General features: G+C 37.3%; 1 long non-coding RNA gene across 2 annotated transcripts; it reads left to right on the forward strand.

The window, feature by feature from the left end:
* The first annotated feature begins 30,836 nt into the window (after nucleotides 1-30,836).
* LOC120530297 lies at nucleotides 30,837-44,141 on the forward strand. 2 transcript variants are annotated; one of them, XR_005633937.1, is made up of 3 exons: nucleotides 30,837-30,992; nucleotides 32,708-32,834; nucleotides 43,323-44,141. It is a non-coding gene; the product is annotated as an uncharacterized LOC120530297 (long non-coding RNA). The 2 variants fall into 2 exon arrangements; XR_005633938.1 differs by lacking the exon at nucleotides 43,323-44,141 and adding an exon at nucleotides 33,913-33,951.
* The last annotated feature ends 27,948 nt before the right edge of the window (nucleotides 44,142-72,089 follow it).

Below are 72,089 nucleotides of genomic sequence, written 5' to 3' on the forward strand. Positions count from 1 at the left end.
TCCTCATTGGAAGAGAAATCTCCATTAAGAAAAGTCATGGTGGAGGCTGCTAACCTCATATCCATATCTTTGGCATATGAATGGAACACCAAGTTTCTGAGGAACATTGCATTTAATTTGAACTTCATCTGTGTAATATGTGGAGATTTGCAAGCTATTGAAGTGAATACCAGAAGAAAAGAAAAAAAACCCAGAAAAATACACAAAGAAAAAATACACAAAGGAGTTAAATAATAAAGTCTAAGTCTTCTGGTCTAAAAATAACAAAGTTCCTTATTACCTCATGAGGTAGCTGGTCTACATATACACTATTAAAATCTCCCTACTCTCCTCTACTCTTTCTTCCCCCACCAGTTGAACTCTTATTATAAAACCACCTCAGTCACCAAACTCAGTGGCGGGGAGGGGGGCTTTTAAGCCTGCGGTAAACACCACCCCTTAGTGGCACCAGGTTTCTCTGCAAGTTGCACATACCACAGAGTTTGACTGAGGGATGTCAGACTGGCAGTCCTCCTCAACATTCTTACAAAATAAACCCACACTGCTGTCTAGTGGCCTGGGAAGCATTTAGAACCCTAAATGGGTTCTAAACTATCAGGAATTTCTTGGTTGTCACCAGCCTACGATTTACAGAGTGTAGTCCTTAAAGAAAAAGAACTTAAGACTAACCTCACACTCATTTAGATTAAAATGCAGTATCACACTTCTGTTATATGAATCTAAAAAAATAAGTCTTTTTATACATTAATGAACATTGTGCTAATTTTCTTAAATAATCATATCTTTTGATGTCAATAATTGTTAACAAATATAACAGACAAGCTAAGGGGTCTTTTTTTATAAAGTGCTGAATATATATTATACAATTAAAAAAATCTTAATTGGAATAACAAAAAATTGAAAGTAACCTTTACTCAGGAGGACAACACTGTCACCAATTGATATTACAATTTATAGAAAAACATCGATCCATTAGCTAAATTGAATTTCTTCTCCCTTAATGATTTACTGATGTTCTGGTATTTTGTAACAGGAGCTCTTAAACAGTCTCATTGCACTGCATTTAAAGTTGCTCTCAACATATTATGTTTTGCTTCAGAATCGTCTCTAATTAATTAATATTTGTAATTACCTAATATTTGTACAAGCATTAAATACTTTATTTGGATATTCGTATACATTTTGCCATATGTTGTTTTCATCTTTACTTTTAAAAATAGATGTAATATACCAAAATGCAATAATTTAATCTGAAACGTACACAGGGGAATCTGTTAGTAATGTTCCCAGGTAGTTGAATGCAAAATGTGTTGGTGGTCAGTCTTATTAAAAAAATTCTTAAACTTAACTTATTTTTATAACACTTAAAGTATAATCAAATGCACTGAATTATCATCTTGCTTTACAAAATTTAAAATAGTTATGCAACCTATAAAGTAAAATAACCTCGAGAGAAATATAAGCATTGTGACTACAGTTGGCTCAATAATATATCATTGGCTAAAGCAGCCCACCTGCTGCACTTTTACTTTTACAAAGTGTAAGCAGTTTTATACTTGGTTGTTTTCAAAAATGCATACATAACTGTTGAAATGATCATAAGTGCATGATGATGATCAATGTGCCAAACAGGGCATGGATCATGAATGCATATTAAGTTTGTCACTGAATATTATCAAATGGAAGATAAATGTCAGAGCTTTATCATCTCTTCAGGTTATTTCAAACATACTGTACAGATTAATTACATATTAAACCAATGTCACCTGTCTCATAAAGCTAAAATATTTCTGAGGTGATATTTATTTAATGCCAGTGTCATTTGATGAATTGCATTAATAGAGGAGATATATTTTAAATGGAAATGCCCTAGTTACTGATTACTGGTTTTGATTTTATCAGGTTGGTTCAGGTAAGTTTTCTATTTTAGATAGATAGATATTTTAGAATCAGTATATACAGTGGCATTTTAATTTTACCAGCTAAGAATTATTAAAAAAAATGGTCATAGTGAAATATATAATTAATGGTCATAATGAAATCAGATACTTAATAATACAATTTAATTTTATGAAAAAATATAGCCAATTGAATCTGTCCTGTGATCTAGAGAGTCTTCTTATGGTATGGAGTAAGTCCACTAGCCTAGGCCTCTGGGCTGCCTGTTTATCATAATGTATATAATGTAATGACAAACGCTGCCCTCAACCACCACCAATATGCAGCATCCACCTGGATAATGTGACAACAGACATTTTGTGGGAGAGAGAGATAGTTAGCCAATTAGAGACAGGGGACAATTAGGGGGCCAGAATGACTAGGCCATGGAGGGAAATTTATCCTGGACATCGGAATATACCTTACTCTTTATGAAGAATGCCAAAGAATCTTAAATGAGTTAGGACCTTGGTTTTATGTCTCATCTGAAGGACAGTTCCATTTGTAGAGCACAGTGTTCCCTTCACTACACTGGGGCTTTGGAATCCTCCCACAAATGACAGGGTAATTGCCTTGTTGTTGGCCTCTCAAAAACCTCTTGCAGCAGCAGCCCAAGCTTTTCATAGATGGTCTCCCATTCATGCACTGGCTGGGCCAGAACATGCTTAGCTTCAGGTGGATGACCTATTCTGAAGCGCATGTGATATGGCTGTTGAGTATTATAATTCAAGAAATACATACAGGAAATGCCAGGCATTACCTTGCTAAGTACATATAAGTAATATGTAAAAGATCACATTCTCAATAATGTTAAAAATGTCACTTTATCTTTGTGGTCTGATGTGTTGTTTTAAAGCCATTTGCTAGAGTGAGATGTGAATGCAGCCATCATCACTTCCTTCTCACATTAAAACCAATGCTGCCATGATTCATAATAGTCTTATTCATCCTTTTTGTTTCCCATTAATAGTGACTCCAAGTGTATTACACAGCCATATTTAAATATGAAAGTGTTTCTTCCAGAAATTTCAATTAATTGGAACAGATGGGGTGCAGTGGCCTTCTCTGCTCTCCATTTTATTATTCCAAACTTGTAAGGTGCTTTGAAGTTAAGTTTACTATTAAATGTAATACATAAGGTAAACTTACTTGAACAGATCCTACATTTTTTGACAGATGCCTACAATAACATAGACTCTGTTTTTACATATACTGTACAATGTCGCTTCTACAGAGATTTGCGAATATAATAAGGACACTACACAAAAATATGTACACCATCTGCATCAGATTTCCTAGAGAATGAGACGGTTTTGAGGCAATCTCTCCCAAACCATAAATCCCTCTTCTCAATGTGTAGACTCTTTTTCCATAGATCCACAGTTACTGTATACTGTATGTCATTTTCTTGCCCACTAGACCCTATTTCTGCACTCAATTATCTGAAAGAAGACACAGTCCACAGTTGCAGTTCACTTGCACTTATGATAATGTACTGACTTCTTTCAAAATTGACTGCATTTGTGACTGTTTGTTTTTTGTTTTTAGTCTAGGAGGCATCTCCCCAATTATGCATACCCAAATCAGCAGAACAGACCAACAAGACAAGCAGAGAAGCAGGGTTAGATACTTTCTTCATTCATTATATTTTTCAATGTTACTTAACATGCTAAAAGCAAAGCAAATGAGTGTGACAATCACACTGTAACTTGGATGTTTAGCAGCTGTCATAGACGATGCTGAATGAAGCACCCAATGTGCAATAGTGTTTAGCTGGATCTCAGTTTTTGCAGTTATGTCATGGAGATCTATTGGTGACTGTGCTCTTCTTGCTACTGCTGATCAGCTTACTGTCTGAACATATAAAGTTGAATAAACTGTTTCAGATCCTGAAAGAGTCTTGTTGCCTCCTTTAATAGAATTATTGTGAGCTGCTTTGGTCCAGGCTGTGCTTCTGCCATTTGCATTTATCACCGTTTGATTAGCATGTTTGGTGTTTGTGCAACTAGGTACACATGCATGTTGAACAGCCCACACATTGCAAGCAGTTCTGCTCATTAGTCACTAACCTTTAGTAAAATATATCAAAGATCTCACCTAACTTAAAAGGACTAAAATTTGCTAACAAGGCTTATATGTGTATCACTTATTTCAATTTCCATATGACTTGTTTAATGCAGACGTATTGTCTCTAGTACTATTAAAACCTTGAAGCTGAAAAGAAAGATAACTAAAAGACATTCTTAGTAATGCTACTATACCAATGAAATCATATTACAGTACCCAATACTGTTTTGAATTTTTAATGGTCATAGACCAGAAGGGATGGGCTTTGAGGTGTTACAGAGGCGAGTTCAGGAATTTTATTCTCGGCTGGCTTTATTCCTGGTTGGTGGCAGAAGATGCCCACAAATGAGCTGTGCTGTTACTTCAAAATTTTCTCTCGTGTTTCTCAAAAATTGGCCCTTTTAAGGATCATACTTCACTCACATTTTGAAAAATTGAAGTAGTAGTAGTAGTACTAATATGACAATCCACTTTAACTTGAAGAAGTCATATAAATTAGACATTCCTCAAATTTCTGAAAACTCACAATTCTTTTTTGTATGCATCTTTATTTATTAGTACTATCCTTGACTTCGTTAAAATGATTTTTTTAAAGAAATCACACTTGGACAAACACATTTTAAATAATTATTGACTTCTCTTAAATACATTCATTTCTATAAAGTCTTTTTTGGATGTTCTCTCTTCACTCCTGTCTTATGCAAAAATATTCATATTTGAGGAATTCTATTTGGCTGTTGCTATGATCACAGCACATTCACAAACATATTGCTGTGTTGTTTGTTGTGCTTCATGTTATACTGTATTATCCGCTTTTCCAAAAATATAACTTGATTATTAATTGGCATGACTTGTCATAACTACTCAGGCTTGTTCTCAAGAAGTTTTCATCCCGTCTATCACACATCTTCAAATTGTAGTAGAAACAGATTGAGGTATTAATTTATTATGTCTGTAAAATATTGTATTGTCTCATAGAGTTTAATACTGGCACTTGAATTATTTTATCATTGTATGTCACCATTAGGAGAGATCATTCAGAATCATAAGCTGTATTTTTTCAAGTGCTGCTGACATTCAGATGTATATAAATGTATAACCTAAAACTTAAACTTTTCCCTAACATCACATTCTCAACCCCACTTATTCGAGTTGTTGGAGGCTGATTCCTATTCTTACAGAATTAGCACTATTCCAGCATTAGCATTAGTATCATTCTTCAGATTTATTTGTTTAATTGTACATTCATCAGCCCTGCTGTTTAATTTATTAAAGTAAGTCTTGATTTGCAAGGCATCTAGAATGAAACTTTCATATGGAAGGGTTTAAGGGATATATATATTGTAACAAAAAAAGACACCAAAGGTTAAAAAAAATATTTCAACTGCAATAGATTGGACAACACTAAAACAAAACACAATAATTCTGCAGCACTTCCTCACATGGTTAATTTATAAAACATACTCTTAACTTAGGTGCCCCTTGCAATCAAGAGTAGTACTCAATGAATGACCAACAGGCATCTAAATTGCACCTTTCACATACTCTGGAGTTATAATCATATCAATTTCAACCAAAAGGAAAAAGGAAATCTATAGGCCATTCCCTCACAAGTGTTCCCATGTGCCCCTTATGTCTGAAAATTACACTTAAAACTGAACATTTTTCATTTTATTTTCCATCCTAATATTTTACTTTTAACCCTTTTTTAGGGGAGACTTTTGAGTGCCATGAGATTAGCCAAGATGCCCTATTCTAAGTATTCTTTTCTGCACAAAGAAAACATGGATATACTCATTTGGTAGCAACGTGTGAAAACTGACGGGGAGGTGACCCATTCTTTAGAAGACTGTGTGTTGATGTAAAGCAGGTAGTTGGATGTAGGAATATGTGATCTATATCAAGACTGAGCAATGCAAATGCTACCTTTGAGGATTTGACTAAGTACGTAAGTGATTTTGTAGAATGAGAAACAGTCATTCATGACATATAAACAGTTATTGTGAAAACCACATAACCATATTTAAGGGACACACGGATCCATTTAGGAAGCACTGAATCCAAGTAAAAAATGTTTGGAGACTCACACAAACATCCACCATGAAGTCAATTCAGGGTTGCAGGTTTATGCAACCTGCACATCTTTGTGGATAAGGAAAACTGGTGTAGTCAAAGTAATTTTCACTGGGGGAACATGCGGATTTATGATACATTTGCTTTTAACTTAACATAATCTTCAGTATCTAAATGTATTATCTTGGCAACAGATCTCCTTTTTCATTTAAAGAAACCTTAGAAATGGACCTAGTCTGGGCAGGATTGTTAGAATAATTGATTCCTTCCAGGTTACAAAGGTCACCAGCTAATGCACACTATTATAAGCCCAGGAGAGCAACAAAGAAATTAATGCTGCATTATATTATATTAATTACCACTAGTGATGAGCAAAAAAATTCATATGAAAGTAGAGTTTTGCTTTGTAAAAAAAAAAATGACAAAATAAAATGTGCTTCACCACAAGCAAAATTCATGCCATTAGCACATACTGGATATTTAATATATTAAATCTGAACCATTATCTCCTTGTGAAAGTTTGGCAAAATTTTGGTGCACAGCTTGAAAAAGGTGACATCACTAGAGAACCCTTAAAGTGCAAAGGTTTAGAAGACACTTCTTTGCTGCCTAAATCCTATGGCCTCCTCTTAGCCTGCTATCATTTTTCCTTTTGATCGATTTACAGATTTGGCAAAAATGAGCTCATATGGCGTTACCTCAGACCCTAAATGAGAGATGCAAGGCAGAGCCAGTGGCATGAATGTGCGTGCAGGGTGTGCATGAGGTAGATGAGAACATGTGAAGCCACATTGAAGGAATAATGGAAAATCCCAGTGACCTAAGACCTCAGATGAGGAATGAGGTTTTGGCTATGCAGTAAACCTTACAGAGCAGTAATTCTTGCTTTCCACTACAAAATTAATACCCCTTAACACCTCACTATTGAGTGGTGCAATTGTAAAATTACACGCAAAACTAATTTTAAGGGCAATTTTGTGAAACTGTACGCAAAGCAAACCTCTGCCATTTTGCTCATTAGATGCATGAAAAGGATAAATATTGCTAAAATACTTTGTGTATTAATATAGAGAATGTCACTGTTATTGAGAGATTAACAAAAACTGAAGGATAGGAAACTTTCACTGGAGCTATATCTGTACTCACCTCAGAAGGACATGAGACCATGCATAGTGGGAAATAAAAATAATTATTGATGGTGCTTTTTAGCTGATGGTTGATCTGTCATTCCTAGTCTGCATTTGAAAAGCGCATTGACATTTTAACATATTAGTGTATCATACTGTAATGCTAATTAAAAAAAAAAAACATAGTTTTAATTTGATTGAGGCACAAGGGAAAGAATATGTCAATCACGTTTCCTTTTAAAACAGTTCTAAAAGTGACAATTTACTTCTCTCTGACCTTTTTATTATTTCTACTGTATTTTCAATGGTGATGGTTTTTCTCTTCTTTACTGTATCACCAGCACTTGCATCAGATTTGTGTTTCAGAGACTTTCTTAAAGGGTGAAGACAAAAGGTTAAGATGAGCTCTTCTGCACAGTACTGTACATGCGATCACAGCAGGAAGGCACCCGTCGTCAACACTGACAAGAGACAACTTCCTGCTATGTGTGTAACAGTACAAGCAGGCTTGCTACTGAGAATGAATGGGGATGGTGAGGGGCTGTTCACCACCCACCCACCACACAGTCGCTTCCACTACAGTATGCTTGCCTGCAGCGTCCGCCCACTGAGTACGAACAGGGTGTGGCTAAAGGCAGGTAGTGAATCACCCACCACCTCCCCCATTCAACAGGAAGCCACCTGAGGCACACTATAATGCTACCCGCCACCGCCCCGTTCACCCTCAATGGCCTCCATTCAGCCACAACCGGGTCATCGCTTGCAGCATTACCAGCCGCCTACCAAGAATGAACGGAGCAGCCGTGTGTAGTGGGCAGGCAGTGAAATACCCCCCTCCGCTCCATCCAGCCTGTGTACAGTCAGGAGCAATAGCTGCAGCAGCGTAGTGGGCAGGCAGTGAACTGCCCCATCAAGCCTCCGTCCTGCACATGAGCAATAGCTGTGGCCCCAGTTACTATGGACCATGGGTCACTGCTTGCCACCGGGAGCCACCCGAGGGACACTACACTACACTGCATGAGCAACGAAATCGCCCCCCTCCAGCCACCGCTTACAGCATCCCCAGGCTGAAGATGATGGAGCGGCAGTTACTGAGGCGCATGCATCGCAACTGCAGCTCTGTTTATAAGTCGTAGGTCGGATGTTTGTAACCTGGGGACTATCTGTATACAGTGCATCCAGAAAGTATTCACAGTGCATCACTTTTTCCACATTTTGTTATGTTACAGCCTTATTCCAAAATTGATTAAATTCATTTTTTTTCTCAAAATTCTACACACAACACCCCATAATGACAATGTGAAAAAGTTTACTTGAGGTTTTTGCAAATTTATTAAAAATAAAAAAAACTGAGAAATCACATGTACAGAAGTACGGCACCTGAGGGACTCTCAGACCATACCCATATGGTATCCCGACTGCAAAAGTTGTTTTTATCAAATAATCAGCACTGAAGTGCATACAACTGAGTCCAGAACAAGACTGAGGGAAAAAGGAATGAGGGCAGGTTTTTAAAGGGGAAGACATGAAGTGAGGTCATAAGGATCGGGCACGTGTTCATCAATCATTGGATCTAGCCCAGACGTGACATCAGAGGGGCCGGAGCTGGTAAGGTCTACTTCCATTGGCTCGGTCCCAGAAATGACGTCAAGAGAGCCAGGTGGAATCTCCCGGGAATGGTCCACAGGAAAGGGAGAAAAAGAGTCAGTGCACTCTGCCACATCCCGGCATGCCTCAGAACTGCCTTCACTCAAGCCCTTTAGCTGCCTCCAATGCGCGTGTGTGTGATATATATATATATATATATATATATATATATATATATATATATATATATATATAGTGTGGCATCCGGCCGGGGCTGGACCACGACCGGGACACCCAGGAGGACCGGAGGAGGGCTTGGTTATGTTGGGGGCCACGGCTAAAGGGCTTGGGAGCCCAGCCCTGTAGGAACCCGTGGCCACCGCCAGGCGGCGCCCTGGTGCCTGAATATCCCTGGAGCCCACACCAGGAAGTGCTGGGGGGAAGACGACAGGGGACACCCGGACGGCTTCCGGGTGCGCAGCCGGCACTTCCGCCACACTGGGGCGTGGCTATAGAGGAGTGCCAGGAAGCAGCTGGAGCCCATCCGGGTTCCTATTTAAGGGGCCACCTCCCTTCAGTCAACGGCGGAAGTCGGGTGGAAGATAACGGAGCTAGAGAGAGGACTGGAGGCTTTCAGAAGAAAGGCACAAGAAACTGTGAGGCCTAGACTTTGGGGGAACGGTGCAAGAGGCACTGGGACATGCAATGACATTATTATTGTAAATAGTGTGGAAAATAAACGTGTGTTGGGTAAACATAAGATGTCCGTCTGTGTGTGTCATGGTCCGAGTCCACAATAGTAAGGTTTTTAAATCTTTGGGGCTCCCCCAACTGGACAACATGCCGAAGAGCATCCCAAAGCGCAATCGCCACATCTGTGGAAGAAAACTTATCCCTTGTCAGGCTACGCACACACTTCCAGTGCTGCAGTGTGCTTGCCACAAAAGCAAATCCAAGCTGATTGTGGTCATGCTATAAGTGCTGTCGTCAATAGGTGATGCTATTAATGCAGGGAACAGTATTACTTGGCCACTAAACTGGCCACGATCCTGCCTGACGGTTGTGTCAGTGTATAGAGGAGTGGTAGATCCCGCTACTATAAATAACTGTGCTGTTCCTGTTTCAAGCTGATTAAAGCTAGTTTTGCTAAAGTATTAAGACTCAGAGTTGTGTTTTGGGGTGCAAGACAGGAACTCACACATTGTAATATATATATATATATATATATATATATATATATATATATATAGCATTGGTTTAACCTTTTACAGGTAATACAAAAATTACAATTACATATAGGTAAAATATTAAATAGTAAAAATGCATTAGATGTGACGAGGATGGACAGAATTAGAAATGAGTACATTTGAGGGTCAACTCAGGTTCGACGGTTAGGAGACAAAGTCACAGGAGAGATGCTAAGTATATTGGGAGAAGGATGTTAAAGATAGAGCTGCCAGGCATGAGGAAAAGTGGAAGGCCTAAGAGAAGGTTTATGGATGTGGTGAGACAGGGCATGCAGGTGATGGTGTAACAGAGCAAGATGCAGAGGACAGGGAGATATGGAAAAAGATAAGCAGCTGTGGCAACTCCTAATGGGAGCAGCCGAAAGAAGAAGAAGAAGAACAACAACAACAATGTTAAGTATATTTAAAATTAAAGTATAAACAAGAGGTACATACTATACAATTTTGTCCAACTTACTTTGTTTATTCCAAAATCTCCTCAGATGTTTCTTATAATTCATATGCTGAAGGTGCTGCAGCTCTCGCATTTGTTTCAGCATTACTCAAGAGAATGATGTAATGAAATCCATCTTCCATATTTCATAAACATCTTTGTGAAAATGAATTTGTAATTAACCCAGAGCTTTTCTTTCCTTTGTGGACTCTCTTTAACTTCATAAACCTGTTTATGTCTTTCCCTTCACAAGCACGTGTCAGTTTACTTCAAACATTTGTTTAGCTGCAGAAGGGCAATCTCTAAGCACGTCAGTTTTCTTACATTGTTTATGTTTTGATTTATATTTAATAAATCTTGCCTTGAAAAGCATGATTTCAAGACTTTTGAGGTGTGACACCAAAATACCTCAAATGTAAGACACGTCTTAATTTTAAGTTTGGAAACATATGAAGGAAAGTTAGTCTGAAATTGCAAAACAATATGATATGTAATGGGGAGACTGAAAAAATAAATGGCCCCTGGACTTTTCATGTATTAAAATGTGCTGTATAAATAAATGTTGTTGTAGTCTTAATTGGTTGGCTGAGACTCTTATCCAGTAGCATTACTCTGACAAACAGAGAATTAAATCCAACAATTTTTGAATTTATTTTCAGTCTTTCTTTTCAAAGTCTGAGCCAGAAGGGGTTCCCTCATTCAAAACTCAACTTTATAGACACCATTTTTTGATGTACAGTAGAAGTCACCTAAACTTCCTTGTACACACAGCAATCACTAAGTCAGTTGTGGTTCAGTTTTGTCATAAGTCAGATCTATAAAAGCAAAAGAAAAATGGATAATTTCTGTTTGGGATAGTTTATGTCCATTGAAAAAAAATAACTGTGAATTTGCTGTGGAACAGGCTCCATTAACTCGTGTATTACTGAATGACAGTGATTAATGTTAAAACCCCATTCTGTGAGGGAAGTTAGACAGTGTTTTGTTTCTAATCAGTAGTCATGTACATAAGTGTACGGAACTCTGTTTAACCAGTGTACCCAATTCAAGATACCCAAGATACTGGTAGGGAGATTTCACACACATATATACATACATTTTCTATTCTGATTATTCAGATGAAAGTTTTTTCTCACAAGCATCATATGTAATGTGAGTATCAAACCTGGTCTGGGCATCACAGGGTACACTGTAAATCCTGGAGGACCACATTGGCTGTAGGTTTTCATTCTAACCCTTTTCTCAATGAGTAACCTGTTTTTGGTGCTAATTAACTTCTTTTGAGTTAATTTTAAAAGATTTGCTCTTGAAGACCCAGACCCCTCCCTTAATTGTTTCTTTTTCCTTAATTAGCTGCCAAACAACAGTGAGATACAAATTGAGCCAAAACATGACTAGCAAACTGTGTCCATCACACAATATCTGAAAATAAAGAAAGATGAAGGTCTCAGGAATTTTGATCTGCTCAGGTCCACAATAGATTTTAACAATGCTCTTAGAAAAGAGAAAATCAACAATTTCAGAATGCACAATGAGAGCAGCAGCAAGCCATGGAATTAAAGAACAGGTTTAATTAACAACAAGAATCCAAGCTTAATTAAACAACTGATTGGAGTCAAATTGGTTGGAGTTTGAGACCCTGACTTAGCTGGTTTTCTGTTGGCTCACTCACTTCTCATTTCATTTTTTTCATTTTTATTTGGGTACCATTTAAAGAAAGAAATGAAACCATTCAGAGGAACGATGGAAAAATTCAGGAAAATAAATCTTAAAAAAACAATTCAAGTAAAATTAATTCAAAAGAAGTTAATTAGCAACAAAAACAGGTCACTCATTAAGAAAAAGGGTTAGAATGAAAACCTGCAGCCACTGCGGCCCTCCAGGACTAGAGTTGCTGTAGATGGAAAACCTTCAGAAACATAAAGAGAACACATGAACTCCATGCAGGCAGAGCCTTGGATAATTTCTGTGGTCATGACCCTGTAAATGTGTGTGGCTTAACTGCACATTTCAACACCTGAAAGGGCTTTCACACTGCAGTATACATGTAAGCAGTTTGCCAATTTAATCACATTTATCAGCCTTGCTAAAGAAATTAATAAAGCCAAATGAATAAATCAAATACAACCAGCATTGCTGTGCTCTCAGACTTATATTATAAGCTGTGTCAGTTATTATTTTTCCTTTAATATAGTCAGTTCTAACCACAGACTGTCAACAATGCTAAGATGTTTACAATATTTTGTATGTAATATTATTAAGCCATAGTAAAATTTCTTCTGATAACTCATTTTTATAAAAGTGTAACTGATTCACTTTCAGTGCACGTCAGTGGTTGTTCACATTGTTATTCCTCTTTTAAATCAGTGGGATAAGACCATTGATTGTCATATTACTTATTACACTTACAACCTATGCTTATGGCACAGCATGACAAGGCCCCAAGCAGAGTTACTCTCAAATGCCTTGCAGTTTTTAATATTGCAAGCAGCTACTTGTATTTGTTTTTTAACTGGTGTGAAATTTTCTTTTAATGTTTTAATTTCCAATGCACTTTCAAGTAAACAAATGAGGTGGTAAAGTGTGTGCATGCATGTCCATTAAATAGAGAGATTTATTTATTTTTTGTCAGAGCAAAAATGGTAGTTTATGAGACAAGGAAGTGGAGATTCTTGGCGCCCTGTTAGGCCAAACGCTTGTTGGACTATACATTAAAAATGTAACCTGACTGCTTCCCCTTTTCAGGGCTTGTTTCTGCCTTGAACGTGATGTTGCCTGCATAGAGCCCTGAAATGAAATGGGCATGGTAACAGATGAAGTGATTTGACCAGCACTGCATTGGAGTTGTGCCTCATACAAGCTTGATTCTTGCCTGGTGCCCACTGTTGGAAGAACAGGTTTTAGTTTCCACAATTTAACAATGGAAACATTGGGCTTGGAATATAATTGACTTAGAAAATGAATTAATTTTCATCATTGACTCATTCATTGAGAATTGCAGCTTAGTCACTTAGCATTTCATGGAGAATATGAGTATTTTAGCATAAGTAATACATAACTATATCTTAAAGTTTTAAAAGTATTATAGGTTCAGGAGAAGAAAGATAAAGTTTTATTTTTGATTTTGTACATTTGTAGTGACAGCTAGTCTCACACAAAAAAACAAGGACTTTTCTGTTGCTTAAGGAAGTATGGAAAATTTTAAGTATTAAACATTGTAAAATGGTCATTTTCTGAACTTCCCATACTTAGGGTATTCAGTACGTCTATAAAAGCCAGGCCTATCAACCACTGAAAATCTTGTGAACGTGTGGTCTGTCAAAATTACATTGTACATAGTGGGGTTAGGGGTGTTCACCTTGTGCTCTAGCAAGCTTTAAAAAACAACATCTTCAAGCAACAGCAGAAGAAGAGAATGGAATAAAGTCCAGAAGACCCATGCCTATGACATCATAGCTAGAACTGAGAGTCATCTGAATGTTGCCAGCACTGTCAGGGGTAGCTGCTAAGCATTCACGTTGTATGATGGAAATGCCATACATATTTGCTTTGCTTCTGCATGAGGCATATTTTATTAGTATACAGCAATCCCTCGTTATATCGCGCTTTGACTTTCGCGGCTTCACTCCGTCGCGGATTTTAAATGTAAGCATATCTAAATATATATCACGGATTTTTCGCTGGTTCGCGGATTTCTGCGGACAAAGGGTCATTTAATTTATGGTACATGCTTTCTCAGTTTGTTTGCCCAGTTGATTTCATACAAGGGACGCTATTGGCGGATGGCTTAGAAGCTGCCCAATCAGAGCATGTATTACATATTAACTAAAACTCCCCAATGATATACGATGTGCTTCCTGCGTGGTGCTTGATTGTTTGCTTTTTTCTGTCTCTCTCACTCTCTCTGCCTGACGGAGGGGGTGTGAGCAGAGGGGCTGTTTGCCCAGAGGATACGGACGCTCCTCTACAAAATGCCGCTTTATCGCGGTGCTTCGGCATACTTAAAAGCACAAAAGCACGTATTGATTTTTTGATTGTTTGCTTTACTCTCGTGCTCTCTTTTGGACATTTTCTTCCCCTGACGTTTATTTCTTTGAAGAGGAAGATATGTTTGCATTCTTTTAATTGTGAGAAAGAAATGTCATCTCTGTCTTGTCATGGAGCACAGTTTAAACTTTTGACTAATGGGTGTTATTTCATGTCTAGGGGGCTCTAATAATGTTAACAGTGTGGGAGAGTTTATAAGGGCTTAAAATATATAAAAATAATCATACAAACATATGGTTTCTACTTCGCGGATTTTCACCTATCGCGGGGAGTCTGGAACGCAACCCCCGCGATCGAGGAGGGATTACTGTATAAGATTGTTAAATCTATGAGTGAATGACAATCCTCTCCTGCTTACCTTGTCGCTCCACCTTGTCACCTTGGAATGCTCCCTAATTGGGGAAGTGGAGTGCAGTAAAAGTCAATTCTGTTTCAAGTCAGATTATTGTGCCAGGTTGCAATGCATTGTGGCTGCAGGCCCTGTCTCTTTCCCTGACAGGTGAGTGCAATGATAATAGGACAAGTGCTTGGGTGGAGGACATATGTGTGTGTCTACACAGCAAAGTATCTGAGAGTAGGAAAAAACACATCGATGTTTTAGGATAAGGTCACCCTTCTGTGATTAAACAGCACTGTAGCACTCACAGATCTTAAATCCCAGGTCTGGGAATGGCCCATGTTAAGTTTGTACATTATTTTCTTCAAGGTATGTGTTGGGTCAATTGTACATTGAAACTTGTCCAGTGTTTGTGTGTATAAGTATTGAACTTAGGCTCTATCCAAAGCTTCAGTCCCCTATGATCATGAATTGAATGAAGTTAGTTGGAGAATGTTACGTTTTGCAACATTTATGCAGGGATGATATAATAAAAAATACAATAAGTGAACATTTTCATTCTAATGCATTTCTAAATTAGTGACCAGTTTTTGCTGCTAATTACCTTCTTCATTTTAACAGACTTGCTTTTTAAGATCCCACCCTTTCAATTGTTTTATTTTTTCTTAACCATTTGAACCTTGCCCTCCCCAGTGTTTTGGCACTATAACCATAGCCACAGCAGCAATTTCTAAGCAATATGGAAAAATACTAATTTTGATTTGTAAAAGTAAAATTTTATTATATGATGATTATAATATAATAATAACAGATTGATACTTGTAGTCTTCATCATTTTCTAATGTCCATTATAAAGACCTAACACCAAAATTGCACCCTTGAGTCAGGCTTCAAAACAGTTTTTAGTGCCAGACGCAAAGCACAAGAACACTTCACATGATTTTCACTATCTTCTGATCAATCACCCTTCTCTGTGGAGCTCTTGCTTTTAGCATCAAACCATCAGGCACAGTGTAACCCGCTTTGGGCACTGTTCCAGGTGGGGTGTTTGACTGGTGTGGGGACATATGTCACATCGAGTGCGGATGTCCTAAGGTGAGCTCAGGGAGGAACGAAACCGGCCATGAAGCCGAAGGGCTAAGCTCTCTTTGTCTGCTCTGTGCACATCAGTTAAACATCAGTTGTTCTGAGTTGCTCCTATGCTAAAGTACTGTTGAAATCCTTTCCGTTTTCTCCTTGAAACCTAATAAAAACCACAAAACTGACCTGTAGCAAAAAAACAGCAGTGTAGCTTGCATAAGTAACATAACAGTGTAACTAGACAGTGATATATTATGTGCATGGTATAATATAGCGAAGGCCATTATTTTGGCCAGCCTGTTATAATAACAGAGAGATGTATTGGCATTTGCGGAATATGTCTCTATGGCAGCGGACTACAAGATTTAGGGATAAGAATAGTGTAACACTAGCATAGTGCAACAGATATGCATATGCCATCATTCAGTGCAGCAGAGTTATGAAAGTAGATGGGTGGGCCATTATACCGGCCTTGCAGATATATACTACTACATGGATGGCCTGAAAACTGGCCTGTAGGGTTCAAAAGAGTTAAACTGCACCCAAACAGAAATGTGATGTGAAGTGAGCCAACAGTTGACCATCTAAGTCAGGGTATCAAACTCCAAACAATTTTCACTCCAACCAGTTTCTTAGTTAGAAGCCAATTATTGTTGTTAAACAAATTATAAAATTCATTGGTTTGTTCGTGTACTCATTCTGTCACCGCAGACATTTCCAAAACTGTTCACTTTCATTTTTCTAAGAATACTTTCAAAATATTTTATGGACCTAAGCAGATCAACATTACTGAAGATATTGTATGCTGGACAAGTGTTGGCTTGTTTTGTATCTCATTGTTTGTCTGCTAATTAGGGAAAAGAGAAATTGTTAATGGGAGAAAAGTCTTAAATAGAAAGTCAGTTAAAATTAGGCAAAAGAGTTAATTTGCAACAAAAACTGGTCACTAATTAAAAAAAGGGTTAGAATGAAAACCTGCAGCTACTGTGGTTCACCATGACCAGAGTTGAAGACTGCATTTTTAGAATATTTTAATGTTAGAATTACCTTTAATATTTTTCTGTTTCTTCCTGTGCAACCACCATGAAGAACCTACATTTTAAGTAAAGTGGTAAAGAGAATGCAAAGATGGATGAATAGCAATTTAGTATAATGTTTCACCTTTACAAACAGACCTACGTCAGCAAGAGGAAAAAGACCCATTTTAATTGGAAGAGCCCAACTACCCTGAATTGGATTAATTAGTTTTGAGAATGGCCAGGTATTGTATGGTAGTTAGAAGTGTGGTCCAGTTCTCAAAAAATGGTCTTTGAATTTGGTTCAAAAAGTAAAAAAAAAAAAAATACTTAAGAATGTAAATATAAATATGGAATCCAAAAACATTTCAGGTGTTAACAGTAATAGTTTTTTGGTTGGGCGACATCAAACAAGAACCAGCAGTTAAACATACGAAGACAGCCTGGACCTAGACTTTTCATGTTTTTTTACACACATTATTTTAAATACTAAATGTTCTCTATGTACCATTGTTTCCTAGGTATACAATAAAGAGTATACAGTAACAAATAATGCACTTTTAGCTTTAAGGGTCATTGAAGAACTCCACCACAAAATGGTCACAATCAATATTAAGTATCCAGTAATAAAGAACAGTTTATTACAGTTTATTATAATAGCATAGCTCCAAGAAAAATTTATGAAAAAAAATATTTTCTCAATACTTAATACATTTCAAAAAATGTCTTAATATATTATACAATAAGACTAACAAAAGATGTTTAACTCTTCTCATTTTTTGTATATATAAAAACATACAAATGAATTATTCTTTGCCTTTTTGGAGAGAGGAAGCTTAATAGAACAAGCAATGGTCACTTGACTGAAAATAGAATTACTGAAAATAACAGACTCTGGAAAACCTGATATTAACCAGTAGACTGCTGACATCACCACCTGTCTTTCATTACAAATTTATTAAACTTGAAAACACATCTTTCTCTGGAGATAACACAATTTGGGTTCATAGCTAAAAGCCAGGCATTTTAAAAGACTCAATCTATAAACTCCCAGGACAGAACACAATTATACATGAATACAAAGTCATTTTTAGAATGGAAAGTATGAGAGAGCGGATGTCAACATATGTACTCTTTCAGACACATAATTAATCAATGGAATATTTCAATAAAAGATGTAACTGAAAGGACAGCCAAAGAAAAACATTTGAGCTGTGTTTTGCATGCACATGAAACTGGACATTACTGCTGCTTGACAGCAGGGCCATTGGTTTGCATTAGGATGCCAGATTAAGTAATGTTAATGTGGCTGATTATGCACCGTGAATAAAAACAGTGGTTGAAAAATTCTGGAGCACACATATTGGCTGGGTAGCAAAGGATGTTAAAGCATACAATCATGAAAAAAGAGAATATTAATATGACACTAATTTGAATATGTGGGTTAGTAAATAATAATAAGATCACGAAAGACCAAAATCATCTTTTTCTTATATATTAAACATTTCATACTGGATGGTGCATTGCACATGAATGGAAGACTTTCACTGTACTCCGCACCCGTAAGAATAATAAGGAGGAATATGTTTCAACAAAGAGCAGTTAGTTCAGGTAAGAAAGACAGAAGTTTCAACAGAAGGCAAATTAAATCACTTATCATGGTGCCAGTGAGTGGCAAGTTGTTGCATGCTGACTAGCAAGTGCAAGTAAAAATTTCACTGTACTCTGTACATGTGGCAATAATAAAATACAAAACCTACACACCTGTTTCCTGCCTATCTATACAGTGTATGTCATGTCAAGCACAAACAATTGCTAAGCATCTTACAGAGACCGATTTAAAGTTGCATGGTCTTTGATTCAATTTCCATTTCTGCCCTTGAGTAAAGGAGGACCACCAGTATTGAAATTTGGAAATGTCAGTTCTTTCACACTGGTAGCCATCCCTTCTTGAAACTCATAACAGGACATTGCTATCAGTTACTGGATCAACGCTCTGGAAGACACAGCTTTGATTCTTCAAAGAGACAAACAATTTTTTCCACATTTCATTTTTCCTTATTGTTATTGTATTTCCACCTGGGACTGCAATTCTCCTTATGTTGTCCATCTCTTGTTGTCCTCATCAAGGCATGGACTCTACAAGACCTTTGAAGGATCCCCGTGGTTAGCAGCAGATTTTTTAAGTCCTACAAGTTGTGAGGTGGGGTCTCCATGATCTGTAGGTTTTTCCATAGATGCTCAATCGAATTCAGATCTGGGGAATTTGGAGACCAAGTCAACACCTTGACCTTTTTGTCATGTTCTTTAAAATACTCCTGAACAATTGTTTTTGGTTGGGCAGGAAGCATTATTCTGCCACTGTCATCGCGTAATACAGTTGTCATGAAGGGGTGTATGTGGAATACAAAGATTTGTAGGTAGATGGTATATGTCAAGGTAACATCAACATGAATGCCAAAACCAAAGGTTTATCAGTAGAACACTGCCCAGGTCATCACACTGCCTCTACCAGCTTACATTCCTCCCATAGGTGCATCCTAATGCCATCTCTTCCCCAGGTAAATGATGCACCCAACCATCTACATGATCTAAAAGAAAACTTGATTCATCAGACCAAACCCCCTTCTTCCACAGCTCCATTATCCAGTTCTGATGCTCACATGCTCATTGCAGGCACTTTCAGCAGTGGACAGGGGTCAGTATGGGCATTCTGACCGGTCTGCTGATGCTCTGATCCATACGCAACAAGATGCAATCCACTTTGTTTCTCACATGGCTACCATTAAGATTTACATCAATTTGTGCTACAGTTGCTCTTCTGTGGGTTTGGATGAGATGGACTAGCCTTCACTCTCCACTTTATACTGGATAAACCCCACAAGACCTACTGCTTTGGAGATACTCTGACCTAGTCGTCTAGCCCCAACAACTTGGCCCTTGTCAAAGTCGCTAACTTGCTCATTTTTGTACTTCCAATAGTTCACCTTTACACCTTTAAGAACTGACTGTTCACTTGTTGCCTAATATATCCCACTCTAGGACAGGTGACATTGTAACAAGATAATTAATGTTATTCATTTCATTTGTCAAATGGTTTAATGTTATGGCTGACCAAATTAAATTTCTCTCACTCACTCACTCTCACTCACTCATTCACTCACACACTTATCAGCAAAATACACTATTTCCTGTTTAGCTAAGAAGCTGAAATTTGTCAGTATGGTATATCTAGGACAGTAGGTATTCAATAAGAAAGGACACTTTAATATATCAATATTTAGGGGTAAAAAAACACACAATAGGAAAACTAAATACCCCAATTTCCAAATTTCTTTACTGATTTTTTTGAAAGTTGGTGACACTGTAGAAAAAAGAAGAAATTACCCAATACATATTTTTTACTTGTTCACATTTGTTGGTAATAATGTTCTAGCAAGTGGGACATTCTAATGCACCACATCCCTCTTTTCGCCACAGCAATGATGGTGATTGCATGGAGAAATAGGATGTGCCATTTTATGCAAATAAAGGTCGTCTGCAAAAATGAGTGAAAGTAGTAACAGGCACTGTGGCTGTGAGCGTAGTCAATTTCTCACAACTAATCTAGTCAGAAAAGTATTTAATAAATATTACCTCCCACTTCATCTTATCTGCAAACTTGTGCTGATGCCGAGATGGAGACTACAATTCCCATCAGCCAGTGTGCAGCTTCAGATGATTTCCTCAGTGCTCAAGAGCATCAATAAAAGTGACATGTCATCAAAGGCAGCAAGTGATGTGTTGTTTTTAGACATATATAAGTACAGGGTTTCACTCTGGTTGTGTACTTCCTCTGTTTACACAAGTCTTCATTTTCATGTTAGAACATTGCAGTATTTTTCTGTTCACCTGCAATGTGGAGCGGTCAACTATGACAAAGCAACTGAACATTTTACATTTGTGCAAAACTAATCGTATGCTCATTTCCAATAATCTGTCTGCATTTTTACTGGTAACATTAAACTCTATTTCCAATTTTGGATTTGAATATCCAGAAATCGATATACTAAGATACTGCATCCAAATTTATCAGTGTTTGTCTAAAGTGCTGAATTCATCAATGCAGGCACATGTGATTATAGGAGTAAAGATTACCTTAACTCTCTAGCAGGTCCACAAAACACCTTATTAACAAAAAAATGAATTACATAAAATAAATGTTTTTAAAAGTTACGGTGGATTCTGTGTGCCGAAAAAAGACTGCAAATCATTGTACAATAAATGTATGTGCTGTTGACACTAACCTGTGAGCCTTTAATAATCTCCTTTGTGAAAAAAATAAATCTGACAGCACCAATCTCAACAGTTTCTGCTTTGTGTTTACCAAAAGTAGTAAAAATAAAAATGATAAAAAATTACATTCACTTTCTTATTATTGCATTTCCGTAAATTTTAAATTGCTAGATTGTTCAACATTTACGGGTACCTTGAAACAAAGACCATGTCCTATATTAGATTCGTAATGTGTGTTAATTTTTTTTCTTTTGTTTTTACTTCTTTAAAGTCTGCTATATCATGGAAGTTTGACTGATCATTCTTTACAATTCATTATTAAAAAGAGTCAGTTGTAGTCTATTAAAATCTATAAAATCAGACTCTCCAGTCATCATGTTTATTTTCTATTTCCAGCTGCACTGACAGGATTACTCTTCACAGTTAACAGTTGGCATGCTTGCCTGTTTAAATAAATCTGGGCATAGTTTTGATGATCCCATCTGCTGCATATTCTCTGTTGTGAAATGACACACACTGAGCTGACATGCTATTTTAACATAAAATAGATCCCTAAAATAGAGAGAAAGCATTTCAGAGATAGTGATATTGTGTTCATATTTGTATTGGCCTGTGTTTTGTTAGCGAGGTCAGGGGCTGGCAGTGTCAGTTGAAAGTGAGCAGTCCACAGTTCCAAAGAAGCTAAGAAGAAGATGCAGAAACTTTTCACATAAATCACTAGAATCTTCTCTGAGCCACTCGTTTCAAACATGGTGTTCTTGGTGGGCACTCACTAAATGATCTACTCAAGGGATATTCCTATATTTTAAAACAAGTCCAGCTACCCTTTCTAGTAGTTTTCTCTTTTATTTGTAGGTTTAGAAGAGGTGTTTGTAAATTGAACTATTGACTATTACTGTGGTGTTATTTCCTGGTTTTCTTGCAAAGATAAAGCATTGATTAAAAATATCATAAATGATAAGAAAAGTTTAAAACAAAATAAACCATGACAAACACAAGGGGTAATTATATCATCTGTTCTGAAAGAACTTGAGAACTGTCATTTTTAGTTTACTTCCTAACCTGTCTCCACTGGCAAAATTTGATCAAAGGTGTTTGGTCAATGCATAGATGGTAGAAGATTGTGAGGATTCAATAAATGGATGAAGGGACGAAACAAAATTACATCCTGCAGTTTTTTGCATCTTTCCTGCATGGCAGTTTTATTTATGAAATAGTGTTCCTTGTTAATATTAAACATACTTGAGATATTTACAAAGAAAATAAATTGTTTAAATAGAAAATATGCAAATAAATAAAATGAAGATGTAAACATATGGGTTAAATAATTTTGTAGCTTTGTGCCATGACCCTTAACAAATGACACTAATATCTGGTTGATCCTGCTTTAGTGCCCTTTAAAGTATATTCTTAATCTCATTCACAAGCATGTGTGTTTGTGTATGTCATAAATAATGAATTTCAAGTAAACTTGCTAATTTATGCACTTTATTATTCAATCAACATTTATTTATTTATATACAGCACATATTCATACAAAAAATGTAGCTCAAAGTGCTTTACAAAATGAAGAATAGAAAAATAGAAGACACAATAAAAAATAAACATAAGTCAACATTAATTAACATAGAATAAGTAAGGTCCGATGGCCAGGGTGGACAGAAAAACAAAAAAACTCCAAGAGCTGGAGAAAAAAAATAAAATCTGTAGGGGTTCCAGACCACCAGACCGCCCAGTCCCCTCTCACATAATTACTTAATTACCTTGCCCTTATCTCAGCAAAACAACAGTTTTACAATTGTGAGGAGACTAATATTGTATCTAAAGGGTCTTGATATGACACTCATATAATTCTTGCAAGTTTTCTGACTTAGTAATACCATATTTCCAACCTTGATTTTTTGATGTGCTACTGGGTTTCCATTTTTGAATGTAATTTCCCTTAATTTCCACCAAGAAACTTGAATACATTGTTCAACGTTTTACAGAAAAAAATTTGCTTTAAGAATTTTATGAAGGCATTCCAGAATTTCTAAGACTTTGGTTAGTTTTCTCTGTTCAAGATTAAGGATGGCGGTCTACTGAGAGATTTATTTCATACAGTATGTTGGAATATTCTGAGATCTCAGGTCCATTCTCACATTTACTGACTGAAATGATTTGATAATCAGTCACAAATACACTGTGGGATTTTCCAAGGTTCACAAAGAGTTGAAGGCCTTTTTGGGATATCCCCTGTAGTGGAAATCTGGCGCCAGGCTACACTTTGGATATCTTGTAGTTCTGGCAGGCAAAAATGTTAGGCAAAACAAAGGCGCAATTTACTACAAGAGTGCTGTACAACAAAAATAAACCCTTGTCAGGTGGGCTTTTGTTATATAGTCCTCTTGCACTGTCACATAAACAAGACAAAATGGAAAAAAGGCAAAAACTTAAATAGTGAATATTTATAATATGTACGGTACACTCAAAAGATACTGTAAACTATAATGTAAAAACATACATACACAGAATATAGGCAGTCTTCCTCCTTTGTACACAATTCAGGAAGCTCCTTGGAGAAAAGTGAAGTAAAATATTAATAAGAAAAATAAAGTGTGTGTATATTGTGACCAGTTGCATTGGGCTTTCGATCTCTGGGGCCACAGAGGAAGCACACTTTCAAACAGCAATTGAATGCAAAAGAAACACACTTTCAAAGAGCTTAAAGTTTATTAAAGCAGGATCAGCTGCGGACATTGAATATTTACAATGAAAAAAATAATTATATATAAATAATTATTTACACCTTTCACACTCAGCAATACCTCACAACACTTCATTTATTTTGCTGAATGACAATCTTTGTAAGCCAATCCTTAACTTTGTCTATCCCATTCACCTATTGAGGTGGGTGCAGGCACATTCACCCCATGACACACCATGGGAGACTTGCTCTTTATATTGTTATTCCCCACCAGCACATGTGTGTGAATCCTCTGAGTGCTGAGTGGCTATGCAGAGCTCATGAATGCCAGCACCTATTCAACGGTAAACTTACAGTTTAACGCAAACCAATTCTTGGATCCCTTTCACTTTACTACATTGATTAATGGTGCCAAAGCCAGCTATCCTTTTCTAGGTGGTCCGTACCTTTTTCTCAACCATAGTGGCTGAATATGATGAGTATAGTGGGATTTTGCACAGGCTTCTGCCTGCCTCACATGGGTCTGGATAAGCCACACTGTGCTGCGTAATTCCACCAAGATGGTGACACATGTTGGCAGCAGCACTTCTATTCACTTTAAACATTTAAAAAGTTAAATGCTTTTTCTTCAGAAATTTAACCTATCAATTAAACTGACCTCTCAAACTTACTTTATTTTTTTGTGCTCATTACTATACATTTAAACAATCTCACACAGGATTGCTTGGCAAGATCACTGGGAAGGCAGAGGCAGATCTATTATGAAACTAATAAAGATTAAGCTCCAGGGCTCCTAAATCCCGAAGGGGTCCCAGAAGCGACTTTAATCCATATTGCTTAAAAATGTGGGGTGTCCTCTGTATGAGAAGGGGATTTTAAAACCTCTACATGTAATAGTCAGATTTTTTTAAAATTGTGGTGTTCTGTCGTGGAGCAACCTCATTACAGAAGATACTAGTGGTCACTCAGACCTCGTTTCTGGTTACAAAGGGGCCCCTATAATAGTTGAAGCTTAAGGGCTCCAAAAATTTACCCCTACCACTGTAGGAAAGTACTCGCGATATCCATGCAAATAATGCTGTGAAAAATAATATGATATTTCCTTGTATCTCTATTTTACAGTAAGCTAAATGTAGATACGTTTACTATCAGCATTTCCTTGATTAGCTTGTACAGTATCTTACGATTAGTGTAGTAAATTTCTTATGCTAATCTGTTAAATGTACAAACTTGCAGTGTTACCTGGAATTTGTAGCTGTTAGGTAATGTTCCTCAATATTTCTTCTTGGACATCCCGATTCTGATATTTCTTAGAATTAATATTATACACTGGATCATTCTCTTTCCACAGTTACGTGGTGACATTAGAATTTTCAATTACTTTCTTGTGATTTACTGCCAGTTTGAAAAAACATTCGAGAGTTTGTAATTTGGGCTAAAATCTCAAGGTGAATTCCCACCCTGAAGGAGTTTAAATCCCTTTGCCCTTCCAGAATAGCACATATTCATTAGACCAGGGATGTACTTGGTTGTCTTTGAACAATTTATTGGCTTAACAATGCTAGAGATGTATTTAACTTTCTTGGGTGGAAAAGTCATAATGCTACATCCTCGTCACACAAGGCATCAATATCCTCAGCGCAATGTACTTGTTGGCCGTTGTAATTGTTCCTTATAATAGAACAGGCTGCTGTGTCTGAGTAATTATGCCAAAACCTACATGGATTGTGCTTATTTATTTTGTACTTTGGTTTAGCCTGTAGTTCTACTGCTTGCCACTTACTGATGACTCACTTAGGCCCTGCTTTGCTTACTTAGAAAATTACATTTGAACTTTTATTCTACTGTAAAGACCTGAGTCACTGAGTTGTCAGGATTGCCAGAGGGCAATTGTTGACCCTTATATCTTTTTGCATATGATTACTTCATTCAGCGGGTCTCAAATGAATCCTTTTATTTTGCTAATGGCTTCTGTGAGATTTCATACACTGATGCGTTTATAGATCCGTGAAACAGCTTGCAGTGTGTGACAACACTTTAACTGAAACATTTGTAAAACACAACTAATCTGACTGTTTCACTTTTCCCTTATGTGTTTGTTTTGTGTATATGCACAATACAGTATTATATATAGTATTAATTAGCTGGGTTTTTTTTCTAAAAAAATTATTAATTAAAACATAACATTTTTTCTAACTGATTTATTTGAAAGCCAGCATTCAATGATGGAAGTCTGGAGAGAGCAATTAAAGTTAATTATTAATTATCTGAACACTCATATTGCAATATAGGATTGAGTTCAGATAGATACCACAGCCATGACAAGCAATAGGCAGGAACCACTCTATTCTGCCAGAATAGGTCATGCAGAAAGAAAAATAACAAGAAAATGATCAGGAGACATTGTGGTCAAAACAAATACAGAAAAGGGATAAGCCAAATGGTTACATGAAATCGAAAACCATAACCAAAACATCAATCATCTCTAGTCAAAAACACCTGCACGGTCCTCACCCTGTAGGCACACTTTGCTTAAGCTACTGCCATAAAAAAAATGACTAAAAAACTCAAAATCCTGGTCACCTGAACTAGCGTGCTGCCATGTTTTATATTACGCCAAGCAATGTCACTCTTTGTAGTCACATGACACAAAGCTCCACTGCCAATATGACCGCAGACATATAACAACACCCAAAATGACGTTGAATGATAAAAATAAACATTGTTAAAAATAATAATTGAATTACAAAGTATATAGTAAAATTGAATCATGGACACTTCAAAACCCCAGAATCATGACACCCTTGCCAGCATGCCAGTCACTTAAAAGGCAAAAGCACTACCAGTCAAAAGTCTGGTCATATACCGAAAATTTTTATGTTTGGATAGAAATTGATACCTTTTATTATCAATATACCATTACATTTATGCAAAAAATATAACCAATGCATGACTAGTGCTGCTAAGGCTATTATGGCTTGAAATAATATTCACACTTGACTGCAAAGTCCCATTTTGAGCGGCCCCTTCTTTAGTATCCTTATAATAAATTCCCTTAGATTATCCTTAATTAGTCATGCATAAATGCAAATTGGTTATTAGAGAAACCTTCGTAATTGCATTAGAACAGCCGAAACCTGTTATTCTGTTGACTTGGGTTGCAAGGTATTGGTATCCCTAAAGTTCAGTTCTTGGTTCAGAAATTGCCAAAATGAATTAACTTTTTGCACAATGAAGGTTATTCCATGTCACACATTGCCAAGAAACAGAAGATTCCATCAATGGTGTCTACTACTGTCTTGACAGAATATGGCAAACTGGATAAAACTAACTAGGATAAAAAAGAGGGAAAAGGCTTAGAAAAGATGACTCCAGGATGCTGACTAGTTCATTCCAATGTCTTTGTCCATTACAATCTTTTCTTTTCATTTGCCAGTTTCAGATATGGATTGAAAGTTTGCTTGTAGGGCCAGCATCATGGAAATGTAGGTGTATACTGAAACTGTTGAATTAGTTAAAAAAATATACAGCCATGCAGCGGCAAAAACTAAAGTTAATACAGCTATTAACAGCCTTACTTTTAAATTGGTACTGGCATTGAAGTTAGAGATCTGTCCTCCTCAAAACTGTGTCAAACACTGACGCCTATTTCTTGGGTGGCCCCTTTTTATAATATTGGTGCTGGGAGGGGAAGAGTCTCCTCTAAGCTTTGTGGATGGAGCAAGGTGTAGCCCTTAGCCAGCCTTTCCATGCTACAGGGAAAGAGAAGATACCATTAGCATCAATGCCCCCTGTCATTCCACAGTGGAACTGCTTACCTCACCAGAACCAGGAAGGAGGTCCTCAGGTAAATATGTTTTTATGTACAAGGGGGGTAAGCCCCCCTGGCTCCTTTGACGCCCAACCTCCAGTTGTGGCCAGAATATTAGTAAAATCTGTAAATGTACAAAAAAAAAAAATTATTTATTGAAATCAAAATCACAACATTTTATAAGTATGTAAAAGAAAAATTGAGTATTATTTAATGGAGTAAAAATCATGAAATGAGAGTTAAATATTTACTCTCTTATCGACTGGAGTATTCCTGTTAAACTGAGGTCCACTATACTGACAAAAACCACGACTTTCTTGATATTTTAGTTTATAATTTAAAAACGGAATAAGATTCTGAAACAACAACTAACAACATCACATTAAAGTTTGATAAATTCTGAAAATAATGATACCAAACATATATCTAGGTTTTAAAATAAGCCCGATTTAAAGCGTGACAAAAAATGTGACATAAAATCATTGCACTTTTAGGATTAGGATTTTATATAGAGAGAGTAGATATGTGTATATTTGAATGTGTGTGTGTATATGTGCGTATATAATAGATAAAGGCAATGTAAAAGGGTTTAGGGTCTCCTCTGAGCTTCCCATTTAATAGCATCAATAGCATAAATGTGCAAGCCCCAAGAATTTGGCGTTCACGTTCTCGGATAGTCTTCAGAGCACCATAGAGCTCAGCCTCATCTTGACAGAGATTACTTCCATGCACAATTGTATGGTTTATTTTTCAAGTTTGGCTACAACCATTTAACTTGACATTTTCTGAGCCACCAACACTTCTTACATTGTCTTTTAACAATATACAGTATCATAGCTATATCAGACCACATACACTCACCTAAAGGATTATTAGGAACACCATACTAATACGGTGTTTGACCCCCTTTCGCCTTCAGAACTGCCTTAATTCTACGTGGCATTGATTCAACAAGGTGCTGAGAGCATTCTTTAGAAATGTTGGCCCATATTGATAGGATAGCATCTTGCAGTTGTTGGAGATTTGTGGGATGCACATCCAGGGCAGAAGCTCCCGTTCCACCACATCCCAAAGATGCTCTATTGGGTTGAGATCTGGTGACTGTGGGGGCCATTTTAGTACAGTGAACTCATTGTCATGTTCAAGAAACCAATTTGAAATGATTCGAGCTTTGTGACATGGTGCATTATCCTGCTGGAAGTAGCCATCAGAGGATGGGTACATGGTGGATTCATGAAGGGATGGACATGGTCAGAAACAATGCTCAGGTAGCCCGTGGCATTTAAACGATGCCCAATTGGCACTAAGGGGCCTAAAGTGTGCCAAGAAAACATCCCCCACATCATTACACCACCACCACCAGCCTGCACAGTGGTAACAAGGCATGATGGATCCATGTTCTCATTCTGTTTACGCCAAACTCTGACTCTACCATTTGAATGTCTCAACAGAAATCGAGACTCATCAGACCAGGCAACATTTTTCCAGTCTTCAACTGTCCAATTTTGGTGAGCTTGTGCAAATTGTAGCCTCTTTTTCCTATTTGTAGTGGAGATGAGTGGTACCCGGTGGGGTCTTCTGCTGTTGTAGCCCATCCGCCTCAAGGTTGTGCGTGTTGTGGCTTCACAAATGCTTTGCTGCATACCTCGGTTGTAACGAGTGGTTATTTCAGTCAAAGTTGCTCTTCTATCAGCTTGAATCAGCCGGCCCATTCTCCTCTGACCTCTAGCATCAACAAGGCATTTTCTCCCACAGGACTGCCGTATACTGGATGTTTTTCCCTTTTCACACCATTCTTTGTAAACCCTAGAAATGGTTGTGCGTGAAAATCCCAGTAACTGAGCAGATTGTGAAATACTCAGACCGGCCCGTCTGGCACCAACAACCATGCCACGCTCAAAATTGCTTAAATCACCTTTCTTTCCCATTCTGACATTCAGTTTGGAGTTCAGGAGATTGTCTTGACCAGGACCACACCCCTAAATGCATTGAAGCAACTGCCATGTGATTGGTTGATTAAATAATTGCATTAATGAGAAATTGAACAGGTGTTCCTAATAATCCTTTAGGTGAGTGTATATATATATACAAGATACACTCATGCAGTCAGTACCAATGTAGTCTTTTGATAAAAACTGTCACTGAATCTAGTGATGCAAGTGCTAAGACCTTTGTACTTTCATGATACTGTTCATCTTTCTTACAGCAGCATGTGATATATATGTCCTGGACAGAATGGGTCTGTGTTCAAGTAATATTGTGTGTCAATATCTCTGGAATCTGTAGTATCAGTGAATATACAGTAGGTTTGAGTAACTTCATAGTTTTCCTCTTGATGACTTGGTGTTGTGTAAGAGCTTTTTTTACTTGATAATTCTCATGCCCTCAGGAGCCTAGTACTGCTGGTTGGATTACCCAATGTAAGTGGTGTTGATTCCCAAAAAAATGATCAGTCCAAAAATAGGACATGCATGAAGGTTCTAGATACATGCAATTAAACCTTGACTAGAACATGGATGTTCACACCCCATTCTGGAGTCAGGCTAAGGAAAGGTGTGGTGACTTAGTGATCCATGTTGCCGGGCTAGTCCCAGCCTGAATAAGGCATTTGTGACTGGGATTAGATGTGATGTTAGTCAAGTGACAAGCATGAGGGGGACATACGAGAACTTAGCAGTAAAAACTGCTTTGGATGTCTCTTTTACAGCTCCAGCTGCAGACTGCTTGAAAGAGCAGATGTGAAAACTGCAGAACAAGAAGTCTATTGCAGGAGCTAATGGTAGCCTAACCTTTTTAACTCATAGGTTTGTTCCCTCGGTGATCCTTACTGGGACAAGCAGTGGAAGTGTGACGATGCGGGTCTGCTCCATTCTCCCACATCCCTTTTGGGAGCCACTTGAACCCAACACCATCGGTAATGTAACCAGATGAGCTGGACAATGAGGACACCAAATGAAGCAAGGGCAAAGACGCAAAGTGCAAACAGTGCTTTTATTTAAAACCAACAAAACAAATCCAAAGTGCAGTGGTATCAAAAGTCAAAAAATAAATAATCCATTAAAACAGGGTTAAATGTGGAGGACATGGGCAATCCCACACCTGTGCACTTCAGCGTGGAAACACCCAAGCCCGCATCGTGCCCAGGAACCACTCCAGCCATTCTACCATGCCCCCTCTTTAAGCTGCGAGTGCAGTGATTATTTATTTAAAACTGGCCTGTTATTCTGAGCTGCAGATCCGCTATATCACAGGAGGGTGCATTAAGTAAGTAAGTAACTAATCATGTTGTTTCTTAAAACAACTGCTTTCAGTTTTTTTGATTTAGGTTTGTTTTTATCAAAACTGTTTTGTATTAAGAGGAATATGCTGCAGGTTTTTGTCTTATTTTTACAACCTGTGTTTTACACCACCAGTGACAATGTAACACTGACCTCAATTAGCATTTCCTGCCCGATATGGAACAGTGATCTTTCAGGCAGGAATGAATTGTAAGAGAAGTACTTTGACTTCTATAGGGGAAAAAAACGTCAAAGAAAACAGATTAATTTTAAGAAGAAGAACAAGAAACCACCTCTATAGAATTTCCAGTTTAGAGATGTCAGACAGCTTGTATTATTGGCATGCCCTTGTATATGTTTCAATGAAAATGTCCACATATTTCATGTCTCAAGTTTTTCACACTGATGTATGAATCACTGCAAAGTCAACGCAGTCAGCTGCAGAAAGCAGTTTCCATCATCAAAGCCTAACAATTGGAAGCTATGATCACTTATCTGAACCTGTCACGCTGAAAAACTGGTAAAGACAACAGTGACAAATATGTGCACTGCAAAAATAGAAGGTAAAAAGATCCTTTACTCAGTTAAATGAAAGGTACAGCACCATAAACAAGTATTTGTTCCTTTCTGATTTTCTCTGCTACAGCAGATGCTTGGAACTCAATGTTTTTAGGATTCCCCCCAATATTACATAAAGGGTACCTAAATGATACTTGTCAAGGCACTGTCATTTAATAGCATATGACGTGGTCACTCTCTGAAACCAAAGTCCAAATATAAACTTCATTTGTGTTAACAATGTTCAAAGAGTATTTTGTTTTAAAATGTGTAAACCACGTGGGTAAAATAAAGAAAACAATCATGCAATTACTGTTTGGCAATTAAATCATTTGCTTGGGAGAAATGACAAGGATGAACGAAATCTCAATGTAGACAACAGAAATTGCTAATACAAAACATGTGAGACAAAATGGCACTGAGTTTATCACTGCTACCTTATAACTCCAAAAGACTGAGTTGGAATCCTGACATGACTGCTGTCAATGTGGACAATGCCTGTTCTCCATATGCTCATGTGAGTTTTATTGGTTACTGTTATTTAGCCGAATGTGAGTGAGTGTGGGTGTGTGGAAGACTGCGTTGAATGAGGGACTCATTTGTCATCCAGGTTTAGATCCTGCCTGACTACTGAGACTGCTGCCAAATGCTATGGTTCCTGGTAATTCCAGGTTGGAGTAATGTTGGGATTTAGGTAAACTCAATGACTATAAAAATATAAGAAGATTTAAATTTTGGTAGTTATTCGTTGAAACCAATACAGCATTTGCATTCCTGCATACGTATAACATATACATACAGTAAGAAAACAATATAGACTTTATAAAGTCATGAGCCTACTTGCAGCTCCATTTTGGGCTGGCCATTTGGCTGTATGTCAGTCACAAAATGTACAGGTCATTACAATTGAGGCCTTGTGGGTCTGCTGTGGGTCACCAGTGCTCATACTTCAACTACCCGCACGGAGATGCACAAAAAGATTTTCAACTCTTGATGGCCGAATGTATAAGAATTGGCTATGTGGAGCAGCACCGATCAAAACAAACCTTTAAGGGTCCTCAAAAAGTTAGAAAACATATGAGACGCCGTGATATAATAATAATAGCAAAAGATTTATTGCTGCTTATAAAGCCTTTCTATCTTTTAGAAGGAAGAAAGAAGTGCGAACCATCTGCAGAGATCGGAAACAAAAAATACATCCCAGCTGTGTGAAGTACAACTTCAAAAAAATGCTGCACAGTATAAGCAGTCAGTGCCCCGAAGACTGGAACTCTGTGAGAACAGTTTTTTTTTTTTTTTTACTGAACACTTAGGTTTGAGTTGGTTTCAGCACCAGGAAAGCAGACTGCTGGCAGACCGCTATCTCAGCAGCTCCATCACCACTTCTATACATTGTATCATTCTATAGCTGGCAGCGCTGTTGCAACTATGTGATAAACAAAAAGTGCATGGCCTTTGCAGCCTTTGTGGCCTCTGGCAGCTGGTTTTGGCAATTTCTAGAACATCATTCCCGTATTTGTTTCCTATGGCCTTCGGTTTTAACTACGAATGGCATTAACTTGGTTGGCCATAAATCAACACAAATATATTGTATACATTTAGATATCTGTATTGGTTTTTCTGACCTTGGCTTCATTTGGTACTTTGTGATATTAAAACTGTAGTTTTTATTTTTATGATTTACTAAGAGAGCAAGACTAAATATCAGTTTCAAAATGGAGGTGACATATTGAGGTGCTTTGGTTAGTACTGATGCCTCAGTGATTCGGTATCACGGGTGCAAATCCTGAACCCAATCTCTGTATGTATGGTCTTTGCATATTCTCCCCCTGTCTACATGGGTCTCCCTCCGAGTACACCAGTTTTCTTCCCACAATGCCAAAGATGTGCCGGTCAGGTTAATTACCAATACTATCATAGCCTTAAATAATCTTGCTCCATTCTACAGTATATTTCAGAATTTCTTTCACCTTACACTCCAAATCGTAACCTTAGATCTTCAAATGAATGCCTATAATTCCAAGAGCTAAACTTAAAAGAAGTGGTGAGGCAGCCTTCTGACGTTATGCTCCTAAAATCTAAAATAGTTTACCAATAGAATTTCACCAGTCTAATACGGTGGAGCACTTTAAAAAACTGCCTAAAACTCATTATTTTAACATGGCTTTCTCATAGCTTCATTTTAGTTTAACCCTGATATTCTTTTATACATTTAATTATCATTATCATTCATGGTGGCTCAGAAATTCGTACTAACCCCTACTTTCTCTGCTTTTCTTTTTCCGGTTTTCTGTGGTGGCAATCTGTGCCATCACCACCTGATCTAACCACCATGCTCTCCCTACATTGAAGGATTGAAGGCCAGAGGTCCACATGACCGTCATCATCAAATTCTTCCATGAAGCCTTAAAACCATGAGGACTGATTGAGGTAATTTATGTTTGGTAGAATGCTTAGAGAAGGATGGGTGGTCTTGTGGCCTCAGAACCCCTGCAGATTTTGTTTTTTTCTGCAGCTCTATAGAGTTTTTTTTTTTTTTTTTGTCCTCCTTGGCCTTCGGACCTTACTTTTATTTCTGTAGTTTGCCTTTTTTCTCTTTCTTCATCATTTAAAGCACTTTGAGATACATATTTTGTATGAAAATGTGCAATATAAATAAATGTTGTTGTTGTTATCAGCCCCTGTGATAAGAAGCGGGCCCAGTAATTTATTGGTGGCTTCTTCCAGGCTGTTAGAACAGACTTTGTCCCCTTTGACCCGCAGTTGGATTAGACAGGTCTGAGAGAACTGATTTGTAAGCTAAAAAAATAAGATAGATAGATAGATAGATAGATAGATAGATAGATAGATAGATAGATAGATAGATAGATAGATAGATAGATAGATAGATAGATAGATTTATCAGTATGCTGCTGCTGAAGTATGTGAATTTCCCTTTGGGATTAATAAAGTATCTATCTATCTATAGTGGGTATGGTAAGTATTCAGACCCCCTTCAATTTTTCACTCTTTGTTATATTGCAGCCATTTGCTAAAGTCATTTAAATTAATTTTTTACTTATTAATGTACACCCAGCACCCCATATTGACAGACAAAAAAATTATTTTTGAAATTGTTGCAGATTTATTAAAAAATAAACAGTGAAACCCTTTGCTCAGTATTTAGTAGAAACACCCTTTTTGAGCTGATACAGCCATGAGTCAGTCTTCTTGGGAAAGATGCAACAAGTTTTTCACACCTGGATTTGGGGATCCTCTGCCATTCTTCCTTGCAGATCCTCTCCAGTTCTGTCAGGTTGGATGGTAAACGTTGGTGGACAGCCATTTTTAGGTCTCTCAGAGATGCTCAATTGGGTTTAAGTCAGGGCTCTGGCTGGGCCATTCAAGAACAGTCACATAGTTGTTGTGAAGCCACTCCTTCGTTATTTTAGCTGTGTGCTTAGGGTCATTGTCTTGTTGGAAGGTAAGCCTTCGGCCCAGTCTGAGGTCCTTAGCACTCTGGAGAAGGTTTTTGTCCAGGATATTCCTGTACTTGGCCGCATTCATCTTTCCCCTCGGTTGCAACCAGTCGTCCTGTCCCTTCAGCTGAAAAACACCCCCACAGCATGATGCTGCCACCGCCATGCTTCACTGTGGGGACTGTACTGGACGAGTGATGAGCAGTGCCTGGTTGTCTCCACACATAACGCTTAGAATTAAGGCCAAAAAGTTCTATCTTGGTCTCATCAGACCAGAGAATCTTATTTCTCACCATCTCAGAGTCCTTCAGGTGTCTTTTAGCAAACTCCATGCGGGCTGTCATGTGTCTTGCACTGAGGAGAGGCTTCCGACATGCCACTCTGCCATAAAGCCCTGACTGGTGGAGGGCTGCAGTGATGGTTGACTTTTTACAACTTTCTCCCATCTCCTGACTGCATCTCTGGAGCTCAGCCGAAGTGATCTTTGCGTTTTTCTTTACCTCTCTCACCAAGGCTCTTCTCCCCCGGTAGCTCAGCTTGGTCGGACGGTCAGCTCTAGAAAGGGTTCTGGTTGTTCCAAACGTCTTCCATTTAAGGATTATGGAGGCCACTGTGCTCTTGGGAACCTTAAGTGCAGCAGAAATTTTTTTGTAACCTTGGCCAGATCTATGCCTTGCCACAATTCTGTCTCTGAGCTCTTCAGGCAGTTCCTTTAACCTCATGATTCTCATTTGCTCTGACATGCATTGTGAGCCGTAAGGTCATATAGACAGGTGTGTGGCTTTCCTAATCAAGTCCAATCAGTATAATCAAACACAGCTGGACTCAAATGAAGGTGATCTCAAGGATGATTAGAAGAAATGGAAAGCACCTGAGTTAAATATATGAGTGTCACAGCAAAGAGTCTGAATACTTAGGACCATGTGATATTTCAGTTTTTATTTTTTAATAAATCTGCAACAATTTAAAAATTCTTTTTTTTGTCTATCAATATGGGGTGCTATGTGTACATTAATGTGGAAAAAAATTAATTTAAATGATTTGAGCAAATGGCTGCAATATAACAAAGAGTGACAAATTGAAGGGGGTCTGAATACTTTCCGTACCCACTGTAGATAGATACTTTATTAATCCCAAAGGGAAATTCACATACTTCAGCAGCAGCATACTGATAAAATATATATATATATATATATTAAATTAAAGAGTGATAAAATGCAGGTATAACAGACAATAACTTTGTATAATATTAACGTTTACCCCCCCGGGTGGAATTGAAGAGTCGCATAATGTGGGGGAGGAATGATCTCCTCAGTCTGTCAGTGGAGCAGGACAGTGACAGCAGTCTGTCACTGAAGCTGCTCCTCTGTCTGAAGATGATACTGTTTAGTGGATGCAGTGGATTCTCCATGATTGACAGGAGTCTGCTCAGCGCCCGTCGCTCTGCCATGAATGTCAAATTGTCCAGCTCCGTGTTTACAATAGAGCCTGCCTTCCTCACCAGTTTGTCCAGGCATGAGGTGTCCCTTTTCTTTATGCTGCCTCCCCAGCACATCACCAGCGTAGAAAAGGGCGCTCGCCACAGCCGTCTGATAGAACATCTGCAGCATCTTATTGCAGATGTTGAAAGACACCAGCCTTCTAAGGAAGTATAGTCGGGTCTGTCCTGTCCTGTCTTGCACCGAGCATCAGTATTGGCAGTCCACTCCAATTTATCATCCAGTTGCTCTCCCAGATATTTATAGCTCTGCACCCTCTACACACAGTCACCTCTGATGATCACGGGGTCCATGAGGGGCCTGGTCCTCCTAAAATCCACCACCAGCTCCTTGGTTTTGCACTGCACAGAGTTGCAGGACTAAACTCAGTTTCTCTTCTCCCATTTACAGTGCATACGTTTACATGTGCTTCAAATACCTGGCTATTCACAGCAACCTGATTTCTACCTGGTCCCCTCACTCATCCTGGTCCATTTTGGTCATGACTGTGTTCTGGGATTGTTGGTTATCCCCTTGATTGTGGGCAGGGAACATCAGAAAAGTTCTGACCTTTCATCTTGCTAGACTGTCCTTTTGTAGTGGCCAATTTTCTTTTTGCTAATTTAACTTTTGGTTTGCTGCCTCTACTAAATCCTCTTTTTATGGTTTGGACGAGCTATTTTACAGAGATCAGAAATTCAAGTAAAATAAAAATAGTCAAAGTGGCCGTTATATGCTGTACTTATCATCCAGAAAATGCTTTTAACAAACAACTTAGATTACATTTAAGTAAGATAACTAAAACACATTATAACATTCTTGATTATGTCTACATAGGAAAATATTCCATAAGGCATTACTGGTACTAAAAATAATTCATAAAATGGTGACTTAAAGCCAATATAATATAAAGGGAAAAATGATAAAATGATGAAATGAGTATTAACTTGTGTCCCAATGGACCTAGCATTAATTAAAACTAAAGTAAAACTCACCACACTTTTGAGTCATTAACTGCAAAAATATTTTATAAAAAATGTGTTTGTAAATGTAAGCATGATATTCTTTTCTCTACTTTGTTAAAAAATGCAGCTTCATATGTAAATACACATGCCTAGTACGCTTGGGAGGTCACTATGGAAACAGTTTGGAAAGCACTGGCCTAACTGTTTATTTTTTACCAAAAATATAAAATAACATCCCTGCCAAATCAAATGCAGTGTCTGTGGGGCCTGCAGCCAAACCTGGAAGCCAGTCCATTTCTGGGCTTACTCATGCACATACCCGCACTGACATTGCCAGTGTGGAATTGGATCATGCATGTTTGGAAAATGGACAAATGGATGGACAAAACTGTGTCTTTTAAAAGACAACTGTTATGAAAGGTTATCCTACCATCTGATTCCTAATTTTAACACCGACACCATGAAGTAGGGTTGGCTACTGCACAAGTGGCAACAAAACCTAAAATAAGAATTAGAAAGCTACAAGCAGTTTGAACAGAGGACAGGTAACTCAAGACAACAAGACAATATCAGTTTTCTTTTCCTGGTTGCTTACTTACTTACATGGTTGTGATGATCTTGAGCCTATCTTGGCAGCATTAGATGAAAGGCAAGCGGGCCGAATGCGGGGCACACACATATACACATTGGGCTAATGTCGAGATGTCATAACATGCACATCTTTAGGATCTATTAGACACAAGTGCAGCTGGAGACAGGTCAGGTAGCATCTGTAAAATAAATAAGCAGATGAATAAATGAAAGTTGAGGGCCCTTTATTGTTATTTTCAATCTTCCAGCCATTCTTATTTTCATTAGTAAAATTTGCAATTATAAAAACATAACCTTTCAAATCATATGCTATAACAAAAAAGTATCCAAAACATCCTAATGTCATCCTCAAAGAGCTTGATCAATTATGCATGTGGATCCAAGACATAGTGAGCTAGAAGCACTTAGAACACCTTGCCAAAGAATTTAATTTCATGCCAGTATAAAGTAACAGGGAGTATAAATGAAGTTTGCATAGAACATTTTACAACATTAAACATTTAATTTTTATTGTCCATAGCTCATCAACAACAACGTTTATTTATATAGCAATGTTTCATACAAATGATGTAGCTTAAGTTTATAAAAAATAAAAATAAGATTAGGCAATAATAAATAAAAAAGAACAACGTAAGGTCCAATGGCCGGGGGACAGAAAAAACAAAAAACATAAAAAACTCCTGTGAAGGACAGCCGGGTCCCATGCCCGGCAGGGACGCCCCTGCTGCTTATGTTCCGGGGGAGCCACCATGGGCACTTCAGTACCTCCCCCGGGACGCTTGGTGGCAGCCTCCATGGCTCACGGTGACTCCTCAACCACCCGCAGGGCTCCATGGGAGATGGAGTCCTCCACAGCCTAGTTGGGGGCTCGGATGGCTGCTAGGGGGAGCTGCATGGACTCAGCAGCCTGGCTGGATGAATCTTCAGCCCCACCCGGAGGTGCAATTAGGACCAGGTGGTCAAGCAACTGGAACACTTCCAGGTGGGTTATAAAAAGGGCCAGCCACCACCACTCGTGAAGCCAGGGTCGGGAGGAGGAGAACTACGCTTGTGGAGGAGTGGTGGTAGAGGAAGAAGAGTGTGTTGTGATTTAGTGTTGGTGCTTTGGGACTGTGTTTGGGCTGTGTGGCACGGGGAAGACATATCCCACAGCTGAAGAAAAATAAAAGTATTTGTACTTTTTATACGTGCCTCCATGTCTTTCTTTGTCGGGTCAGGCGCCTATACTGTATAGCACCTTTGTTACACTCCATAGAGAAGAAGAAAAAAACCCAAAATCTGCAGGGGTACAGGGATCACAGGACCACTCAGCCCCCACTGGGTGTTCTACCTAACATAAATAATCTCAATCAGTTCTCATGGTTTTCAGTCTTCACGTGGAAAAATTTGATGATGATGGTCATGTGGACATCTGGCCTTCAATGCGTCAATGTAGGAACTGCATAGTGCCTTGATCAGGTGGTGGTGGAGCAGATCACCACCACAGAAAAAACAGAAAGAGAACAGCAAAGAGAGTAGGGATTAGTATGGATTGCGGAGCCATGATAAAAAAGATAATTCAATGCATATACAGAATATCTGGGTTACACTAAAATGTAGCCATGAGAAATCCATGTTAAAATAAGAGGTTAGCAGTGTTTGGGTTCTTTGTGTTTGGGTGTATTTTTATGAGAGATGGAACAGTAGACCCCGTGACCCTGTACTTAGGATATAGCAGGTTGGATAATGGATGGATCAGTAGAAAATAATGTTTTGTCAATCAGAAGGATGCTGTGTCTTGAGGTTTGCAAGAAAGTAAGCATCAGACAAGTTAGTGAATACTCATTAAGTGCATATACTTATCTACTGTTAAATTCTGCTCCATACTTGTAAAATTTTTATTTTTTATACTGTATTGAGGATTTGTTCTGTTCTGTGTATTGTATTGTATTGTATTGACCCCCTTCTTTTTGACACCCACTGCACGCCCAAACTACCTGGAAAGGGGTCTCTTTTTGAACTGCCTTTCCCAAGGTTTCTTCCATTTTTTTTCCCCCTACAAGGGTTTTTTTGGGAGTTTCTCCTTGTCTTCTTAGAGAGTCAAGGCTGGGAGGCTGTCAAAAGGCAGGACCTGTTAAAGCCCATTGCGGCACTTCGTGTGTGATTTTGGGCTATATAAAAATAGGGAAAAAATGGAAGAAACCCCGGGAAAGGCAGTTCAAAGAGAGACCCCTTTCCAGGTAGGTTGCGTGCAGTGGGTGTCAAAAAGAAGGGGGTCAATGCAAAACAATACACTGAACAGAACAAATCCTCAATACAGTATTCAGCTCTACTTATTTATGCGAGTCAGCCTTTTCCCACGTGAAGATTATTATATCCAAATACTGTAGTGACCATAAATGTATTGAAATGTTATTGTGACATTAAGGTTATTCAGTTATGCAAGGTATGACAACATACATTTTGTGTATAAAGTATACTCAGCATATATATAAATATATACCATTATTATATTATAATATATATAGCATTTTCAATGTAGGTAGATCATTTCGACCTGGTCAATTTAAAAGTAGCTTGCAAGCCAAAAAAGTGTGGGCACCCCTGATCTAAATAAACAACCAGCAATGAAAAGTAAAAGAGTAAAGAAGATACACAATAAAATACAATACAATTTATGTTTGTATAGCCCAAAATCACACAAGAAGTGCCGCAATGGCCCTGCCTCTTGACAGCCCCTCAGCCTTGACTCTCTATGTAGACAAGGAAAAACTCCCAAAAAAACCCTTGTAGGGAAAAAATGGAAGAAATCTTGGGAAAGGCAGTTCAAAGAGAGACTCCTTTCAAGGTATGTTGGGGAGTGCAGTGGGTGTCAAAAAGAAGGGGGTCAATACAATGCAATACACAGAACAGAACAAATCCTCAATACAGTATATAACTAAAAATATTACAAGTACAGAACATAATATGATTGATGATATGAATGTAAAACCTCAGCTGGTGGAGACTAAGAAGGATATTCCTGGAATGAACTGTAAAATTTTACTGTAGAAACTGTGAATACTGGGCTCCCTTCCCAACAAAGCAGAGCATGTGCATTCATTTATATATTGTGCAGATTTCAATTAAAAACTGCTTTTAGCCTTTCCAAGCTAGATGTTAATGATTCATAATAATGAGTCTATTTAAGTGACTGAGCTATCTTGTTTGTTTTAGACATTTTTTTACTGTTTTCTTGAACTCTGCTTATCTTTTGTCTTCACCAAGCACAAACACCTGTTCATAAATTAGACAACAATGAGGCCAATTTAATTATTTTCAATTAAATTTGTCAATAATGTTAGGGGTTTATTTGGTTATGAAATAACTATCATTCTGTAAAAACAGGAAATACTATAAAATGTGTGTTTGAAGAGCCATTGCTGACGATATTGGCTTGATAAAAATATTCTCAGATGCTTTTTAATATGTGCTTATCATTCGCTCAATTTCCACTGATTTCTGCTGGTGAATTTAACAGAAATAATTTTACAGAGCAGTTCAGACCATACTTAGCTATCTCTTAGAAAATGTTGTCCATCTACTACTGGGGAATTCCCAGGGTGGAATCAACATTACTGCTTCTCAATTGGAGGACTGGCTATTTCCTGGAGCATCCATTCCAGCATCCTAAGTTAGGTTTCAACCAGTAAGAAGTGTGGTTCATATGTAATTGTAATATACTACTTTTACTCTCTTTTTCAATCTAGAGACCACCACCCAGTGCACTAATCTCAAGGTAGTGTCCCTGTTTTGCTACCTTTATTGATACCAACCTGGAGAACAAGCTGCCTATATAGATTGTGAAATACTATATCAGAAAATCTGTGAAACAGCTGAGAATTATCCTCAAAGACGTCACCCAATTCACCCCTGTTTGTTTTGACCATTACATAATAGAAACTTAGTAACAGCCTTTTCTAAATACTGAGTCTGCGGTGATTCAGACAAACTGAGTACACCTTGGCCTACTGCCTCCTAATGCCTCCCATAATTAGAAGCAGAGTAGATCCTAATTCCTGTTTCCTTGCACATTAAAATATGTTGTGGTTTATCCTTACTTCACCTTTGGAAAATGCCCCAAAAGGCAACTCAGCTAACAGCTTATCCTATGACAGTCAGTTGCTCCATGTTTTTCCAAAATACAATCTGTAATTATATTTTGGTTAAACTTTAGTATGGGGAATTTAGGAGTTTCTGTCACCCATTTTAATGTAACACAAGCTAAGGCTTTGTTAAAGTCATGATACATAGCAGTAAGTGACAAAAGAGGCATTATATGAAGACCTGAAGCGTCACTGGTGCTTTGCAAGTGTCCATAAGATCAAACAAAGAGCTTTCTTAAGTTCTTGTTACATAACAGTATAGAGTCACCTAGAAAGTGCCAGTTCTAAAGTTTTGTTGTCATTCTACTGATACAGTATAAAACAGTATGCTTGCTGGAAAAAGGAAAATATTTTGTGAAAAAAAAAATTTCAGATTTTCTATTGAAAAACATGTGACCTTGACAACAAATTATTGACAGGTGCTCCTTAATAATTTAAATGATTCCAAGAACAAAACAAGGTCTGGTCTTAGAAACCAATGATCGTGGGTACCATGCTGCTCGACAGAAACACTCCATCACTGGTGCAAGTCTCCAGAGTGCCCTCCTCACTAGCAAGATTATAGATCAAACACCACAAGATAAAAAGTGAGATCCTCCGGAAGGTTGATGTAGTGAGGATGTTAAAAGAATCCTGCCTGCTGCAAAAGGTTTATTACCTTGGATTTTAATGTAATTGAATCAATGATTGACTGGAAGGGAAATCGTTAAATTCCAATATTGTGCAGAATTTTTTTTCTCCCTTCCACCTTCCCTTACCTCAGAGACCAATATGATTATAAGGCTGCAAAAAGCTTTGCCTCCTACATCATTAGCACTTGCTCACATCTCTACTCATGCAGCTCAGACTCACGTTTCCATTTATTTCCCAGTTGTCACTAATTCAAAGAAGCTTTCTCTTTAACCATGTGTTTAAAAATCCAAAATAAACTTCACATACTGGGAATAATTATATGATGTCATTTTAAAAATCTAAAACTTTCTTAAATTATGCTAATCTGCAAAGCAACATTTATGAAAATCTTAATATTTCATCCAGCTAATTTAACTTTTTTGTAATAATATAGACAAACAGCATACACTATTTCTATTGAAAATAACCATGAATTTTAAGCATTGCTAAACTGTTATTTTTATTATGTTTCAGGCAGGGTCTCACCCCTTGGTCAGGTAGGTTTTCTTTTATTTGAATGTTCATGTTGGTTTTTTAAACATTATTTCATATATATTGTTTCATTTTATCTTTATTAAATTGTTATCCTATACCTGTATTAAATTTTTTTTCCTGTCTTTATTTTGCTTCTTTTATGACCTATTCTCCCGGTTTTCAGAGTTTCGTTATATGGAGAATTAGTTTCTTTACTTCTTATTTTTATCTACGTCTTTTTGCCATCTTGAGACTCGGGTTGCTGGGGAGCTTACCCTGGAAACTGCACATTATGACATCATTAGAATGACACTTTATATACTGGCACTACAGATCCATTACTATCTGAGTTTGCAAATAAATCATAAGAAATTTGTAAGTTAGTATGTTTGCTGTTGGTTAGAATTGTCTACTTAAAGATCTTTGCTACGTATTTTATGACTACTGTTTCTGGTTTATCTTTTTTGGGTTTAGACAAAAGATAGAGATTCTCTGCTTTTGGAAATTGGCATATCCCTGACTTAATAATCCTTTCCTGGGGCCTCATGCATAACGGCGTGTGTAGAACTCACACTATAACATGACGTAAGCACAAAAGCTGAAATGTGCTTACGCACAGAAAAATCCAGATGCAGGAATTTGTGCGTTCGTCAACTTCTGCGTTCTTCCACTACATAAATCCCGGTCAGTGTAAAAAGTTACGCTCATGCACGCGCGTGCTATCCCGCTCCAACTCCTCCCAGAATTACGCCTCTTTGAATATGCAAATCAATATAAATAGCTCTTAAGCTCAACGTTCTGTGAAAAGACAATGACAAAAGCAAGAGGGAAAATGGAAGAATTTCAGCGAATACCAAGTGGAGGGAAGGAAAAACGTACTATTTGTTGGTTTAAACAGTGGTATAAACAACAAAAGGAAGTTGATCGACTGACATAGCGTGTCAGAGAAACTCGAAAGCTCAAGTTCACAAAGTCGCACAGTGCCCTAAATAAAAAAGAAGTTTTTAGATATCAAAGTCGCTATGAAAAGGCGACTCGTAGACCACCATCTGAGTGTCATATGAAAGCTTATTAGGGCACAGAGAAAAAAAGAGACACACAGTGGGGAAAAAGCACGAAATGTCAACTTCAATCTCGAAATGTCCACTTTAATCACGTAGTTTATTTTGTCATTAAAATAGAGCATCATAAACTTCATCTTAAAATCGTTTAATTAACTAGTTTCTCAAATCACATCGTAAGTAAAGCAACAGGTTAAATGCTTTGTTTTGTATGTGTTCTTCTATGTGCTCTATGTGTGTGAATCACTACGTGCTTCTTAAACCGGCTTTCTCTACCTGTGACAGGACACAGAATCCATTAAATTCATGATATTACAGCTCTCTGAATAACTAAAATACTGAGATGTATATGTGATAGATATCATTTTCATGATGATAGGAGTTAAAGCACATTATTAAACATGTGAACACAGTGGCGCAGTGATTGTGCGTGACCTTCGATTAAATAATTTATTGCAGCAGTATTCAGGGGCGGCTCTAGGTGGCTCTGGGCAGAGGAAGAATTGGCGGCTTCTTCCCCGCCAATGTCAATATGGTATCTTATGCACAGCGGATGGCCACGTCCGTTGCAGACACTACATAGCCGCCTCGTGCTCATGACATAAGCATTTAACTTTTGCCGAAATTTGCCGCTGCGTTTTTAGCTGTGTCGTTATTTTATCTTTCTGTTTTACATTCAATATATATTGGTGTGGCGGCCCCTGGGATTTGGCGGCCCTGTTCAGGTGCACAGTTTGCACATGCCTAAGGCCGCCCCTGCAGTACTGTCTCTTTCAAACATACTAACCTCCAATTCCTGTCCTTATTTTTCTTTCTCCAATTAACCGATCGCCACACAATCAGCTCTGTAATGGATGTTAAGCCATCTGTAAGCTTATAACCCCGATTCTTCAAAACTTTTAAGGAACATTGAAATATCTTTGTAGTACATGTTTAATTACTCTATCCTTCACGCCAGTCCCAGTGAAGCATACAGTGCAAGTGGAGCAGAGCGCCAGATCCTTGCTAGCGTAGCAACACCGTGTCCTTTAATTATTAACAATATAGATTATTTAAATGAAGTTAAAGTTTTATCTGTATAATATAATAAACATATTTTGTTGCATTTCATCTTAAAAATGATATTGTCATCATATGTAAATACACTCTTTATAAAGTGGCTCAGGTTGTGCAATTTTATAACTGTACTGCAAGTTTACAGTGAGGTAACTGTACTAATAAGTACTAACAGTTCTACAAGGAGCAGTTGATGGACTGATTGAGTCCGTTTATAGTTCTTGGGATGAAACTGTTTGTGAACCGCGAGGTCCGTACAGGAAATGTTTGAAGTGTTTGTCATATAAAAAGCAGTTCAAATAGGAAGTATGGCTGAGGCAGCATGTGCTTGATACTGTATACTGATAATTCTCTTTCCGATCAGCTGCTCCGAGGGGTACAGTGACAGTAATATGGAAAAAGATGATCCGTTGTGGCAACCCCTAACAGGAGCAGCTGAAAGAAGAAGAAGAAAGAGCAGTGAGAGTAACAAAGTTAAAGCAGCTATGGTATTTAGAATAGTTTGACCATTCCGTGGACCGTTATATTGTTACTGGTTAATTACAATCAGATGCATTAAATTAATAAACAATATGCGGTTAATTTCAGTGTATTTATAAAGCCGCATCAAGAAAAGAAAGGATAACCACACAGGAACAGTAGCACTGCTTTGATGCTGGGTGCCGCCAGTGTGCAAAACCGAGCGTACGACAAGGTATGAGGTACTGTGGAAATGTGCATGGCTTTATGCCAAGTTTTGGTTTTATACATTGCAATTTGAACGTGGAAACGTTCTTACGCAACATTTCTGTGTGTATGCACCATTTATACATGAGGGCCCTGGTCGTTGCAGTTTAATTAGTCTGTCAGATTACTGTGTAATTGTGAAATATGTTAATATCAGTTTTAGTGTTTATCTGCCCTCTCTCCTTTATATGGAGCCCAAGAATGTGTGGCCATCTGGATTGCATAAAAAGGGATACTGCAGTCCTTAATTAAGATTCAGCATTGCACTTTTGATTCATATTTCTGTCTTTTGTGATTGTGTTCTGCTCTTGTAACTTCATATATCTTGGAATTTTTGTCCCCTTACATTACCTATTATAACCGTACCTCCTCAAATTATGAAAAGCTTGCTATTCCTAGAGTAAAACATAAAATAAGTTGTGAGACTGCTTTCAGTGCCAATGCTCCAAAAATATGGAATATTCTACCTATAGAGATGTATCAGGCCGGAAGAGGAGACTTCTGAAAACTTGCTTTTTTAATGTGGCTTTTTGTTAAATTTGTGACTAATTACACTGTTTGTTTTTTTTTTGTTTCTCTTCTTGGTATCCTGTGACGAGCCTGTGCCACAGCCATCTGGATGAAACTACCTAAGGCTGCTGGAAGAAAGAAGAACACTAAGACCCTGAACTTGATAATGTCTGCACTGGCTGATCCTCTTTTTTATTTTTTGTTTTTTGCATATACAACAGAACGATCTTTGGGGCCTGGCAAGCTTTTGGTCGAGGAACCCTAGAGGTTTATTTTCTCAACTGGAGTTTTTTTTTCTCCTATTCCTACTGACCATTTGGCCTTTTGTATATTTATTTACTTGATTATTATTTTTGTTTGTCTCCACTTACTGGCATTTGTAAAACATCTTGAATTATACTCTGTACTGGAGGAAGCTTTACAAATAAATGCTGTTGTTGTCTTCATGAATTAAGTGGTTAAACCCCTGGTTAATTTTGAAGGCATTTTTTGTTGTTTTTAAGATTTGTGGACTTGTATGCTCTTGGTTTTTATTTTTTCTCTCTTTTCAACTCCTTAACAAATACATTAACATATAAAGATTTTTTTTGTTTGTCCTTTAAACCCATTTTAATGGCTTTGTCCTTCCTTGATTTAGAACTTTTAAGCTTTTTAAAAGTCTGAGGCCTTTGGGGAGGTCTGGGTTTTATGTATTTTGACCCCTGCACTCCATTTTTGAGGTTGTGATTCCTTCGACTAGGGTGTTGGATTTTATTAAAATTCTTCTAACAGTCGCATCAATAAAAAAACAGTTGAGCCATCTATCATGCATATTTTAAATACATTTAAAGTGACTGTGTAGGAGTAGAACAAAAACATATGCCAAAAAGAATCCCTGTGTTGCATCATCAGTCCATTACAAGATTTATACAAATACTGTGCCACATGCCAATGAGGCATTTTAAAGACAGCAGATAATTCACCTGACTGTGAGTGAAGACTGAAATTATTGGAAGAACTTTATCCAGATATAGAGAGAATTTAAATACACCACAGAGACTTAATTGGGAATGGAAACTAAATCTATGACTCTGACTCATTCATTATTAATTATATTGATCCATCCATTTTCTCCATCCATCTATTTACTGCACTCGCTTAATCCAATCTTAAGGTCACAAAGAGCCGCAGTCTATACAAGCAATATCAGGGTCAAGACTATTTTTTAATAGGATGTCAGTCCCCTGCATCACACCTATACTCACTAGCACTGGTCTTCATTACAACTGCTTGTTAACCTAACCTACATGGGGTAGAAAACTATTAGAAAACAAGTACATGCAATATGCAAATTCTACATAGACTGTGACTGGTCATTAACTACCTCCATTCAAGTGTATTGATTATAAATATTGCTTAATTTTGATTAACTCTTGATGACTATATTACAAATCGCATTATTTTTGAGGGGGCTGTAAAAATAACTATAATGTTAGCCACTGTGTAAGATAACATTATCAGATCAGCTTAATCCAATTCAAGGTGATGGACAGACAGAACTTATTCTGCAAACACTGGCAGGAACCAACTCTGAGTGGGCCACCACATTATCACAGGGCACACTTTTGCACATACCTACATTCACACAGAGCCAATTTTGGAATCAACAAGTAATCTAACCTATGGAAAAAAATCAAGAGTACCCAGAAGACACCACCATTGGCATTGGAAAGTCTGTTAGCTCTGTAAAGTCAAAGAATGACTGAGTACAGAATTTGAACTTGGGACACTGACTCTGTGAGTCAACGGCACAAACTACTGTACTTCTTTGCCACTTATCCAATTTGTAGATAACTCAAATTTTAGCTTTTGCTTGTTTGTTGTATTTGACCTTTTAAATTGGCAGATACATACGCACTGCCAGTTGGGTGATAAATTTCAACTAATGGGGACTGGTGTGCTTTGAAAAGTGGCAATTGAATGAAGCTGAATAAGTAAACATATAGGGGCAGACCTGATGGAAGGAAAAAGTCAGAACCTGGAATATTTCCTTGTAATGAGTACCACTTGTAAAATAAATCATCAAATTACAACCAAAAAATCATCTTTGCATGGTATTTTTCCTGAATTTCTCCCATATCAAAGTATATATTAGTGTTTTATAAAATCATTCTACATTCAATGTAACTAAGTTATCAGGGTCACCATCAAGCAGTATGAATCGATATATAAAATTCACTAAGGGCACGCAAGACAGTAAGCGCGAGCAAGACAGAGAGCACACGCAAGACAGTGAGCCACGCCCGCCAACTCAGAGCCCCGCCCACCAACTCTAAGACCATGGGATACACACGACAGAGCCCCTCCCATCATCTCTAATCCTACTTCCGCGTCCACCGTCGCTCTCAATCAAACAGCAATAATTAGCAAACAAACAAAGATAACTGGCACTAAAATTCACAATTGGAATGCCAGTTTGAAAAGATAAGTTTTAAGGGTAGTTTTAAAATGTGTTATTGAATCGAGCTGATGTATATGAGAGAGAAGAGAATTCCCGAGTTGAGGAGCACTATGAGAGACGCTCGACTTCCCATAGCAGTGAGTTTGATGTGCAGTACAGAAAGTACAGCTACAGATGAGAATCTGAGTAAGCGAGAGGAATGGAAGTCTGTAGGAGATCAGTGAGGTTGTGGAGAGCTTTAAATGTTAAGAGCAGTATTTAGTATTGTATTCTGTAGTTAACAGGGAGCCAGTGAAGTTGAGAGAGAATAGGTGTAGTATGTTCAGTGGATTTAGAACAGCAGGTTATTATCCTGGCAGCAGAATTTTGAATAAATTGTAAGCGATGGATATGTTTTTGTGGGATGCCAGATAGAATAGCATTACATTAATCTATACGTGAGATGACTCGGGCATTAACCAATACTTTAGTACTGTGTTGCGTAAGAGCAGAGCTAAGTCTAGAAATGTTTCGGAGATGGAAGAAAGCAGCCCGAGAAATGTTACTTATATGGGAGGAATTATTTATTATTAATAATAATAATTATTATTATTAGTATTTAATAATTGCCATTATTAATGTATAAATGGATATAAATAATTGCATGTAAACGATTTGCCAAAATCTGTTGTATGCAAACGATACTTTTTAAAACGTTATTGTTTTTTCATCAGAAAACCCAGTTTCCACGTCTACCTGTATTAGTTTAAATGGCACTTTTACCACTCGCAATAGGGCGGATGCGCTGACTTAGCGTGTCAACTGACCAACACAGTGAACGTGGCGTCTATCTATATATGTCTATGTTTTCCGTAGCCTGCTACAGGAAGTTACTCTTTCGACCATTGGCATTGGTTTCGCTCCTTGCTATTTTCATTATACTACAACGGTGTTTTCCTAAGCCTTTGTTATACTGAATTCCTTTCTCCCCGTTTTCCGTTCCTATTCTTACACCACCATATGTTACGGCGGGCTTTGGCTGATAATATATAATTTAGTATATAGAGAGTACGGTGAAAAGATTTATTACAGTTTTTATATACTATAAATATTAACATTAAATGTCATTGTGTACAATGTAAATTAGATTCCATGAAACCATAAGGCACAGTAAGTGCTAGCACATGGATATATTTAATGAAAAAAATATTGGTGACTAGAGAACTTCATGGAAGACCACAAGGAGATAGGCTGAGAGCCCAGCTATGTACTGTATTGACAGGGGGAACACACATTTAAACAGAGTGCATTTGAATGGATGTCCCTCCTCTTTCATGAATGCACAATACCCATGAAAATACACAAATATATGATTCTAATTTTAAGCTAGGAATTATTTTTACAAATTATTTTAATGTCCTGGATCATTCCTTTAGATGTTTAATGATTACCCTTAATCTGTATCACTCACTCTGAAATAAACACCACCAAGAAGAACTAATTTAACTGTTACCTGATGTGGGAAAAAAAGTTCTCTATTTTCAAAGAAGTCATTCACAGAGACCAGGGGCCTCATGTATACACAGTTCGTACGCACAAAAATTTGGCTTATTCATGTTTCCATGCTCAAATCAAGATGTACTCTAGCATGCCATTTAAAGCGCATATTACAAAGTTGTCCAAATCATGTTTCTTCCATCTTAGAGATGCTGGGAAATTAAGGCGCTTTCTAAATAAACAGGATTCTGAGAAATTAATTCATGCATTTATTTCTAGTGGGATTGACAACTGCAATGCGGTGCTCACTGGATGTTCAAACTGTTCTTTATACAGCCTGTAGTTAATCCAAAATGCTGCTGCAGGAATTCTTACAAGAATAAGAAAATACGAACACCTAACTCCCGTTCTTTAAATCCGTACACTGGCTCCCGGTTAAGTTTAGGGCAGATTTCAAAATCCTCCTTTTAACATATAAAGCATTAAATGGCCAAGGTCCGGCTTACTTCTCTGAACTTATCATGGATTACAAACCAGAGTGCATATTAAGATCTCCAGATGCTGGTCTGCTTATGATTCCAAGGATTAATAAAAACAGTGGGAGGTCGAGCTTTTAGTTACAGGGTCCCTAAACTGTGGAATGGTCTGCCTGCTACTACTGTATAAGAGATGACCCCTTCGGTCTCAGCTTTTAAATCCCGGCTGAAGACTCACTACTTAAGTTTAGCATATCCTGACTAGAGCTGCTGATTAACTGTACAGACTGCATCTCTGTTGGTAGTCATTAGCACTAAAACATAAGTAACATGATAATTATACTTTGTTACTAACCCTCACCTATTCTGTTTCTCTTCTCAGTTCTCAAATGTTGTACTTGATGCCAAGGCCCACCTGCCAAGTTGTTTTGCCTGCCTAAGGTAAAGTCATTTCTGATGGAGGATCGCTGAAATCATGGGGTAGAGGGGTCCTTTCATCGGATTGGCTGACCCAACGCTGTTTCAGCTGTGGAAAGGCAAAATGGGGGAGGCAGCTTGAGGCAGGTCTCCAGGACTCTAAACAAATCCAAATCATATTATGTGATGTCATTTACTGTTAAATTCTGCTCCGTACTTGAAAAAAAATTATTTTTATACTGTATTGAGGATTTATTCTGTTTTGTGTACTGTATTGTATTGACCCCCTTCTTTTTGACACCCACTGCACGCCCAAACTACCCAGAAAGGGGTCTCTCTTTGAACTGCCTTTCCCAAGGTTTCTTCCATTTTTTCCCTACAAGGGTTTTTTTTGGGAGTTTTTCCTTGTCTTCTTACAGAGTCAAGGCTGGGGGGTTGTCAAGAGGAAGGGCCTGTTAAAGCCCATTGCGACACTTCTTGTGTGATTTTGGGCTATACAAAAATAAATTGTATTGTATTGTATTGTATTGTATAAAAACTAAACTTGGTGTAAAGCCACACATGTTTTCACAGCAGCCTCAGATCATGCATACACTTGGTTCTGCTTGGGTTTGTAAATGGGCGGCACCCAGCGTCAAAGCAGTGCTACTGTGTGGTTTCCCTTCCTTTTTCATATTCACATCCATGACGTGGGATTCACTAAATACACTGAAATTGATTGCATATTGTTTAAGGCACTTGGTTGTTATCGATCTGTACAAATATAATGTTGCATGGAATGGCCAAACTATTACAACTTCCATGGTTGCTTTAGCGTTGTTAGAAGACATTGCAAATGGAAGAATTAGAAGAAAGCACATATTTACAGGTATCAATGACTGTCTTTAAGTAGATTTAGATTTCCAAGAGCTGTCTCTTGGAGCTGTGTGCACTGTTAGAATACTAGGATGTATATTTGATATCATTTTTATGTTAAAATGCACTAAAGTATGTATATTACATTTTACAGATAAATTGTTAAATTAATTTAAATAATATATACTATTACTTCACATCCTGGGTGTTGGGGATTGGGTATTTGGTGATGCTAAACTGATGGCATTATCTTACGTGTATGCTCATATTCACCCTGCAATGAGTTGTCTCCCCATCCAGGAGTTGTTCCTGCCCCACGCTTGATGCTTGCTAGGACTACCGTAGCAGCGCTCCCGTGACCCACATGTTTAAAACATGCTTTATGGCATTTCATTGAGAAAATGATATCAAGTACACATCTTAGTATTTTAAAATGTTCAGAGAACTGTAATATCATTAATGTAATGTATTCTACGTGGAGATCACTACCTGCACGCTCCTGTTGGTGTAAATGAAAGTCCATTTAAGCAGCATGTAGCAATTAACAGACATTTAGACTATGTCCATTTAAGAAGCATGTAGCATTAACATTTAGAATATGAAGCATTTAACATTCTTCCTTAGTTATGATGAGTTTTGAGAAACTCTAGTAGCTTATTGATTGTAAGGTGGAGTTTACAATGTTCTACTTTATGAAAGAATAATTGTTGAGATGACATTTTGAATTTAATCTCAAAACAGACCTTTTTATTCACTATGTCTCTATGTTTTTATCTTCTCAGTGCCACTAATACACTTCCGTATGACACTCTGATGGTGGGCTGCGATCTGACTACTACTTTTTTTTATTTCAGGCACTGTTCAGACTTTTTGAACTTGAACTTTTGAGAGCCTTCACCACACTGTGCCACTCCATCAGTTTCCTTTTGTTGCTTTGACCACTGCTTAAGCCATCAAATAGTACGTTTTTTCTTGTCTTCACCGAGCAAGACCACTATTTTGCATTCACTCAAATTCTACTTTTTTAATGTTCTTTTGACATTGTCTTTTAACAAAACACTGAACGGAAGTGGCTATTTATGTTCATTTGCATATGCAAATAGGTGAAATTCTGGGAGGGGTCGGGGGCTGTGTGCATGTGCATGTGTGTTAATATTTATGGTGATTGGGGTTTATAAATGGAAAGTGCATAGAACTTTGCTTACGCACAGGTTTATGCGTCTGAATTTTTGTGCGTATGCATATTTGTAATCTTGTCCGTATGCCATGTTTTATTTTGAGTTATACATGAGGCCCCAAATAAGTTTGCAGAACAATTTTTTATTTGCATATAGATATTCACAAATGTCTCAGTTCATGGAGTGAGGAATTAAAAATAAGATTAATTTGCTTTTATGCTACCTTTACCTCATCTAATACATCATGTCATCTGACTCTTAATATGTATATCTATATATATGTTACTCAGAATTTGTTTGTCCACCAAGCACCAAACTATGTCTAGCAGGTTGCCAACATATTTCAGATATTCAATACCATGAAATACATCATGTCACTGAAGAATTATTTTCTGCATCCACAACTAGACTTTTTTCTTAGTAATCTTGGTGCAGTCAGTAATGAACGTGATGAAAGATTTCACCAGGAAATTGCAATAATGAAAAAGTAGAATTCATTGATGCTGGCTGACTATTGCTGAAACGAGAAGCGTCAGATGCTGAATACAGAAAACACACTACATTCAATAAAAGTTAATTTCATGTTTCTTCAAATGTGATACAATCAATCTGAAATGTTTGTGTTCATAATTGGTAAAAATATTTAAGAAAGCAAACATTTGAAAAAAGGACCTTGTCTACTATTAGTATCCAGGTTCTGTCAGGGTTTTGCCAGCACCTGGAGTTTTTCTTTATTTTCTTATAACTTGTTTTATAATTTAATTTTCATAACTATTTTCTTCTTTCTCATTAATTTTTTTCATTGAGTTTGCTAAACGTTTTATTTTAGTTTACTGTTCTTTCTTCCCATTGATATGGAAGCCGGATGGACAGTGTCCTCTAATTATGGAGGCTCACAGTCATCAAGGCTATTGCTCAGGACTGGCATATTTGCCATGTAAGTAAATCCTTTGAGCCATTACCTCACTTTTTGACCATTTGCCTATTTTCATCCAGCGTCGTTGGGATTTTGCTTAAATTTACTCTTATCCAACAGTTATTTATTTAATTGGTTATGTTCCTTTTTTCTTCTTTAATTTTGTGATGTTTATTGATTCTTACCTTTGTCTTAGTTCTTTAATATTTAGACTTTTTTGTTGCTTATTTTTTGTATGGATCTTTCCTATTCGTGCTTTCAGGTGTTTCTGTAAGTTGATTTTCATTTTATATATTTATCACATCTACTTAATTGTGAATCACATGGGTATTTACGATCTCTGGCTTTCTTCAACCAGCAGATCATAACAGGTTCATACAAGTTGGTTGATTGCCTGCCAAATATTTTCAGTTTTCCCGGTCAGGGGCATCCTTAGGGGAGACCCATTCCCCTCATGTCTCTTACCACAAATTCTATCACTGGTATGCTCATCCCATTTCTTGGCCTCATCACCTCCATTTCCTATTAACCAAGTCATTCTACACAATTGTTTGACATGCCCAATTATCATAGCTTTGTCCTGATTACCTCCTGCTTACCATGTCTTCTCTAATCCTTGCTGTTAAATCCATACTTTTTGTCAGTGGCACATCTCACATTAAATCTACAATTTCCATGCTGTTCCTTTCTAACTGTGCTTAATAATCTGCTTTAATTTGTTACGCTTTAGTTGCACATTCCATACAACTCTTCACACAATTTCTCCATATCAATCTCTTTACACTTGTCAGATACTATCAGCTCTTCATCACACCTAACACAAAAATGATGTAGCCATCTACAGACAAATGTACATATTTTATAAATCAAGAGTCCCTGACCCTTTTGATTTCAGCAGCAATCACTTTCTAGTAATTCACATTAATACCAACATCCAGTATTAGTATCTTAAATTTCAGTTTTACTTTGATGTTTATTATTAAGACAAGATAACTTAAATATGCAAACTTTTAATTCTGTATCCTTAATTAGTTCTCAGGCCACCACCTCCATTGTTATTGTGATTAGCAAATTATTAGAAAAACTTTTATCATCAAATTCAGACTTTTCATTATTTGATCTTTCACCAAAACCATGATTTCAAATACATCAAAGCCGCTACTAATTTAAAGGAATATTTTATTCAGTTTGAGTTTTACTGTGGCCTTTGGTGCACAATCTGGGCATTCTAAACTAATACCATTAATGTTTTGAGAAATCTATGTACTGTACTGTACTGTACTGAGAATTTCCAGAGTAGTGAATATTTGCTGGCTTTTTATGCCTGTCTTGGTCGTTACCTTTATTTTATCTTTTTTGCATCAGGTTCTACATATGACAATTAGAAAAGCTGGAATGAAAGGTTACACGGTCACAAGAGTTACCATGCACTTATCCCATAGTGGGAAGGAAATACAACACACCAGTGAAAAGCAGAATAGTGGTGATCAAAGGTGAGTAATTCAGTCCAATTCAACTTATTCTTGTTACACACGCTTCCATTTGTCAGCCCAATGTCTAGATGGAAAATACAAGATGTCTAAACAAGTCATTGTATATGAAAAGCGTAACCTCCATTGCAGACCAAGTAACACCTTGGATAAAACAAAAAATGGAAAATTATGCAATTGCAAAACCGAAGGATTGCTACATTTAACAAGCAATATAAGAGTGGAAAATGAAACACCTCCACCCTTAATTAGAGATAAAGGTTTTTTTCATACACACTGGCTTTATTTATTCCTTGCCTTTTAAGGCCTACATCTTGAGGTGCAATGATTTATATATTTAATATGTTTAGAAAGTAAGGGGAAGCTAAACCACTTATAACTTTTTTTAATGTGAGAAGCCAGTGAAGTGATTTAGGGAATAGAGTTATATGGCTGTACTATTTAGTTCTAGTTGTAATACTTGACTGCGGTGGGCTGGCGCCCTGCCCGGGGCTTGTTTCCTGCCTTGCACCCTGTGTTGGCTGGGATTGGCTCCAGCAGACCCCCATGACCCTGTAGTTAGGATATAATGGGTTGGATAATGGATGGATGTAATACTTGATGCAGTGATTTAAATCAGCTCTAGAACACTAAATGTTATGCTGTGTGTTCTTTATTGTTTTTGGTTTTTCTCCATGTTATTTTTTTAGATTTCTTTCTATTTTTTTCTTTTTTATTTTATGGGACTCTGAATCAGTTTCTGTTGTTAGTTTTATTTGATTCACTCTTTTCAGTGGTCCAAAAACATTTTTCATCTTCCCTTGATGACATTTTGGTTTTCCAAAATTATGTGTGAGTTTGTTTAAACTGTTGCTAGGATAGTTTCTTCATATTTTATAATAACCTCCAAAAGATATGGTGCTTTACCCTAGGATACCAACCATCTTTCATAGTTTTGTAAGCAATTAAAAAAAAATCTCAGAAATAGTCATATCTTTTTGTAGGTTCAAGTTGATGGTCTTTTTCTTATCAATTGTATCAAAGCAAAAGAAAACAGTTTGTAGTCAGAAAATCAAAGCATAATAAAGGTTATCCCAGTAAAGGTCATTTTCATATCACTTCGACTTAAGAAGGCATTAAGCAGTGATCCAACCTACTGGTTATTATTTGCGTCTCCACATGCAAGCAGAAGATGTGTCAGCTTCCCAGATAAACTCCTCACCTGTTCAGTCACTGCATGCAATGAAGGATTTTGGAGTTGTCTCCTCTGCCAGACATATCAGTTGATGAAGCTTTTGGTCTGCTGTCAAATACACTTGCGGCTGCGGTAGGGCAAGCAGCGTTGCAAATATTAGATGCTATTAGTTACTCCTTCAGTCAGCAATCATTCTTTATTTTATAAAGTACCTTTCACACAAAGAATAATCACAGAGCACTTTACATAATTTATGAAATGAGATACACTAATATACATATAATAATCCTGCAGTGATATTGATGGCTTCTTTTAACAAAGTAAATGAAAACTACAGAGAGAGTCATTTGCCCATAATGCAGGAGACCTGGATGCATTAACTAACTTAGCATACGCATTTGCAAGTGTGACATTTATAACAAATGATTAAAGATGTTTATATTATTTTGTTGGACATTTTAAATAATGATAGCAATGCTGTAAATCGGTAACGGCTGGAGAATTATACACTAAGGTTGTTGAACTGCTCTCTATCTTCCTATACTCTAATTATCTGTTGAGAGAGATTCACAGTTTATATTACAGTCATATGCTACAGTAGGTTCACCTAAGAGTAGTGGTGAGTGAAGCTGCTACAGAAACGTACATCACTGCTCCTGATGCCCCAGATTTCCATAACTCTCTATCAAAGTTTTATCTTACCACATTCCTCTCAACAGAGTGCTCAACCAGTACCATTGAAGGTGCTTAAAAATCTAGCGCTAAGCCCTCATTAGGTTCAACAGAACAGAACAGATCAGAACTTTATATAAGGCAGTGAGATGTGTTCATCTCATTGCCTTACCTAAAACCAAATTTAACAGAGAAAACCAGTAACAAGAGTCATTAATTACTTGCTAGGCTGTTTTCAAGGCAGTGACTGGTTAATGTTTAAAGAGGCATGTGCAAATATTGATAAATTGACTGACACTATGAGCATTTATATATTTCTCTGTGAATAGGTGGCAATCTTGAATCAAACAGTGTAACAGGTGATACGGCAGTCCTTCTCCTCCTTGACCTGTCCGCTGCCTTTGACACCATTGACCATGAAATATTGCTGATGCGGCTTGAACATCTTTTTGGGCTTAAAGGGTCTGCTCTTAACTGGTTCAGGTCATATTTAACTGGTAGACACTTTTCAGTGACTTTTAATTCCTCTGTTTCATCTCCTGCTCCTCTTAAATATGGTGTTCCTCAGGGATCCATTTTGGGTCCTATTTTATTCTCTATATACCTTCACCCTATTGGAGCGATTTTTTGGAAATTTAACATTTCTTTTCAATGCTATGCTGATGATACTCAGGTTTATATTCCTTTCTGCAACTCTGCAACAAATCAACTCCACAACTGTCTGTCTGAACTAAGATCCTGGATGGCTAATAATTTTCTTGATCTAAATCAAAATAAAACGGAGGTGCTTATAGTGGGGCCATCAGCTAAAGCCCAAATTGATCTTGGTTTTCTCGGCTCTTTCTCTGTCTTTTCCAAACCTCAAGTCCGCAATCTTGGTGTTACCTTTGATAGTAACCTCTCTTTTGAGAAACAAGTACATTCTACAGTCAAGAGTTGATTTTCTAACTTCGACTATCAGGTAAGATCAACCCTTTTTTATCTTATAGGGATCTTGAGAAAGCTACTCATGCGTTTTTATTTTTTCTCGCCTCGATTACTGCAACTCGCTGTATTCTAGGATTAACAAATCCTTGATACAAAGGTTACAGCTGGTCCAAAATGCTGCTGCTTGCTTTCTGGTTGGGGCAAGAAAGTATGACTCTGTTTCTCCAATATTAGCTTCTTTACACTGGCTGCCTGTCAGTTTTTGAATTGATTTTAAAATCTTGCTGATAGTTTTTAAATCTTTACATGGGCTTGCTCCTGCCTATTTATCTGAATTGTGTGTTTTACAGCAGCCATCTAGAGTGCTTAGATCTTCTGGTCAGTTGTCTCTTGTTGTCCCTCGTACCAAATGTAAAACTAAGGGGGACAGAGCTTTTACAGCTGCTGCGCCTCGCCTGTGGAACTCTTTACCTCATCACATAAAGGAGTCGTCTTCAATTGAACTGTTCAAAATAAGATTAAAGACTCATTTCTATTCACCTGAATTCCGTGACCTTCAGTAATACTGATGGTTTCCTCTTTGTGATTATATAACATTATTTCTATTTATTATGTATCTTATTTTATGTTCATATATTTTATTTCTATTTATGTTTTTTATGTTAATTGTTTTGTTTTTCTTTTATTCTATTATTGTAAAGTCCTTTGGTCACAGCATTACTATGTTGTTTTAAATGTACTATAGTATAGTATAGTAAATTGACATTGACATTATATCCTGACAATAAGATGTGGGTTAAAAAAGATTTAACAAGAGAAGGATAAAGTATTTCAGCAGGGAACTATAACTGAACTGAGAAAATTGCAGAAGGAGTTGAAACTTGGAATTAGGCATGCAAAGCTAAATTATAAGAATTGCACACTGACAATCTGGGTTAGTTGTGGAATTATATGAAAATGATGGCTGGAAATTGGAGTAAAAGCAATAATCAAGTGCAATTGGCAGAGGTTAAAACTGATTATCAAGTGGCTCAAACATTCAATGAATTCTAAGGTTTGGGATATGATTTTACTTCAGAGACTATTAAGCAAATGGCTAAACTCAGAACTGGAAGCTAGAAGTTAGTCTTTCTTTAGTTAGTGTTATGCTGAAAGTGTCCACTGTCAAAACCTGAGACAAAAAAAGTTCTAGACTGAAGAGAATAAGTGGACACCTGCTTCAGATCTCCCCAAAATTCCAAGACATATTTCAGATGACTTTGAATTTACAACTGGTCCCAAAACTCCAGAAACAGGCCAATCTTATTCTTTTCACTAAGCCCACAACACCAAAAGCCCCCAACAAACTGAAACTGGTTTCCTTAATTTGTTAGGAAAACTCAGGCCTAGCTGGACCCTCAGCAAATTGAATACAGGGAGGGAGGGAGGATGAAAGATGAAATGGCTACATGTCTGCTGCGGGAGCACTTGCAGAGTTACGAAACAATTTTTTTTTTTTTCACCATACCATGCAATTTTTCATTTTAGTTGAGAAGTTAATTATTATTTTCTGTTTGGACTCTACCTTGGTTGGCTAAATCCTAGATTTTTTAATTAACAGAGCACAAAGAGTGCATGCTTATCTGATGAGCTTACATCATCCACTGGGCCACCTCAAGGCTGCTGTCTGTGTTCTCTTCTGTACAAATAACTGTCAGAGTCCATACTTGCACAAGTAGGTCATGAAATCTGCAGATGACTCTATGATTTTTAGCCTTTTGGTGACAAAGAATACAGTCGTGGAACTTTTGTTTCATTAAGTTGTGCAGTCATTCCCTTTTACAGCTAAATCTTAAGCCAATAATATGCCTTGTCACAAATGCTTATCAGAGGGGTCACCTTCAAGGCTTGTCATAGGAAAGAACTACAACTCCACCAGGACACCAGGGTGCACGGTTGCACACCACCTTGTCTGCTCTCCAGGAGCTGCCCATTGGGGGCAACTAACCCCACCCCTTCCAGTCCAGGATCTATAAAAACTGTGCTCCTTTACAGTGATGGCTAATTTGGAAGATGATCCACCTAGGGGAAGGAAGTCCAATGATAAGTGTGAGGACTTTAAATACTAGACGTTATAATAGCTGACAGCTATGATGATTGTTTTTATATTTGGCACCATTGTGTGCTTGTTATTTTGCTACATGCATCAACAAAGTAAGCAGAGTGGCCTGGTTGGCACCCCAACATTTTTCTGAGGTCCTGTGGTTACTAATGGTCGACTACAGCATGTAAATTTGTAAGGCTTTTCTATCCACAATAATAGCAGAGTAGACTCTGAAGATGGTAGAGCACATTAAATATTTAGGGACAATCATTAATAAGCCTATGTATATGTGCATTAAAGTGTACTTATATATATATATATATATATATATATATATATATATATATATATATATATATATATATATATATATATATATCTTGAAAGAGTTGGGCTCTGAACTAGTATCCCTGATAATTGAGGGTTATAATATTTTGAAATAGAAATAGTTCAGACTGTTGTTATCCATGTTTAGGCTCTGTTAGCCTGGAAGAGTCACTTCCAACTTCTGTCTCCTACAGTCACAGGTTCATCTTTGAACACTGAATTCCAGTCTGTCTTTCTTATCTAGCTGACAGTGCCGAAGGGGTGGGACTTCTGATGCTGAAGAGGAAATTATGTCAGAGCTCCTCCAGGTTTATTTCTCTAAGCCAAGGGCAGATGGGAAAAGGCTGTGAACAACTGTGCCATTCTGGTCTCTCCCCGATTCCTAACTTAGAGGATACACCCTTGGCATGTGTGCCTAATTATAAATAACATAAACGATACTAATATTAAAAAACAAAAGGAAATGCTAAAGTAATGCATGCAAGAATTCACTGATTGCTAGCAATCAAGGTTTGGTTGCTCATGGGGGCAGTCCGGCTCCAGCAGTCACAGTCCGTGTAATAAAATTAGAGCAAGGTGACCAAAAGTGTCATCATCAGTTTTCAGAGGGCTCTTGCTCCACTAGGGCTGGAAGAGTAAGAGTGATAAGTAGCTGTGCCTCACCCGTACTTGTCCCTCAGTTTATTTACCTCATGAGCTAAGTTTTCCACATTCTCCCATATAAACATATATACTAGATATGTCTATGATTTCCAATAAATGGATATTTTCTATACATCTCTCTATGTAAGATCAACAGTAACTTTTCTCACACTGCCTCAAATATAACCAAATTTAACCTGTAAATGAGATTTCTAAGTAAATAAATTGCATAAATTTTATATGCAAATAATTAGATTAGATTAGATCAACTTTATTATTCCATTGGGGAAATTCAGATATGTAATGCTTCTGCTTTAGTACATGCAGATATTCATAACCATCAACACATTCCTAACTTCCTCCACACCACCTGTGCATCTTTAAGCAGTTATCCAAAAGGTATCCATAACCTAACCAAACATTACATCAGATCATACTTTAGATTTGTTGTGAATTTTGAAAGACTGTTGACTGATAAAGAAATAAAACCTGTGCAGCTATTTTGCATATGCTATGCTGCATTATGGTCAGGCCATTTTTCCTTTCATTTACTAAAAATGCTAGGTTCTCATCAATTAGGTGCCATGGACTTTGCTGTATGTAAGTCTTAGAGAAAATGAAAAGCAAACTGTTCTTTAAATATGCGTTTCATTTTTGTACAATTTTTATTCAATTAAGGGGTTTCATTTTAAAATATGTTTTCCACACTTCTTGTTTTAATGAAAATGCTATTTTAATTTCTCTTTTGAATAAAATGAAGAAAATTAACTACTTCCCTAATTTACACTTTTCCTTGCAACACCTATTTATGATTATACCTTATAGTATCTATGGCAGTCTTAAGATGTAAAGCTTAATAAAATAGACAGAATGAATAAAAGCAGAAAGGTATATTATAGTAGTTATTCTTATAGCCTCTCAACTCTGGAATATCCTACTAAGATTAGAAAGGCCAAGTGAGTCTCGACATTAGAAGACTAAAAACTCATTATCCTAGCATAGGATTCTATTGGCAGGCCTGTTTTTGTTTCTTTTCATATTGGCTTCTAAATAACAATAGCAAACATTTTGATTGTTCATGTTCCATTTTGTTTGTCTCCTGTGCTGGGACTTGGTGTAAGTTTGAATAGATGTGTTGCATGATGTCACCTCTTCTACAACGATTGTAGGAGCTTTGTGATATTTTGCTGGAATTATCATCATTTGCCTATGCTGTGATACCCTGTATAGCGTTATAACAGGCTAATAAGTCAGATGAAATGGGATAGTGGAAATCTGGGACTAATAAAAGCTTTAAGAAACTTTAGTATAAAAATGTATATATCTTTTGATAGTCCCATTTGTGTTTTTAAGACTCAGAGTTTTCACAAATTTCATGTACTCTTTGTGTTGAAGTCAGGCTTTTCTGTCTAAAAACATGTGCCAATTCCAGCCACACCTCTGCTTTCTCAAGTGATCTGTCAGTTATTCCAGGTCCAGCTTAAACTTCATAAATATTAGTTTTTATGTTGTTTAATAGGACCGATTGGGCTTTTTCAATATTGGTAGGTGAATTATTGCAGAGTTTGATTGTCTTAATGATAGTTTTATCTATTTTTGGAATTTTAAGGATGCCTGCATATTGAGATTATCATATATACCCTGGAGTAGAGGTGCTAAACATTTCTGTAACTTAAGAGGGGGGCTGTGAACTATTTCTGACTTCAAACAGGACTTGAAAATAAGCTCTAAATGTTGTTGAAAGCAGGTAAAAGTATAAAAAATCTAGCTAGGGCAAGAGCTTATTTGTCTTAGTTGTAGTTATAATCCTTGCCCCATGCTATGAAGAACTGTAGAGTATCAAAAACACAATGAGACAAATTAAAATTCATTAAAATTAGAAAAAAACTTTTAAAGCCCCCTAACCCTATGCAGCTCAGAAAGCTATGTGAACAAGAAGCCTAGTGTATGTTGCTCAGTATATTAAAACCTCTAAAGAGAAACACAAAACAGACAGGCTTGTTTAAGAACAACATTAAAATGGCAAAGCTTTGTCAGTTCCTTGTATACAGTTTTAGAAAAACAATAGTTTGAGATTTGGTGATGTGTTCAATGTTGATTAGCACATGCAAGTAGCACATGTAAGTAAGAACGTCTCTGTACTCTGTACTAGTGACAATAGTGGCCCTATAAACCTGTATGTCTGAAATCACACAGTTGTGTGACTTTGCCCCAATGCTTTAACATTGTATTATGATTTACTCCTTCTTGAGCCAATGATGAAAGCATTTGTTGGAAATTTTAAATAGGATTAAAGAGTCAAAATCATTTAACTCTTTATGAGCACGGACTTCAAGATACTTTTGAATTAAACTTAATTTTGTTTTCCTTAATTACTGTTATGGCTGAGCCAAGCTAGTGAAAAGAGGATAGTTTTGCAAACCAAGACATTAAAGCAGGTCAGAAAACAGATTAAGAGTCGTTACTGGGAGGACAGAGAGATCAGAAGATACAAAGCCAATAACAAAAAGCAGACTAGTAATGAATAAGGATATGCCAGAGGATTGTAACCAGAGAATCAGAATGAAGAAGTGTGATACGAAGCAAAGGTTGTTTATTTTTTATCTAAGATGAAAAAACAAGATGATAGTCACGCAGTACTGATGATATCACACATCATGTTGTGTGAAGGCACTTCCATGGTAATCGGCTAGCGTCTTGACAACCGGCAACCAAACAGTACAATGTGCATAAAACAACAAAATAGCTGTGCCTACTGAACAAATAAAATTAGCAATTTTATAAATAAGGTAAATTCACAACAATTAATACTAATGATTTAACTGGATAAAATATAAAGTGTATGTCAGAATGTTGTAGTAAAAAATATCTAAAATATACTAACTTTGTTGTGTGATTAATTATTAGAAGCTAACAGCATTTTTTTATTATTACAGAGATACGTGGCACTGTAATAAATTATTTATTTGGTATTAACTTTAAATTAGCAGAAAACTACATATCTTTAACTAGACTGTGGTGTATTTTACTTCAAAAATTAAAATTGAATAACTATTATGTTTTAAACAGTGATGAGAATATTTAAACATTAAGTGCAGTAAATATTCTATATGCGGTGCTTAGTGGATTGGTGGGAACTGCGCTAGTGGTCTCAAACACAAATTTCTCTCATTCAATTTAAGCAAAAAAGTCACCTATTTTAAAATCTTTAAAAGTTACATCATGTTTCAAAATGAAACACTACAAAAGTAGTAGAGAAAAACACCTAGGACCTCTTAAACATTACCAGAGATGAGCTTCATGCTCCCACACTAGAGCCAAAGTATTTTAAAAGATGCAATGGACCATATCCTTGACCTTCTTTCATTCACCACAGTGTCTCATATGTTTTCTGATTCTTGGAGGGCTCTTCAAGGTTTGTTTATATTGGTGTCGCTCCACATGGCTAATTTTAATCTATTCAGCCTGCACAGCCTTCCTTACACCAGTGATTCTCAGCTTTCATGGTCCCAACTCCTGTGACCCAGTTTTGCTTCTTTTAAGTTGACTGATGACCCACTAACAGCAATTGTACATTGCCTCCATAATGAAACAAGCATGATTGAAGATCCCCCATAGTAAAACAAGTTTGCTTAGAAACATATTGCACAGCGCTGCCAGGCAGTCCACCATGACCTACTTGCAACCAACCAGACCCACTCGTGAACCAACAACTTCAACTATGCCATTGTCAGCCCAATCCAATGCTTGAGAAACTCTGCCTTATGTGTGCATGCCATGTCTTGAAGATCGGTTTGCAGTAATCTGTACCAGCTATTTTAAGTATGTGTACCAGTGACTCCCACCAGACCCACAGAGCCTCAGTTGCAATGACCTGTGCACTTTGTAATCAACATATGGCCAAATGGCTGGTCCCAAATGTAGAAGTAAGCTGATGCACTTGAAAAAGAATGTTCAGAACCATAGAAAATGAGAGAAAATTTAATTTACACTAAGGGCAGCAAATATAATTTTGTCTGAAACCATTAATGTTATATTTAGGTAGGAGGTTTGACATCTGATTGTAGTCTGGGTGCTGGTGTGCTTCAGTGGCTCTCAAGGGAGATGCATGTAGAGGCCTGGGCTGCTTAAGGGGTATCCAACCCAAAAACGTTGAGGAGTAGAAGTCAAACTAAATGTAATCCACTGGTTGTCCATTTTGATGGTTAGCTATTGGGCTAATAACTTGTGGACCTATGCTCCCTAGGGAGCCATAAGAAAAAACAAACTTAGGTTGCACTCTTTATATCAGATATTGAACAAGCTCAGATGTTGTAAGCCATTTAAACATATTAACATTTACTATTGTATCTTTTACTAGACCCTCTCTGCTCCTTGCTGTCTCCAGTGTGGTTGGGAGAGAAGGAGGATTTAAATACTCCTACTAGATTGAATGCTTACATATGCTAAAACAAAAAAGAAAAAATCAATTGCTGAATGAATGGACATTTATAGCCTAGAAAATGCATCTTACCAGCCTATAAATACCTGTATCTAATGCATTTTTTTTTACTTGTGAGAAATATCCCTCAAACTGTTAATAGCAACAAGAAACTGCTTTAATAAATTATAAATAGTGTCTCAAATCCCCATATCTCAAGTCAACATCATTTTTACATTTTATTTGTGTCAACGAATGTCTTTCAGACTGTATAAAACATTACTGTTGGTTATTTGAAATATTTAAAGAGGCTATCTCTCCAAGAAGCCTATCTGTAAAGCACTGACATTATATAATAGCAAATGGAACAAAAGGCTAAAAGCTAATTAATCTGCATTTATCTCTCACACACTTTGGAAACCTCTAAGCAGTCATATTTCCTGACAACACATATTTCCCATACTTGCAATAGAAATTACACTCTGCACAATGTACTAGGGGTGACAGCAGTTATTTTTTTACTTAAGTTCAATTGTCATTTGACTTCAAAGGAGTTTTCTATCTTGTAAAATGTAATCATAGCAAATCTTTTATCATGTCTGAGTGTCATTTTCAGTAGCATTTCTAAATGTGTGTGATATCATATTGGTAGGAAGTGGGTGTTTTTATCTCCTTATAAAAAATAACGTAATATTTGAATGAAAATGAAACCGAACACTGAGTTAAAACATTATACGGGGGGTGAAATCTCCGTCCATATCCACTATTAATTTATTTTTTTTGTTTCAAGCCTATCAACAGTCAAGCTAACTCTGGAAGCAGCCATTCATGAAACACCAATTCTTCACAATGCATACTCACTCAAACATCCAAATGGGCAAATTTATAATCACCAGTTCATTCATCATCTCTGCACTTTGGTATGATACCAAAGAAACCACAGATAGTCCAGGAATGTGCATAAATACATAGTAAATCCAAGGAGCAAAGAAAGAAAAGTATTAACTGTTGTGCCAGCATGCCTCCCTGTACCAAGGGCACCCAGAGTGATGATGCATATACGCAATAGGAAATGTTATCTGCCACTGCCGTAGTTCTTAGTGGGGTGAAAGCTACCAGCTGCCTGCTTTTAACTATTTTGCAGTCCATTCCAAATCTGAATTCCCTTTTTCCATCCAGCAGTAACCTATATAAGGTACACTGGCTGATTTTAGGGTCACCAGTTAACCTAACACAGTTATGGGATGCAGGAAGAGGCTACCATACAAAGAGAAACCTCATGGCAGAGGCAGATCTACCTTCGGGGCACTTTGGGTGTGAGCCCAAGGGCCAGTGATGGTAAACTCAGTGAACCATTCAAGTCTCCCTGTGCCAAAATCCCCAAGGGGATCGAATAAGGTCTGTGACAGTGCACAGTTTATTTAAAATAAATAATTGGGTACCAGAGTGTGCAGGCTCTGAACAGGTGTGAATGTCTGCATGCAGGCGCCACTCCAGGGTTGATTGGGATACTTGGCTGATTGCACATTCATTCAAAGATGAGCCTGCAAGTTCAAGAGATATGGGATCAAAATCAGATCAAAGACAAGAGTCCAAATCAGAACAATCGAAGACTGTAAGTGACCGTTTTATGGAGTACTTGTGCAGTGCAAATGAGAGAGAGGAGTCACAGCGGTCGGTGGCTTCACAGTGGAGGGAAAAGATGTTGCTCCATGAAGTGGATCATTTCTTGCCGGATTAAATGGAGGTGTGAGTACAATGGTGGTGGAGTCCTCCATAGGTGTTTGAGAGACACATAGTGTGTAATAAGAAAGACAGGAGGAAAGATGACTTTAACTCTTTTAGGGCGGATGTCGAATTTTGACGACAGGAGGGGCTGAGGGCGGATGTCGACAAAAGTCGACATCCAGGGATAGAGGGCGACAATCAGCTGTTAATGACGACAAAACTCATGTGGCATTGACATGGCATGATGTCAAACGGGTGACTTGTCTTACTACAGTTCACACCAACAATTTATGTGAGAAGGTAATTCGTTCAAAGGGAAACCCAGAAGGTAGGAAGCTGGACAAGCCCGTTGCACTTGAAGAGTACAATTGTAAAATGGCTGGAGTTGATCGACTGGATCAGATGCTGGAGTCATATGCTTACGGCCATAAGTCCACCAAGTGGTACCACACTGTATACCATCGCATGCGTGAGATTGCACTCACAAATGGATATATATTATTCTAGCAGGCAAACAGTCACAGTACTATGACTGCAGCAGATTTCCGCAAGAAGGTGGTGGAGAACTTGCTGGCAGAATATGTTGGAGTGCCTTTGGCAAAGTGAGGAAGGCCATTACAAACAGCAGTGCCAGACAGGCTGACTGAGCGCCACTTTCCTGCAACATATGAGGACAAAAAGTACAAGCCTGACTGTGTTGTGTGCAGCAACAGACTATTGAAAAAGAGGCACCAGTGCAACACATATTGTAAGCAGTGCAACGTGGCAATGCACACAATTGGATGCTTTGAGCGTTACCACACTTTGCAGGACTTTGCTTTGTGAAATTTACAGTATGTGAAATAATAATATGCTAAATTATATAGTATGCAGGCAAAATGCAAAACAGTTATATTGTTCAAAAATAAATATTTTTTGTTGCTTTGACAAGTTAAACAATTGTTTTGTGTTCTTTTTGTAAAAAAAAGTTTTTAGAAAAATATTCAGCCCTGGGAGAAAAGAAAAAAAAAAATTAGCCCTAAAAGAGTTAAGTGATCTGAAAAAAGATTCCAATGGAGGCTGCCAAGATGGGGGGCGGTAAGGAGGGCCACAGCTGCTTGTGTCTCCATCGGCTGAGCAAACTATGGGTGAGCTGGGGAGGCAGAGACGAAGTTATGCTGGATTCACTTCAGAATGAGAGGAAGAACAATGAGGAGTGTTCATTTGGATTTTATGGATTATTTATATATGGAAGATTTTATGCACTGCACTTTTGAACACTTTTGATTGGTTTTATTAAAAGCACTTGGAACATCTGCACCGACCCCTTCCTGAATGTGCCTGTCCTCATTTGCCCAGCTCCTCTGGGTTTATGACTATCAATGTTTTTGGGTTCAGGAGGCTTCCAGAAGCAACCAGGAAGTGTGGTGCCAGCCCGGAGCATCACACTGTGCCACTTCTGTCTCAGTTCCTTTGTCTATCCTTTGAATATGTATGTACATATGCTTTAAATAGTTATTTGAATTACAAGTATAATTAAAATGAAACAGGAACAGCCAACAAAGCAGAGCTATGGAAACTTGTTAAGACATAAAAGAAAAAAAAATGTATTTATGTTTATTAAGGTGACACCCTTATGACAATAGATGTTCTAAAATCATATCTGTTAGTAAGATATATGTATGAAATGAATGTGAACAAAATACTAAGGTTTTTGTCACTATAAATCTTAAGAATGTTTATGTAAAGTTCTTAAATGAGTTAATTCCACAAAAGGAGTTTTGTTCATAAAGCAAATGCGAGCCATTCAAGAAAAACATATTTAAGATGTTAAAGAAAAAGGTGGGTTGGTAGATAAATAGATATTATAGAGAAGGGGCTTATTGGAACAATTTTTAAAAGATTTTATTTCTGTTACTGGCTTAATTTCAAGGTCAGAACAACAGAAGGGAGTGTGGAGACAGTGAACTCTGAAAAGCTTGTCCTTGTAGACTGACTAATGCTAGATTAAAACAAGAGAGAGCTGGGCTTTGCTCTGAGATCAGAGCTTGTAGAGGAGCGTGAGTGGAGAGATAAGGTCTTAAGCTTGTGCGCGTCTAAAGTTTGATAACTAAGGCAAGAAATTCTGAGGACATATTTCTCATATTAGACTGTTTTTTCACTCAAACCTGCTGCAAAGTATTTTTTAACTTCTAGGAAGAAAATTACTAAATACAATGAATTGATTAAAACTAAGGGCACCACTGTTCATGTTTTTCATTGCAAATGGTCCTACAGTTGCTTCTGTGCAGTTTTTCATGGCCTTATTGTTTTGACAGTTTTCTTTGTGGTGTTCCTGCCTTCATTTCATAATCTTCCATCAGGGTTTAAAGAAATATAATATGCCACAAGAAGCCATCAGTATTTGGTTGAGTCAATAAAAGAAGATGGGAGGGAAGGATTCAATGTCAAAAATAACTGTGAAGGAAAACAGTGAAAACATAAGCCACACCGTGGGCTACCCAGGCCAACTCAGCCAGAATTTTTGCAATTTTCCTAAATTCATTTGGAAGAAGCCACCAAGGTTGGGCAGACACAGGGCCACCTCTTTAGCCACTTTTCAGCAAAAACAACCCGTATTCCCACCGCCGTAAACCTCCTTTGTTTAGTGATTAATACCACCATGGAAATTCATTTCTATGAGGATACTGTAAGTGAGTGTTTCTCAACCTTTTAGGTGTTGTGACTCATTTTTTTCTCATGTTAGATTTTGTGTGACCTAGTGGAGTACCTATTGGTAAATCAAGCGTGATCATTACCCTTTAGTGATTTGTGATTCAAGTACAATCATGATCTACTGTGACATTCAGAAACACTTCTTTAAGTAAACCTATGAACATAAACTGCTATTTGTGGGTCAAGAACAGATTTAATATTTTATCTTATACTTTCAGGGTTAAATAAAAAAATCTTTATTACCGTATATACTCGTGTATAAGTTGAGCCTTGAAATCCGAAAAATCGATCATAAAATCAGGCCCCAACTTATACACGGGTTCAAAAATGCAACACTTATTTTTTTTTTTGCAAGCTTCCTCCAATCTCACACCAGTTTTTCAGACACATCGAATTTTGCTGCAGCAGCACAATTACCAATTTCTTTCGCCACTTTTAGTTAAAACCAGCTTCAGATTTTCTTCTGATTGAATGCTCCATCATAGATAAAGGATGCTCTTATGATACAGGTTTATGAGGGTATGAAATACAAAAAACACAAAACAGTGCAAACGTCACTTCGGAAAAGTTGAGGTATTACTGTGTGGATACATAGGCACAATACAAAGAAAAAAAGGCAATGTGCTCCGTGGTTACTCTCTTAGGTGGGCATTAGCATATCATAATCTCTTGGACCAATAGCCTCACTTTTCTGCATTCAACTTATACAACTGACATTATAAAATACCGTAAATTATATGGTAAAATCAAGCCCCGACTTATCCACAGGAGAACTCAAATGCGAGTATATACGGTATAAACAAAAACACAGAAAAATTTCAATTATTATATCATGTACAACAGCAGAAAAGAGGATGATGGAAAAATTAAAAGCTATCATGATTAATGGGGTCCATCGTTTTCATGTTATGGAACAACTTTTTTCATAGACTGAATTTATCGCAATGTTTTTCAACCATGCCCTTAAAGCCTTTTTTTGTCTATGGTCACATAATTTCATTGTAATACCCATCGTACTGCTAACCACTCATAACAACAACAACAACATTTATTTATATAGCACATTTTCATACAAATAATGTAGTTCAAAGTGCTTTATATGATGAAGAACCAGAAAAAAAACAAAGTAAGAATTAAAATCAAATAGACATATTAACATATGCGCAGAGTTACTTTAGGGACACCCCTTTTTTTACTCTTTGCAAAATATATGTGTGAACTTTATGTTCTGCATTCCACACAGTAATCAGAAAAAAATCTAAATTTCTGACTTAATAAAACATTAATCACATGAGTTATTCAGAAATACATTTTCCAATTATTTATTTTTTTAGCATAAGGAAAAAAGCTGCTAGTAGATGACATGTTTCTTCTTAATTGTTCTATTAAAGAATAGCATAAAAGCAAGAACCAGGAGACCAAATATAAGTCAGTAAATACACCAAATTAAAAAGTCAGACCGATCTTTTGTCAAGCCAAAACTAAATCCTAATCCATCC

The sequence above is a fragment of the Polypterus senegalus genome, chromosome 5 (assembly GCF_016835505.1).
Source record: "Polypterus senegalus isolate Bchr_013 chromosome 5, ASM1683550v1, whole genome shotgun sequence".
NCBI classification, from domain to species: Eukaryota; Metazoa; Chordata; class Cladistia; order Polypteriformes; family Polypteridae; genus Polypterus; species Polypterus senegalus.